This window comes from Lissotriton vulgaris, chromosome 3_1 (assembly GCF_964263255.1).
Source record: "Lissotriton vulgaris chromosome 3_1, aLisVul1.2, whole genome shotgun sequence".
NCBI classification, from domain to species: Eukaryota; Metazoa; Chordata; class Amphibia; order Caudata; family Salamandridae; genus Lissotriton; species Lissotriton vulgaris.
The window spans coordinates 1,306,601,232-1,306,673,320 of record NC_141689.1 but is presented as its reverse complement, the minus strand read 5'-3'; positions in this window follow the sequence as shown (position 1 = coordinate 1,306,673,320).

Genomic DNA, 72,089 nt, shown 5'->3' with positions numbered 1-72,089 from the left:
TCTCCGTGAAGGATGGGCGTGCCAGGTGAGGTCAAGAATCCCCTCTCTTTCCACAGGAGCCCAAAATGGTGAACCACCCCGAAGGCATACTGGCTGTCGGTGTAAATGTTTGCAACTGTGCCTGCTGCTAGGATGCATGCTCGTGTGAGGGCAATCAGTTCTGCTGCTTGTGCGGACCGTTGTGTGATGCGGGCAGTTTCGACTACTGTTCGAGCCGTGGTGACTGCATAGGCAGCTGAAGTCGTGCCGTCAGGGAGCTTGATGCAAGAGCCGTCTACCCATAGCTCTCCATCAGGGTCTGGGATAGCAGTGTCACGGAGGTCGGCTCTGCTTCTGGTTTGTTCGTCTGTGAGGGTCACACAGTCATGCATAGGGGGTACATTAGGATCGTCGTCAGGGAGGGGCAGCAAAGTGGCGGGGTTCAAGGTGGTACATCGTTTCAGCGTGATGTGTGGTGCAAGCAGGGTCAATTCGTAACCAGTTAGTCGTGCACTAGTCAGGTGTTGAGTCTTAGTCTGGTTCAGGAGGGTGTCAACAGCATGAGGGACCAGTACGGTGAGGGAATTCGAGAGTACAATCCCCTCGCTTTGTCGGATAGAGACGGCAGCGGCGGCTACCGCTCGAAGGCAGGCAGGCAGAGCTCTGGCTACGGGATCAAGAGTGGCAGAGAAATAGGCACAAGGGCGTTGCTTGGGACCCATGGGTTGCGTCAGGACGGACAAAGCGCACCCCTCCCTTTCGTGGGTGAAGAGGGAGAAGGGTTTTGTGTAGTCAGGGGTTCCTAGGACAGGGGCTGAGCAAAGGGCATCCCGTAGAGCTTGAAAGGAGGACTGACATTCAGGGGTCCAGGGGAGCGGGAAGGGAACATCTTTGGCTAACAGAGAGAGCAGGGGTTTGACAATGAGGCTAAAGTTTGGCAGCCACTGCCGACAGAAGGAAGTGAGGCCTACCAAGGAGCGAACCTGTTTCTGGGTTTTGGGGACAGGGGTCTCTAGGATGGTCTGAATCCGATCGGGGGTGAGCTTCCTCCCATCTTTGGACAGGAGATGGCCTAAGTATGTCACTTGGGGTTGGCAGAACTGCAGCTTCTTTTTGGAGACCTTGTGACCGTTTTCCGCGAGGAAGTGCAGGAGCTGGATGGTGGCTGTGATGGCAAGTGGAGTGGTGTCGGCTGCCAGGAGAATGTCGTCGACATACTGAATTAGCACCACTCCATCTGGGAGCTGGACTGCGTCCAGCTGTCTCTTGAGGGCCTGGCTATAGATACTGGGGCTCTCAGTGTAGCCCTGGGGTGCTCTACAGAATCTATATGAACGGGCTTTTAGGGTGAATCCGAAGAGGTAGCGGCTGTCTGGGTGGATGAGGATAGAAAAGAAGGCATTTTTGAGGTCTATAACGGTGAAGACTGTGGCAGTGGAGGGGATTAGGGTCAGGATGGTGGTGATGTCAGAGACTACCGGGTACTGAGGTACAACTACTTTGTTCACCTCTTGGAGATCTATGATGAAGCGATAGGCCTTCTCGTCTCCCTCACCTTGCTTCTTGACAATGGGTAGGATGGGGCTGTTACAGACATTACTAACTACTTCCTCTACCACTCCTGCGTCGACTAAGGACTGAATGATCTCTACCTATGCCTTCTCGCCCTCGGGCGATATCCGATATTGTGGGAGCTTTGGGAGCATGGTGTCTTGTCGAACAGTAATGTGCACAGGGTCAATCATCATGCGTCCTATGTCCGAGTCAGTCTTGGCCCAGAGATGTGTGGGCAAAGTGTCAAGTAGGGACAAGTCAGTGTCAGTGATGGAAAACATTCGTCGGGAGGGACTGGGTCTAAAAAGATTCTGGTTGTCGTACAGTATGACACGTACTCCGTCTGGGGAGCATCGAATGGTGGCCCGAAAATGTTTCAGGAGGTCGAGACCCATAATGGCATCGGGGGTGTTGGAGGATAGGAGGAATGTCGTGTTTGCAATGTGGTTTTCTAGGTCGAAGAGAATCGGTGCAGATAAGGGATTAGTAGAGGGCGCTCCATCAAAGCCTATGGATGTCACATGCGAGCCAGACAAGGGTGCCCTTGAGATAACGCACTACGTGTCACCCCGGTGTCCACCAAAAATGGAGATTTCATGCCCAGGACCTTAGCAGTGACGTAAGGACCTTGCTGGTCAACACAAAGCTTGACTGGATCCCTCCCTTGTCCCGGGCTGTCCTATGCGAAATCGTGGGCGTTCTCGTAATCGGACTGCTGATACTGATTTTGTCGGGGTCGATCAAATGTGTTGGGTCGGCCTGATCTGTCCTGGCTAAGGTCGTTGGTGGGTCCCCGTCTCTGGTCCCTCCCCCTTTGTTTATTCGTCTCGTCTCTAGCTTCTCGGTTTTTGTTCATTTCGTAAAGGACCGGGCACTGTGATTTCCAGTGACCGTATCCTTTACAGAATGCACATTGGTTTTCATCTAAGTCCCTCCGACCTGCATAGGGCGCAGATGTACGTTCTCTGGAGGGCGTATCTTTAGGAGCTGTCAACTGGTAGTTTCCTTTGGGGGGTTCCTTACTTATCGCTACTCCCTGCAGCTGAGCTATCATGACCCTCTCTTTCAACTCTTTCTTTTTACGCTCGGATGCTCTGTCGCTTTCATTTTTCTGATGCTCATAGTATTGGGCCATCTGAAGGATAGCCGCGGGTTTAGAGGCTGCCCAGCTGTTTTCGCTCGCCTGTAGTTTTTGGGATACTTCCTGTGTCAGACACTTCACAAAGTTCTGGACGAACAGGTGATGTCCGGTTGCAGTGGTCATATCTTGGCCGCTGTAGTCGGAGAACACCGTTTCAAACCTAGAAAAGTATTCTGAAGCGTCTTCCTGTGGTTTCTGTCTACAGGCCGTCACTATTGACCAGTCGATTTTCTTCTAAGGAATTAGGGTCTTGAGCTTCTGGACAACCTTGTCCGGGAGTTCAAGAACCGCTTTCACGGGTTTTTGTCCTGGCTCTCGCTGCTTGTGGATAGTCTCAAGTTGTCCCCAGGTGTGCCCAAACAGCTCAGGGTGGTCGACCTTGCGGATCTGTTTCCACACATCAGCGGGCAGGCATAACCCGAAGAACAAGTCGATATCTGCTAAGGTCATAATAGTGGAGCCTAAGGCTGTACCTAGTTCTGTATAGAAGGCAGTCGGGTTCTTTCTTAAGTCGGGCAAAGTCTTACGGAACGTTAAGATCTCCTGTCGGTCCCAAGGCTGGTAGACCCAGTTGTACACGACCCTTCCCTTAGCGTCTTTGTGATTAATGTCATCATTTGTTCCCTTGCCTCGTGGGGGAATCCAGTAGGGGGCGGCTTCCTTGATGGGCATCATGGCCTCAGTTCTCGGGGTTTGGGGTTCAGTTGCTACAGGGGTGGTGGCTTCTGTCTCTGTCTTTTGTTCTACGAGGTGACGGAAGACTTCGAGTGTGCGTGCAAAGAGTTCACCTACGTTACTCTCTGGACCGTTCCCAATGTCGACCATCCTGTACAGGGTTGTTAGAGCATCGGGGCCCTTCTCTTTGTATCTGTCTTCATAGGCATTCAACGTGTGGAAACAGAACCGTACGACGAAGTGTCGTTGGTAGCTGTCAGCGTATGTATCGTGCATGTCAGTGATGTATTCCTCACTTTCCTTTCTGTCTATTAAGGTTCCTACCACCTTATCAATCTTGGTCCGTTCACTTTTGGTCAACCGGTGGGGTCTAGTAAGGCTTTTTCTAAAGTCATGGACTTCTTCTAAGGTCAGCATCGGTAACGGGTCTTGGGCCAGAGGTTCTGCCGGCGCGGAGGCCGCGAGGACCGGAGCCCTGGCACCATTTTCGTTCTTACTCAAAGGTGGTGGGGGTTGTGTAAAGGGATGAGCGGGGGCATAAGGAGGGGGCATATAAATAATTGGTGGGCCTAACAGTAGGTCGTCATTCGCCCGTTGTTTTGAAGGTAACTCAGGATAAAGAGCGGAGGGGGTCCTAACCGGGCACTGGCCCGATGTTTCAGCGTCTCTCCTGCGATTAACTTTCTCTAACTCAAGTTTGGCTTCCGTGAGTTTCAGTTGTGCTTCCTCTAGTTTAAGTTTTGCTTCTTCTCTTTCGTTTATTTCGTTTTCTAGTTTAAGCCTTGCTTCTTCTCTCTCCTTTATCTCTTCTTCTAGTTTCTTTGCAGCTAGGTGAGCTGCTTTCCGTAGCTCTTTGTCTACCCTAGCTTCCTCTTTCTTCTTTTGTTGCACTGCTTCTTTGCGCCATAGGCCAACACTGTCTAGCATGGTCGGTGTCGTTCTACGGACTTTCAGAATTTCATCTAATGCATCTAGTTTACTTTCTTCAAAGGATCCTATCAGTGGCCACTGACTCTGGGGGTCCTTCCTCGTATATTTATGCCATAGTTTGCTGTATGCTATAGCGACTAATCCATGCTTTGTGAACATGTCTTTATTAGGGGTGCCTTCCAGCGGAGCTAGATGGTCCACCTCTAATAAACGGTCCGGGTTGAACCAGCTACCAATCAGTGGGGAGAAGATAGGCATGACAGATTTCAGCGGGGGACAAAGGTCCGCACTACCTATCCTTCACTATCTGCAAAGACTAGACAGAATATTGTTATTCTACGTTGTTTGCAAACAGCGAATATCTCAACAGCAAAATCTTATTCTAACAATAAAAACAGGGAGCTACCCTTACAATCAATCAATCAGTCAATCAGTCAATCAATCAGTGGGGAGAAAAGATAGGCAAGACAGATTACATCGGGGACAAAAGTCCGCGTTACCCACCCCTTCACCGTCCACAAAGGAAGATAGAGTATTTCTACTCTTCCTCGTTTGTAAGCAGCGAATATCTCAAAGAGCGACAATCGTTTCGCAATTTTGTCGTTTTTACACGACCTTACCCGGACCACATGGCTGTTTCTCGTCTTCCGCGTCCAGCGCCCGATCGTCCTCCAATCTCCGATATTGCCACGGCACTCCTGATGGTTCCCAGTCAGGACCGTAGATCACTCGAGAGAGGTCGATTCGGAACCAGTGAAGTTCGGATGATCGGCTGCCAGACGAGGGTCTATTGGGCAGGAGCTCTCCCGATCGTTGCAGTCGTTCACTCTATCGTCAGGACCTCTCCCACTGGATCCACGTGTCGCTGATGGGCCCCACACTTGGGACGCCAATTGTAAAAGGTAGGAAGCAACCAATAAACAAAGATCCTTAAGTATTGCCCGGCGGTGTCGCCTCTTTAACCCACAAAATATTAATCAATGAAGAGGCAGGCGCTGGAGGCTGGAAGGCAGGAAACAAGGGTTTATTCTCTCCGGAGGAGAACACATCAGTTCGGACAGCAAGTATCGTCACGAGGTGCTCTAACTGCATCTCTGAGGCCTGGCCTCTTATACACAAGTTTATGGTCGGCAGACATTCTTTATTGTAATAAAGTCACTTTGAAGCATGAAAAGACATTCCCAGAACCTCCGCTTCAGGCCCGTTCCCACACATTTTCACAGTAAGAGTCCCCTCCCTACCGACAGGAGGAGATGGCTATCACACAGCTGGACATTCCGCCGATTCCCAGAATGCGTGCGACTGATCAGATCTCATGGGGTGGGGGCTTTGATCAACTGTAACTCCTTTGAAGAGGGGTGATTCCTTACAGTAGGGGCAATAAACTGCATCCGCAGGGCTAGGTGATGGCCTGGGATCGGCTCGGACAATCGGGCATAGAGGAAGGAGTTTATCAAAGGGTATGCGACCATGAAAGGGATGAAGGGAGGTGTCGGTCGAGCATGGGGTGTGATTCCCAGGGAAGAGCAGCGCAGATGGAGAGGGTTTATGGCCCATGCATGAGAGAGCGGGGGTGACCAGTGCGTGGGGGGTGCTTGTGAGGGCAAAGAGCCGTGCTGGGGATCAGCGGCGTGCAGAGGGTGGTTCTGACCAAGGCACCTAAAATGGCGGGTGTGCACGACAAAAAGTGTGGCATCGGGGGAAAGGCAAGATGGCGCAGATAATGTTTACCAATATGTACTAAATTTCCACACTTGCCTCCTTCCTTAATGAAAGAGAACAGAGAGTGAAATGGGGTCAGTTCCTCTCTGCCCTAAACCCTTGCACTCTGGGGTTCCTCAGGGCTCTTCATTGAGCTCCACACTTTTTAACATCTATGTGGCCCCCTTGCAAGGGTGGTGAGATCATTTGGCTTGGAGGTGCTGTCTTATGCAGACGACACACAAATAACGGTCTCTCTCACTCATTCAATGAAGGATTGTGCCCAGAATTTCAGGAGCTGTATGGAGGCTGTTTCCCAATGGATGGTGCAGAACTTCCTGAAACTGAATGGTGAGAAAACCGAGGTACTGATTTTTGAGAGTAATCAGGAAATTTGGTCCAGTGACTCGAGCCACCGTCGCTTGGGGAATGCCCCTGTCCAGTCCACCACTGTAAGAACCTGGGGGTGTTATTGGACACTGCCCTTTCCTTCGATTGTCAGGTAATCAGGGCTGTCTTCACCTGTTTTGGTATCATCAGGATCCTTAGAAAGATCTTCCACTATCTTTCTCCAGACGCTCGCAAACAGGCTACGCTGGCATTAGTTTCTTCCAGACTGGACTATTGTAATGCCCTTTCTTTGGGCATCAACAAGAGTCTAATCCATCGTCTTCAAATGGTTCAGAATGCTGCGGCGAGGCTGGTGTTGAATCTTTCTTGATACGCCTCTGCCTTCGCTGCTTGTAAGAACTTACACTGGCTTCCGATGGACCGCAGGATCACTTTTAAAGTCCTTTGTTTGACTCATGAAGCCTTTTATGGCACCGGTCCAGAGGGCATCCAGTCACTTGTTCACCACTACACCCCTAGCAGATCTCTTCGATCTTCCAACAAAAATCTTCTCATTGTTCCTAGGTTTGCCATAACCACATGGGGTGGTAGAATGTTCGCAACAGCGACACCCAGATTGTGGAAATCTCTCCCTCTTGAGCTTTCAGGGCACCCCTCTCTCCTTTTGTTTCGTAAGGACTTAAAAACTTGGCTTTTCTCTGAGGCATATCTGTAAGGCTGTCCCCTCTGTTCTTGTGCTGGATGTTCCGCTCTAGCGCCTTGATGCCCTTGGGCTAAGTTGTGCTCTATAAGACTACATTCATTCATTCATTCACTTGCTGTATCATATGTCTGGATGCAATGACAGAAACAGCAAAATACAAGTCAGGTGGCTCACTATGCTAAGCGCATATTTTTAGCTTATCTGTTTTAAGCCATGTCCTTAATTACATTGGCCACGCCCCTTTGAGTGACCCCCCTCCCAGTTTTGTCATCCCACTTAAAGCCCTGTGCACCTCTATACAGTTCATAGAAAAAAAGTGAATGTGACCACCAGGTCCAGCAGCGCGGCCTCTGTGACTGCTTTTGGGGCAGGGCTGGGGCAGAGAGCCATGGCTTGCAGCCGGCTCTGAGTCTTGCAAAGCTGTGTGGCAGGGCGACTCAGACTGGGACGGACTGAGCAGGCTGTGCGCTGTGCTTGAGAAGAGCCCTTGGCCCGGGAGGTCAGCGGCAGTCTTTAACTGCTCCCGGTGATGATCTCGTGGGGAGCGCTTCTAGCCTTAAATATGTTAAATTCTCCAGGCACCCCAGGCCTCACTGACTACAGTTCAGCCGCAACTGTGACAGACTGTGTACAGTACTCACACATTCAGTGTCACTGTTGGTGCTGTGCTCTGCTCAGCTCTGTGTGTTATTGAGCCCACGTCTGCAAATCTGTGTTTTAAGGCTGATAATTGTATTCGTCTTCTAATATTTATAGGATTCATTATGCTTGCGAGAAAATGTCACTCATAGTCGTTGAATGTCACTCATAACTACACCGGAATTATGGAAATGTCACACATAGCAATATGAAACCTTGACAGCTGTGCTGCAGCTTGCCAGCACCCACCCAGAGCAGTACCTGCTTCAATTGCAGCTTCCATTGCAGTTTCCGTAACTGAAGATAGTCTGTGTCGCCTGCGCCCTGCTCAGCAGCGTGTGACGGCTCACCAACTCCCCTCCCCCCAGATCACAGACCAAAGTGCCTCGATGCCAGAAGGCCTTGGTGCCATGGGGCCAGGAGGTCAAAGGCCACCGGGGGGAGGGGCAAGCAGCGGTCAAAGTGCTCAGGAGAAAAATCAGAGTTCAGCATTCATCATTTATGTTAATCTGAGCACCATGTGCAGGTTTACATGTCGTCTCACTTGCCTTCTTAGTTCACTAAACGGTTATGTTTAAAAACTATGACTTTTATCTCAGAGCAGTGCCAAATGTTATGTATTAAGGTCAACGCTTCTGCAGTTAAAAGAAATACAACTTTTTAAATATTAAGGAGAATTTATTACAGTTTAATCTTTGCTGTATGGTTTACATAGCAAGCATTTTCAGGATTTGGCTTGTGCACTGGCTGTAACAGCCAAGCCAGACCCTTGGCTCGGCTGGCTCTCCATGTTGATTTGTTGACTTGCACAAATCTAGTTTGAAGGAGAGTGCGTCAGCTGAATTCACCACCAGCGCAAGCATCTAACACAATCGACCAGTCAATGGTTTACACATTTTCCACGAGTTCCACCTTTTTGCGTGTCTTCTGTATGTACTTACAGTGCCAGTCTTGTCTGCACTGTCAATCAAAGCTCGTTGCAACACCAATGCAAACTGGTCATACTAGCCACCAGTCTCTGCCCGGGCTTCGCTCTGCGTGCTACCCACAGTATACATAACCTGGCATTGGGGCAGTTGTGTTTGTGCAGGCTGTTTTTTCTGTGAGACTTACCTCTATGACATAATGCCTGTGTATATGTGACTCCCAATGTGGGCAGGCAGCGGTCTCTAGGTATGTGTTCGGTCTGTGTAGTGCTTATAACTGGCAGGTGGCTGTCTTTAGGGGAGGCTTGGAGCTGTGCGATATTTTTAGGGGGCGTTTATTGTCTGTATGGAAGGGTCAGGTACGTGGAAAGCGCTGTATAAAAGGCGGGTAAAAAAGTCCAAAATTGAATGTACTTCTGGAGCCCCTTCCTCATCTGTCCAATATTACAGGCGTATTGGTCCTCGGGCATTGCCGCCACTCTTATACCTAGGTAGAGAAAGTTATCTTTCTCCCATCGTAGTAAGTATGCATGAGCGTAATAAAGCACCCTCAAAGGAAATATCCTGCTTTTTCTACTGTTTAGCTTCAGCCCGCCACCTTTCATTAAGTGGCTGTCTGTGTCGTGGCAGTACTCCCATCTGCTCTCTGCAACATCATTACCAGTGCCACAGACCTATCCCTCCTCAATATTCAGCAGGCCAGTAGTCTTCTGGGCTTAACACTGTAATCCCTCCATCAACCGCCCCCCCAGGGACCTATTGGTCTCGGCGAGAACGGGCTTAATGGCTTCCCCTCCTGCCTTTCTGTACTACAGATCGACTAAAAAGGCCTCCTGCTCAGTTAGATATCACTATAGCTGAATTTTTAACCCAGTAGATCTTTCCCAGACATACCCCGCTTCCCATTCATGTGTCTAGTGGTGGCGGTGGCCCAGTTGATCTCCGTAGAAGCTGCAAATTGCGTAGCCAAGTTCTCCCGACACTCATCATCCAATAACACCCTGAATGTAGATGCCAGGCCGTCAACCCCTCCGACCACTCCAGTCCATCTCCACCTTCAAAGGCGAATGGTCGGAGAGGTACCATGCCAAGTACCTGGCATCTCATATCTAGGTCAACATTTCTTCGGTCCTCAGCACCCTATCAGCAGGGTGAAGCTCACTCCAAACATCCACGCTGTCTGTATTACCCATCACCTGTCATAGTGTAGAGACCATGCACTGTTTCATGTCCTTTTGGGGGGGGGTCTATAAAGGGCCCAATCTAACACACAGTTAATGTCTCCGGCCCAATGTACCGGGACACCCATGCACTCCAGCAGCGAATCCTGAACCTACGGTGGAATTCCCTGTCATCTGTATTCAGTTCATATATATTTCTCTGCCACCCAGTGTCCACTATAGGAGTATAAATCTCCCATCCATGTCCGCTGCAGAGCGGCCAACTTGAAGGGCAACCCAGGGCAATCTTCTACACTAAGACCCCCTGGCATATGCTGGATAGTAGACAAATACTACTGATTCCATTATTTCCGATTCAGTTAGTCCCCCTCAATCTTAAGCAGCTGTGTCTGCTGAAGGCTGGTCATTTGTAGGTTATGTCTGCCCATGAATGACTTAATTTGAGAAAGGTGGTAGAATGCACACCGCATTCCATGCTTACTGAAGTTTTGTGAAAGTTCAATGTTTTTGATATTTGCGGCGTGCTACCTTTAAATGCGTTACGTCCGTGCGCACAGGTTTGTCACATGAGTAGTAGAGCCTCAACCAGAATTACAGCATCCTCTGTCTCTTTACGTATGTTCCCAGGTCACGGACATTCCAGTCGAGGACGTTACACCTATCCGTGTTCCTGCAGTGTGTGTACTACCCTTCTAAGCATGTGAGGCTTCAAAGCAGCAAGCTATGTCACAGTGTAAAAAACTTTTAGACCTTTAAAAAAACAACAACTTTGTAAACTTCGAGACTGAAACAAAAGCATTACATGTAATAGGCAACAACTAATCATTGGCAGCGTTGACACACATGGCAGGTCCATGGGTGATAAGGTGCGGCATTAGGGTCAGTCTCTTGTCTGAAGGTCATAGTCCTTAGCTTTTCCCTCTCTATCTGCGTGGAATTGCCGGCGCAGCACTCCACAAATGCAGGATGCCCGAGGTCCCTGCAGGGGACCCCGTAGGAGGGCAGGCCCCGTAGTATCTCCGTGGACAGCCGGGCAGCCGGGGGGGGGGGTGGTGTTGGCGCGAGCTAGGCGGCTGGATAGGGGGTGGGGCCAGGGGAGGGTTTATAAGGGTGGCCCCTCCTATCACGCGCCCTCTTTACTGCTGCCCCCCACCTTCGATCGGTCGCATCTCTGGCTGCTCCGTGCCAGCAGTCCGGCCGCAGGTAGCCCCCTCCCCGCCCAGACTCTAAATCCCCTTTTCATCTCCAAGCGGCGCGGATGAGGTAAGCGGACACTTCTTTGCTTCCCCCCGGGCTCCGTCCTTGGGCAAAAACCCAAGTTGTACGGGGCTCTGTGGCCATGGCCACGGGTAGGCATGAGGTCCGTTACGGGTCGGGTACTGGGTTACCGTGCACGGGAGGGGGAACAAGAGCAGGAGGTTTGAGATGTGTGGGGCACAGCATAAAGGATTCGTCGACACGAGCGGCGCATACTTGCGCATTGCGATCGATAAGGCTTTAAGGATTGTGTCGGTTACGCTAAGGCCCCATCCCCTCCCCCCCGGCTGATGATCGCGCGCGTCGGGCTGGGTTATCAAGCGAGGGTGGGGGCAGCAGGAGTTCGGGATGTGGCCCAGCGGATTGGAATGGTCACCGCAGCGGCACATATGGGGCATTGTGAGCGACCCCCCCGGCTGGTTGCGTGTTGGATGCCGGTTTCGCGCCAGCAAACATTTAAACCTTCCCCCATCCCCCACCGGCTGATTTCGCGCACGTATGTGGGCAGCAGATGCCATCATTCCCAACATTTCCAGGGTAGAATCTGGAAAGAATAAACAATATTTACTACTTATGAAATCTCACTGAGTAAATATGCTCAATGCAGAGCGTTTTAACGGTGCAGTATAACATACATTGGTGCATGTAAACGCACAGCTAATTAATTGTGTTTGTTTTATGAAATTGGGTCATATTTGTTGTAGACAGAACAAACAAAAGTAAAACAAATATATCAATACATTTGCTTATACAAAAAAGTAAAAGTGAATCGTTCCGACAAAGGCACGAGAAATAGGTGAACGTAACATGGATTATTTTAGAAATAACAGTAGGTTCTGAATTGGAATGTTTTTTAGTTAATTTTGGAATTGGAGGAGTTGAGCGACAGCTATAGGTGCGAAGGGGGTAAGGGTTCCTGCATTTTACAGGTCTGAGTTGTGATGACAGGCTAACTTTCGCCCTTGAAACTGCTGACTCTAACATTGGTATCTTTCAAAGGTCTATGAATTGAAAGTATCCATTTGGGGAATAATGTTTTTACAACACTATGACGAGTCAACGGCTGCTATTGCAAGCACTACATACAATAGTAATACCAGCTACCGAGCTGCAAATGTGCATCAACTACGGTTGTATACGGTAATTTAGGGCGTTCTGAAAGGTAAATACCTTTGGTACTTGAATGTATGATAGTGTGGGTTTGCTCTTCGGGACGGGTCGCATTTTCAGTTCAGTATTGTGTGCAACTCGCACTGGCCATCTTTGTGCGCATGTGGGTATAGGTTCAGACTTGGTGCCCATACGATAGCAGGCCTCTCTGCAGACAGTGCATGTGCAATGCTAATTGAAAGCGGATACCCGGGCGCATGTCATCAGTCATCTCCAGTCTCGTGTTTATCCGGTTCCAGTAGCATCTCAGGTCCACACTGATGGAACCATAGTATATCTTGTGGGATTAATAACAATTCATTTTAGATACATTTAGAACGTAAAGAGCCACGTTACGAGTTCCCAAAATATACATTTGTTGGCTAAAATGCCAGGGCTGGTCGAAGGTTTGATATCTACTTGAAATCCTTCACATCAGCAGACAGCGAGATCGCACCCGGCGCAGCTGGCTCATCCTCGTGGCTGGCTGGGCTCCAGCATGTGGTCGTACGGTGGGACAAGCTCCAGCGCGTGCACCTCGTGACGTCTGAGCAGCCTACAACTTCCGGTGCAGCCAGGGAGAGGGCGTGCAGGGGTTGGGATGAGTTCCTGCGCCCCTACCACCACTCCCTGATGACGGCGGGTGACCCTCCCTTACTCCCCCCCCTCCCGAGCATTAGGCCGCACTCGTCAAGGAAGAAGCCTGCCTCTGCACAACCGTCCTTTTAGGTGGTTGGCTGGATTTGTCGCCCCCCTGACAGCTTTGGCAACATTGGGTATCTTTCCCCAAGGGTTAACATGAAGGGTTCGGGAGGTGAAGGCTTTAGTTTGAAAACAAATTTTACCCTCCACCGCCAGCCATGTGCAACCCCCCCCCCTCCACAACTTGAAAATGAACGTGGAAACCTATGGCTGTGATGGAACAATCATCCTTCTGTTACAGCTACACAGTTTGTTTTGCATACCCGTGCACGTCCCGTCTCCGGTGTGTCTGCGGCCCCTTCTAGAGGAATGGACAACGAGTTATGTCAAGTGAAGGGGCAGGCCGGGCTATATCTGTTCACCTCTGTGGAGATAAAGGTCCCCCCTACCCCCAGGCACTTGTGTTTGTGAGCAGGTGGGAAATTAGGTATGCAGGATGCATGCAGCTCCCAAAGGCTAGCCAATCCTCTAGGGTGGCCTAATTAGTATGTACAGCTGACAATGGTTGTGCTAATGGGTTACAGGACTAGTAACCCATTGGCTACTAGTCCTCACACCACTAAAAACCCCTAAATCCAGGATTTAAGGGGTTCCACTGACACCAGAACTCCAGATCTCCACTGAAGAAGAATGAAAAAGTAGAGACCCTTGTCGGCACAAGGCAGGACTCCACAAAAGAGAAGGTACAAAGCTTTGCATCCGTGGCAGCTCCCTGCACCACTCGACTATGATTCGTCCAGCATCAGAGACCAGTTTTACAAGGAAGGCAAACCCCTCTACAACCTAAAGACTTCATCAGGATTCCTTGGGGCAAGGGCTAAGAGTCCCCTCCAGTCTACAGGCACCAACTGCTCTTCCACGATCAGAGAAGCTCTGGCCACCGAGCCCTATCATAGGCCAGCCCAAACGTAATGAGCCAGGTGCCTTCTGGGAAGCTTAGTCCTGAACCTCCTTGAGTCTCAGCCCTCTACAATGTTGCCTGCACCTCTGGAAGAAGATTGGGCTTGTTTTGACCAATGCCAGGACCAAGGCTTTGGTTGACCCCCTCCTCTTCTGTGGTGCAGTTGTCAAGACCTTGCATCCCAAAGAATGCTTTGTTGGCACGCCTGGTGACTTAGTTGCTGCAGTCCCGTTCAGCACCACGTAAAACCAGTTATGTCCCTGCACCCAAGATGCAAAAGAAGAGAGTTTTTCGGTAACTGAAAAAAAGATAAAGCCGGCATGTTGGGTCAGTGAGTTATGAGGTTTCTTCTGAAATCTGAATGTAACATCCAGGCCATGTGTTTTGTGCACCTTCATGACTCAATAAGTCTTTTATCCTCCTGAGTTTGATATGCTGGGCACCCTAAAAAAAGGTGTAATAGAAGCACTTGCCATGTATGAAGGTTATAAATAGCAAAAGTGTGAACTCACTATATGTAAAAAAGTTATATTTCTTTTAAAAACAAATACAGTGCTAGCTCTTTCATTTCTATTCCTTGAACTTTGCTAGAGGGAGCCCGTGAGTTACTCCAGAACGCCAGATTGCCAGATTGCCAGATCGCCATCTTCACTGCTGCGGAGAGGTCGCGGTGGTTGTCGGCTTCGTGCCGTTTTGAAGCCGTTTTTTTAAGCCTTGCGGTCTTCACTGCACTCGCGAAGTTCATGAAGTTGCATCCGTGAAGCCAGTGAACGAGCCTGGGGTGGAGCGGAAGAGGCATGCAGCGAGGTACTCAGTGAGAGACGGGGTGTTGAAAAGATCCGTCCGTCCGCTTGCTGCTCCGTCTGCTGGCCCGAACTTGGCTGGACTTGCACCCTGGCCCCCCGACGCAGCCACAGCGAGACGTCACGGTGAGCTGGTGGGCGGGAGGGAGAGAAGGCTGCCGTAGGTAGCTGGCGCAAGTCAAAAGACGAGCGCGCCCGGGTTTGCACTTGGCGAAAGCATCTGCACCTGGCGAGACTCTGAGTGGACTTAGTATCGGGGGAGGTACTGAGCCAGACCAGCCGCCATCTCAGTAAACCAAACAGTTCTCTGCATCCCCGTAAACCAAACCCTCAAAACATTCAGACACTCTCTGTAAAAAACCTCCGGTAAAACACAAAACAGGCTCAAGGACCAAGGATCATAGTCTACAGTCTACGGCGTCAAGGGGCGGCTGGGGCTGCAGGCAGGTGTGAGTGCTGTCTCAAGCGCTGTGATAACAACGCCTGCTAGCAGGGGAAGGGAGGGTGCTTCCCTTTCTGGCCCCCCCGGGCACCCGGTAATTGCTCATCGACCTCGGCGAAAGTGTTGATGTGCGGTAGGCAGGCATGAGCGCTGTGTGGAGCTCTGAGCGCTGTGATAACAACGCCGCCACCGACACTGATCAACTCAACCATCTGGCTAAACATCTATTGAGAAAAGCCTTTAATTTCAAGCGAATTAGAGCGCAGGAGGCCTATGAATTAAAGGGATACAGAGTGGCCGCAGGAACTCTGCCCTCTTCTTCATCATTCCGACGATTCCAGAGGGTACAACGCTAATGCTGCAGGAAAGCAGGAATTCAACCCTACTGCAGGCCCAGACACAGGCAAAGCCCCACCCGCATAGAGCTGCTAGAAGATGGAAGGCAAAACTCTTCTACCCCTTGGGCGTGGGGGAGCTCTACCCAGGGTCAGCGCTTTTGGAGGGGGGACTTTTGGATTCATCTGGAGCCACAGGAACCACACCAACGCTCCCAGGCTCACTTACCGGGGCTCCAGCACTAACATTGTCTTTAAACACCGTAGTGCCACAACCACGGGAAGAGGGGAAGAGTCATAATCGAGCCACCTTAACTTCGCCTCCCGGTGCCACTTCGGGGCCCTCAGGTAATAGAGATATAAGAACTTTCTTGTACCCTTTGGCAACAAGTCCCGCTGCACTTTTCAGGCCTCAAAGTCGCATATCGTTTATCGTATCTCCAGTTGACGGCCAGAGCTTGAGCTCCATCGCGGCACTGGCACCAGGGATTCCCCTATCACCAATAATAACCACGCTTCAGTAGGGAGATCTGCTCAAGTCAGAGCCATCTGACAGGGCTGTTTCGAGGTTTGAGCACAACAGAACAAAAACCTTGTCCCCTCAAGCACCCAAAAATCTTCAATTAAATTTGCCCCCAAATGCGGTCTCGATGGCCGACGTTTGTACAATACGCCGTTGCGCATCAGAAAATGGAGAGCATTCACCTAATGCGCCGAGTAGCAGCAAAGGTCCCGTCGAAAGAGGAGGAGAAATCACTGAGTCATCGTCCCGACACACCCAGTCCCCGATCTTGTGGAGCTGGAGTCCCCCGGTCCAAGTCAAAATGTCTCAGCTATCACCCACAACGAGTAGAAGAGGGGACAGCCCCCCAATGTTTGTGGACCATCTAACATTGATCAATGAGACCCTGATTTCCATGAATGGTGCCGCAATCATGCATGCCGATAAGCTCGACGCCCAGATAAATATATTACAAACAGTGGCAAACTTAATTTCTGGGGTTGATGCGAAATTGGATCACTTGAACTCTCTGATCCGCAGAGCACAGGACAGCACAAACTTTAAGCCCGAACCATGTAGCTGCGGCCCTATTTTGAAAAATCTAGAAAAATTTCCGCACATCATGTCCACACTAATTGAGGACCTTAAAACAGAAGCTGGCAACAACAAGGCCTCAAACGTAAAGGCACCAACGCCTGATCTCTCTAAAAAAGAAGGCTTGAAAATCCCTCTACTAAACAGCATAGAAATCAGTAAAGTAAATAAATTCGATACGGTGGAACCCCTATCGTCAATCAACGCAAACTCAGTAGAGGTCTCATTGACCATAACAAAAATCCATGATCGGCAGCAGACTCCCATATCGATCAGCCCAGAACTCCAAAAGCATCTATCGAGGAAAAATAAGAAAACATTTAAAAAACTGAACAAGGGGAACAAAAATAAATCTATACGGGAATGGCTATGCCCTGGCAACCATACGCAAGGTTATAAAGAGACACCGGTAATGAAAGAACTGGATGCAACCCCCACAGTACCAGAAAGCTCGGAACAAAAGCATGAAGTACTCTAACTTCCTGACGCGGCAATTAATTCAGGGCCGGCTGCCCCTCTGGTAACGTCCCGGCCAATACCACCAGCACCAATCATAGGTCTAGTAAATATTTTACATGGTCAAAATGCCGCTGAAGCGACTGAAATCTGCACTATTGATCATCATGCTCGCTCAAAAGCCCCTTTGGACGCTGTTTCAATAATGTCAACGACGCATGGTGCGCCTCAAGCACCATGGGTCGCCTTAGATACTAAGGATATCGTAAACTCCTCGCTTAAAAATTGCCTTCCTAGAATCCCACTCACGGCGGCCCCTCAACGAGCCACGAGTTCACAAGGGCAGGTAAGTGCCCTCCTATCTGGCGGTCCACAGTCATTACAAACTGGCGGTAAGGCCGCGGTCTCTTTTGGTTATTTAAAGTACGACCAATCACAGGACCAGGAAATTATGCTGTGCCCAGGTTATGTCTTGCAGGGGAGGTGGGACATCCTAAATCGTAGTAACCTTCTGACCCTTTGTGCGAACATCCCAGGGCTGGAGGGAATAAAATCTATGGACATTGAAACCGTCTCCTTCCTACCGCCAGACGCGGAAGAGAAAAATGAAACAACGGAGTTAACTTCTACGAGCTCGGTGATGGCAGAGGCCTTGAAAAGCCCGCATAAGCTCCTGGAAAGTTGGGGCATAAAGATAAAACCCGAGCGTCTACAAAAATATCCTCTTTTATAAAAAACACAGTCAGCATATCCCCCGACGGGAAACATGGCACAACCGGCTGGAGAGCCTTTACGCTTGCAGGCGCTCTCCATCTATGCGCAAAAAATGATGTCCACCCTTCAGGGGTCTAAAGGGGGCACAAACACTGGTTAATTCAACAAAACCCCAATAAAGATAACCATGAATCCAACCCAGGGCACACGCACATGCGCTACACTGGGACCCGCGATTAAAGATTGGTCCTGGCTGCCGCTTGCTCTAAACTCCAAGACCTAATGGTCTTTGTCCTAATGCCTGGGGCCATTTCCACTGATGCATGGGAAACACGTACCTAAAGCCCCCAGAGAAGGAACGGTCTCCAGTGAGTCTGAAAATCATGTCTTGGAACGTTGCTGGGCTCAGGAGGTTGCTTCTTAAACAAACTGCGGTGTCATTTATGAAGGAAGCAGGCATCATCTGTACACAAGAAACCTGGCAAATGCAGCCTCTCTCCTTGAGAGGATACACTGAGTACTGAAAACCCGCTAAAAAACTTAACATCTTCGGTAGACCTGCCGGTGGGATATGCATTTATATTAAACACTCACTTAATTTGGAATTCGCTAAAATATCTAACCTACCGGATACCCTCCAGGCAGGCATCCTGAAAGGCTGTCGCCTGACAAACAGTAACTTTTCATTTTTATTAGTTAACCTTTATCACAACCCTCACGGGCTCAAATCTAACATGTCCACGCTGATACACCATATTGAGCGCTTAATGCTCCAATTCGCGGGCCTTGAATGCATCGTTCTGGGTGACTTGAACTCTCACAATATAGGGGTCTCAACCACACGTAGGTGCCAGGCCAGGGCCACCAATGCCATGAACGACCTACTAAAAACCTATAATCTGGCGACGGCGCACTCAGTCTTTTTAAAGAGCACCCCTGGGCTGATCGTCGCTCCCACATTTAATAACCAAACTACGGTCGACTATATAATCCTAAGTGGTAAACTCCAATTCTTAATGTCAAATTTCTTAGTCCTACCACGTAGTGACAGCGATCACGCTGCCCTAATCGTCACACTGAACCTTACAGCGGACTACCGCCACAAGCTTGAATTCATCGGGGAAGCCGATGGAGAAGAACTAATAAAGCTGTCTAGAAGGATCAAGTGAGAACAGACCGCAATCAATAGATTAAACAGCTGGGCAAATCATTGGACAGGTTGGTCACTAAGTGAACAGAAAAATTACGCCATAGAAATCTGGACTGTCACAATAGAGACCCTTGCAGTGGTTCTTCGCGGGAACTTGAATAATATATCGCACAGGCGCCCTTCACCTACATATGGCTATACCTCTGAAATTAAATTAAGCGCCAACAACCTAAAAAAGAAACGAAAACTTTTCCGCAAAATTGGGACAAACCAAAACAAGATCCAACTACAAGAAGCCAAAAAAAGCCATGCAAAGAATGTTTGGGAAGCAAAACGTGCCCATTGTGAAGCACAATGGCTAATAATTTTTAACTTGTTGAGCCCGGGAAAATCACAGGAGTTTTGGAAGTACATAAGCAACCTGGGCCGAGACACAAATCATAGAGAAAACTCCCTTGAAGCCTCTACTTGGGTTTGCCATGTAAAAGCTCTCTATACGAATGATGGCGCTGCTAACATGCAAATCGATACATCCACTGCTGGAGACAAACTAGGCACATATACTGAGCTGATGGCTCCACCGGGGAAATCGCTTATCTCCAAAATCATTAAAAACATCAGAAAAAACGCCGCTCCAGATCCTAATGGTCTCCCTGGACACCTATTCAAGGCAAACATCGATTTTTGGGCGACTAATCTGACCCACCTGTTCTCCGAATGTTGGCTGCAGGGGGATGTACCAGACTCATGGAGAGGCTCGCTCCTACAGCCTATCCATAAAAAAGGCCCAAAAACTGAACCTACCAACTACCGCATGATCGCCCTGCTGGATATTGAGGAAAACGCTTATGCCAGCATCATCCTGAGGGACCTCGCAGATTGGACGAGCTCAGAAGGCATCCTTCCATTTTGTCAAACCACTTTTAGACCTGGGTCTGCCACAGTTGATAACATCATCGCACTTTCTTTCCTGGTACATCGCTCTCGGAAACGCAAAAGCCTTCCCCTCTTCACCTGCTTTATTGACTACTCAGCGGCATTCGATGGGGAAGACCGAGCAATTCTGTGGCGCAAGCTGGTCCAATGGAACATCAACCCGGTACTGCTAAGAGCAATACAGTCCCTTTACCAAAAAACATGGGTGCGAATTAAACTCTCGAGGGACCACGCATCTGTTAAGATCAACACAGACAAAGGTTTAAAACAAGGGTGCGTGCTAGCCCCACTACTATTCAACTTATACACAGCGGACATGGAGAAGGCTTTGACTGGGGCTGCCTTGGCCACCCCAAAGATCGGTGGAAATAAAATTCTTTTCATGCAATATGCTGATGACTTTGTTCTTTTTGACCATACGAGAATGGGGCTACAAAGGGGGCTGACGGCACTTGCCACGTACAACGACAAAAACAGGCTTGTAGCAAACCCAAGCAAGTCAAAAGTAATTATTTTTGGCCAACATCCAAGGAAGAAAGCCTTAAAATGGAGGCTAGGCAATCTCCTTCTGGATACTACGCAGCGGTACACCTATTTGGGCATTTGTTTTCAGGAATCGGGGCTCGCAAGCGCCCACCTTAAGACAATTCAAGCCAAAGGTAAATCCATCACCTATGCCATTTGCAAGCTGCAAGCATCCTTACATAGCCCGTCCACCATGGCCATTAATAGAGTTCTTAAAGCCAAGCTTATGCCGGCACTCAACTACGCCCTAAAGGCATTCCCGGGCAAACTGAGCAATGAATTAGAAAAAATTCAGTGCAGAGCATATAAGAAAGTCGCCCACCTTCCAAGGTGTACTAGAAACACCCTTGTTCGCCTGAAGTTCTCGCTCAACCAGCAAAACCTGGAAGAGTTGGCCGCCTTAAGTAAATATTACTTTTTAACAACAGCGGAACAGGAGAACACCTTTAAGGCAGTCTTGAAATGTATTTTCATAGAGCCTGGGAACCCCTGGTCGGCCACCCTTGAAGTGGCTAAGGCCCATCTCAAACTTGCAATGACTCATGGAATCCTGAACATGTCAAATATTTTGCCAACATGTGTGTGCGCGGTCACGGGAACTGGACCTGGACTCTCTGACAAGAAAAGACTTACATAAGACCTTGTGTCTCCCCCACACTCAGCACACTCTGAAATATCATCTCACGCAGGCGGTGGGCCGTGCCGCCCTTCATAAGATTTTGGCTTATAGACTACACCCATTGCCCCTCAAAGAACTATATTCCTATGGACAGGCCAGCTCTGGAGTCCGGGAATGCAGGCTCTGCAGGTATAAACGCGAGTCTTTGGCCCACCTCCTCTTCTGCTGCCCGGCCCTCCGCCTGGCCCGTAGCCTTTATCTCTGGCCTTTACTAATACAATCGGGGCTACGCACCACAGAGGGGGGATCACTAATCTTTATACCCTGTCCACGGTAAAGCACATGGCGGCCTTTGGAAAGTTTATCTTTCAAGCTCGGGCAATGCTGATGGCCTCATTAGGCTGGATCTCAGAGTCTCCTGCCTGCCCATGAATCCTTTCCCCTGCATGTTTAGCCCCCATGGAGCAATCAGATAAATGAACTTTTGCAATTTCCTTGATTTTTACTTTTTTTAATGTTTTTACTTTTGTATTCTGGTTTTATGTAATAGTTTTTAGTAACCCAACAAATAACATTAATTCATTCATTCATTCATTCACTCATTCATTCATTCATTCATTCAGTGCTAGCAAAAAAGAGACTTTCTTACTGGCACTGCAGGGAAGTGGTAAAACAAAGACATGGAGGAGAGAAAGTTATTCCTCTTGGTGCCGCTCGCAGCCGTGGTTCTGCTGACACTTGTTTCCCGTGCTTTTAAACTGAGGGGCTACATTTGGAAAGTACTTACGCTGATTCCTGCTGATTTGGGGCTAACTACTTCAGCACTTTGGGACTTCTTAGAGGAGTGGGACTGCGAGGACCAGCAGTCTGTGCGCATCATCAGTAGACGCACCTGGGTCCTCTTCCCGCCCCCTTTACTCTGTGGTTCTTAACGGCTCGCGGCCCCCGCTTCGCGGGCGCCGCTCACAGCTGTGGTTCTGCTGACACTTCTTTCCTGTGCTTTTAAACTGAGGGGCTACATTTGAAAAGTACTTACACTGGTTTCTGCCAATTTGGGGCTAACTACTTCAGTACTTTGGGACTTCTGGGAGGAGTGGGACTGCGAGGGCCAGCAGTCTGTGCGCATCATCAGCAGGCGCACTTGGGTCCTCTTCCCGCCCCATTACTTTCTATTTAGCCCTGGTCCTTCCCACGATACGCGGGTTCAGTGTGGGCGAAGCCCGGGCCAAGGGCGGGCCCGTTTTAGCCCGTTCGAGACTGGCAGAGACCGGACCGGGCCACATCTCTTGGCTTCCACATTCATCTATCTGAGGGGGACGCAATAAGAACTGTAAGTTAAATCTTTTCTCTCGACTGGGGGTTCCTGCACTACAAGATGTCTGGTCGCGAGCTCAGGAGTAAAACTACACCTGCGATTAGCAACACAGCAGGAACTCTGGACAATTATATTACTAGAACTAGCTCACTTATATCCAATGAAATTTCTATCCTGGAAAAGCGCTTATCTCAAGAACTGTTAAATACTAAAAGATCGTCATTCGTACATATTAGGAATGCTAAGTCGCCAGTCAAGGGTGTGGTTACAATTAGCAGGTGTGTTGAAATGTTGGCTAATGTGGTAAACGAGGGGGCAGGCGATTTAGGGGGGGTCACCTTTGCAGTGTAGTAATAGTAATGATCGAAGCATTATGGAACCCAACCTTGTACCTATTGTTACTATTGACTCAGTAAAGAAGATTTAGGGGACACAGAATGATATCAAATCTAGGGGACAGCGAGAGGGGGCCATACCTAAAAGGTAACGCACTGACCACAAATTAGGTGGCCGCAAGGCCAAGATCGCTAAACAAGTTGGTGGTTTAGATCCACCAGGAGATAGAACTCCTACTCGCAATATGGTCGATTTGAATAGTGAAAATTCTTTTACCCAAGAGGAAGATCCAATGTTTACTAAATTAACCATGATATGTAAAGCCTTGCTAGACCCCATTGTAGACAGATTAGCCCAGATTGAGCTAAGGTTGTCTAGTATCAAGAAGGCTACTGACGTGGTTGGAGATGGTATGTATAGGGTTAAATTGATGTTGAGGGAGGGAGCAAATGGTGTTAAGGAAGCTTGGGGGGACCCACACTGATACCATTAATACCCTGGGAAGTGTGGGAGACACAGTACAAATGTTACCTAGTAACACCACTTCTATTGCCCCGAGACTTTCAGTAGTGGAGGTTACCAGGACAGAGACAGAGACCGACTCTGCCCCAGTTGTGTAGAGTAAGGCTTGCCCGGTTGGCCGACAGCACAATAAGTTGGTAGTCAATTTACCCCCAGAATCAAGCCCCTTTGTCGTTGTATTAACAGGGGTACCCATGCTGGAGGATCCGGTGCGGGAATCTTTTCAATCATTGAAAAATAAGGTTACTAGCTGGTTGAACAGGAATAGGCCCCTTCCTCCCCATTGTTTCAGTGACATTTTGATGGTACAAAGGGTACACTGGATAGGTAATACCACTTAAAGTATCAACAGGGATTGTGTTCTGGTTAACTTTCGAGACCCAAGAACAGTTATGCATATATGTTCTTGGCCCTACCGAGTCCTTGATACTACTATCCAGTCTTTCCCTCTGTCTTTCTTCTATCGGCCTGCCCCTCAGACTTTCAATGGGGAGCTAGAGGATGATTGGACTAGGGTGGGTTCCAGGGGAGGGAGAATTGGGCCTGGGTTAGGGAAGGCCAATTTAAATCCCCCGGGCCCTTGTTTGACCTGTAATCGTTTCAGCCCCCTGGACATGGTTGATTTACTCCCCCCACATTTGTTCCGGGAGGGCGCTGAGTCATTGGCCTGTTCCATGCCGACAAGATACAATGGGCCCTCTACAATGAAATTTGACGAGGATTGCTGTCCTACCAAGGAATCCACAGGGTTGGATGCAAGTATTAATACAGCAGCCCTAAATTGCACAGTCACTCCTCCTTGTATTTGAACTCTCCAGTCCACAGTGCTGGGAAGCTTATTTCCTTGCGATGCGGTACAGGAGATTATGAAGCCCACTATGGGAGAATGTAACAGGGGAGAGAGGAGTGCTTCTAATCCTGACAGCCACAGCACTTTAACAATCTTGTCATGGAATTTGGCTGGCCTTGGTAACAAGATCGATTGCCCAGAATGGGGAACATTTATAGATGGGAATGATGTGTGTCTTTTCCAAGAAACATGGGCCAGAGAGGATAAGACACGCACTGGATATGCTGCCTATTCTGTACTAGCGAGATGGGGTGGGAGGGGACGCCCCTCGGGGGGCCTTGCAATCGGGGTGGGCTCCCACCTAGGCTGCATGGCCAAGTCCTTGAACACATCATCAGGCGATGTGCAATGTATGGTCCTGGAATGGCCTAATGGCACTAAGATTGCACTGGTAAATGTATACTCTAGACCGGTGAGTGTCACCGCGGAGTCTAACACAGTTGAGGAACTTTCTTAATTTATAAGTACAATACCCAGCGGCACACAGTTTGTGATTGGGGGTGACTTAAATTGCAACTTCGAGCTGCTGACAGGGCTGGTAGATGGAGGTTCCCTCGAGGAGGATGTTTGCTGGACTATACCCACTCTGGAGTCCTCGCCCCCCAGGCCTTGGACACCATTGATGGTACAAATCACATCCTTAACACTCAAGCACTCTATTAGGGTGTGCAATGGCAGGGTCAACTTAGATCGACCCCCTAAATGCACTTTTAATAAGCAGGGCCAAGAGGCCCGGTTGGATTACATATTTGTGGAAACTAAATCATGGGCCACAATAAGGGACTTCTTTGTTATACCACGGGATGACAGTGATCACAACGCCCTAAGCTTACAAATAACTATGCCTGGTATGGCAAGGGGGACTCTGCACGCGAATCGCGCCCCAGACACGAGAATGATCTTAACTAACGATAGGAGAAGAATAAAGTGGACAAAAATAGGAGAAAGTCCAGAGCGACTCTTGGGGCTTTATGCTCTTATCCTCCCTATTCTAGAGGAAACTAGTGTTGCACTCAATGATGGATCCACCTATGACAATTCTTGTAAGGCAGGAACCCTGTATGAACAGTTAATAAATATTTTGTCAGATGTATTTTACCCCCTGCGGCTAAGCGGCCGCAAAAAGGTACTAGTCCTAATTGGTATAACTCTACTTGTAGAAGAGCTAAGACCACACTTGTTACTTCCATTAAAAACAAGGCTAGCAAGTCAACAGTCCAGACCTTGAGAGCTAATTACAAGCCCGTAATGAAGTGTGCAAGAGAGGAAATGGGACCATGATAATTGGACTGGCCTATCTAATGCCCTTGCAACAAGAGACCTACGAAGATTCTGGTCCATTATAAACAATGGCTCAGCAGAGCCAGCGGCAGCTGTGGAGGCTAACATAGCTGAAGGTGTCTGGGAAGAACACTTTCGCACCCTCTACGCAGCAGAACCTGCCATTCCGCAGGGAGTCCTAGGGGAGATGCCGTTAGATCAGATATGCCAATCGGATATCAGTGACTTCACGATAAAGGAGTTCGAAAATGCTATATCCAAATTGGCAATTGGGAAGGCCCCTGCTGGACAAGCTACTGGGTGATCTTTTTAAACATCAACATTCTAATTGGGCCCCATACCTCCTAGTCATATTCAACGCAGTCCTGAGAGGGACCCCAGTTCCTGGTACTTGGCTGGGCGCAGAGATTGTCCCTATATTCAAAAAGGGTTCACCTCTGCTTCCAGCCAACTACAGGCGGATCAGTTTGATCGACGTCCCGCAAAAGATCTTCGGAAGACTAATACTAGACCGTCTCCAGGACTGGATGGAGTAAAACTCCATACTAAGCCCATATCAGGCAGGCTTCAGAAACAAATTATCCACCATGGACCAGATACTTCGGTTCAACATGTTATTCTGGAAGTTGGTTAAGTTTGAGGGGGCAGTCTCTATACCGTGTTCGTAGATTTACAAGCAGCTTTTGATTTGGTCCCAAGACATAAGCTTTGGGTTGTTCTTGTCGAATTGGGCGTTCCTCATCATTTGTTGCACATCTTAATACGCCTACATCAGGATAATTTCGCACGGGTTAGGTGTGGAAGGAATGGTCACCTTTCAGCAAAATTCCCCGTTGGCAGGGGGGGTGAGACAGGGTTACATGTTAGCACCCACCCTGTTGTGCCTTTATGTCAACGGGGTAATTTCCCACCTAAATGGGATAAATCATACTGATGCGCCCAAACTCTCTGGTAGCAGGGTGCAGGCGATAATGTTCGCAGATGACACCATGCTGCTTTCAAAAACCCCAATGGGAATTCAGAGGGTTTTGGATGGCTTTGTGGGATTTTGTGAGGATAGGGGGTTGGAAATCAATGCCATGAAAAACAAATTTATGATTTTCAATCCCCTTGTACGGACTAGACCTAACCCGTGCATTGGAACAATCAGGCTGTAAAGAGTTCATATTTTTGAATATTTAGGGATAACTCTTAATTAAAATGTGACGTGGGCCCCTCATCAAATAAATACCCAACTTAGGCAATCCCAGCTCATAGGAGGCATCCTAAAACTCTCTAACAGCTCCACAATAAAACCAATTCGACCTGTAGTGGAGATTCATACAACAAGAGTGAGAGGGGCTGTCACCTACGGGGGTGAGCTCTGGGGGCACGCCTGTTGTCCGGCAATTGTCGTCTCAGAAAATAAATTCCTTAGGCAACTGTTGATGCTCCCAAGTAGCTCCCCCTTGCTACCCATTAGATTGGATATGGGTCTTAGACCGATTGATGAGGTTGTGGGCTTGAAGCCTTTAATGTTTTGGAGGAGATTATAGAATACCCCGGAGCTTTCTGTTTTCAGACAGGAATTATTAGAGATTTTAAATACAACTAATACGGGAAAAATTCTTTGGCTAGCTTATATTAAAGATGAATTCATCAAGTTGGGCCTCTCACAAATGTGGTACAAACCTGAAATCACTTGCCCGAGAACCTCACGAAACAGTCTGTCTAAACTTTTTTATGAACGTAGATTAACAGACTCGATATCTAGCACTCATAGTGGCATTTTAACAAACTCTGTTCTAAAGTTGAAGGATTTTTACTATTTTGAAACTAACCTAGATGTTATCTTTCCGGCTCTTACAAGGAAGTTGTATCTGCAGTGGAGGTACGGCACACTACCAATCAGAGCTTTCACATGCAATTGGTCTCCATCTGCTTTGAAAAACTGTCCTAATTGCAGTTGTGATATTGAGAGTGAAGTACATATTATGTTCTTTTGCCCTGCATATCGGAGAGCGAGAAGGTACTGGTTGGTGCCCCTATGTAAAAACATGCGAATCACACACTGTATGCAAGCCTCACGCATACTGAAAATGGATTTGTCATCGGTAGTTGTATTTGCCGTTGCTAAATATCTGGCGGCGGTGTGGCTAAAACGCAGGGGAGCACTGAACATTATTCAAAACTGCTAATGCATATGCACTTTATAAAGACACCTATCTAATTGATTTTTGTAAAGGCCATAGATTGTTTGGTAATTTCTGTCCTATAGATCCTCGACAGCTGAAACTGATATTGTTTTTAATATTTTTAATGAAATGACAAATGTTGTTTTTATGATTGTTTGCTCGTCTTTTATGGCACGTATTGCCGAAATAAAGAAATATGATGATGATGATATTCCTCTTGTATTGCAACATTTACCTGGCTCTTTCTTCCCCATGTGGTGCGCTAAAGCACTTGTCTACATATCTAGTTTGTTTGTCTTTTTTTTATCATGTTTTGGAAGTGTTTCCAAATCATTTGTGATGACCTCTGAGGTCTGGTCATTGTGCTATCCAGAGCAGGCATAGGGTGAAGGAAGACAAGGTGTCAAGCAGTGTGTATCTGTGTTTGAATATATATGAAATTTTTTAAGTGGAACGTAACCAAAGGCAGCAGAGCTTTGTACAGATCAAGGATAAGCATAAAGTCAAGCGGTGATAGGAGAGGTAACTGTAACGTGAGCGATTTATGTACTGTGATGTAGTGTTCTTCAAAAAGGTGATTCCTCAATTCTTTCCTAAATGTGAGCAGTGTTGGAGCAGTCTTGATGAATACTGAATGTTATTGTTCCATACCCTGGGTGCATAGTTATAAAACAGCTGCTGCCTTGTTTTTTCTTTTTACATTTTTAAGTCTGAAGTCTGACGATGTTCATGCTTCAGGTGTGCCATGAATCACCATAGTTGATGATCTTGTCTGCAAAATAAGCCATGGTGTTCAGTTGTGATGGCTTTGTAAATAATGCACCAGGTTTTGAGAATGGTGTGGGCTGGCAAGGGCGTGATCCGAGTTCGGTCATGATGGAATGATGTGGTCATATTCTTGCAGGCCCTTGGTGAGACATACTATGGTGTGTAGGATGCTCTTAAGGGGTGCCAGTGTGGACTCTGAAAGGCCCTGGAGCAGTGTGTTGCTATAGTAAAAAATAAGAGTACAAGAACTTTAAGTTGTATGTCACTTTCATCAAGAATCTTTTTTACAGTCTTTAGATGGGATAGCTGGTATCAGGCCTTCATTGAGTTTGTGGTAATGTGTTCCTTGAGGGTGAGATTGATGTCTGAGGTGAATCCAAGTGACTTAGCATTTGGGGAAAGCTGGGGTTCTAAACTATCAAGGTTCATGTCATTCAGCCAGGTTTGTAGGGTTTCTTGTTTATTATTATTGAAAAATATAAAGTTTTCTATCTGGGTTGAGTTCCAGGTAGGCAATAGACATCCAGGTCTCGATGATATTCAGGCAGTGTTTTAGGCTTTGGATGTCTGAAGCAGAGGATACCTTTAAGAAGAGCTGTGTCTCACTGGCATATTGGTAAATCTTGATGCTGTTATCTGTGAATAGAGCACTAAGTGGCTCCATATTGAGGTGAAGATGACAGGAGTCAGTATAGAACCTGGGGAACTCTCAAGATGATAGAGATATTTTGCGATCTGGGTGTTTCCATGTAAACAAAGTGATGCCATATTTAAAGATAGGAGAACCAGTGAATTACATTGTTAGTAAATCCCATTTGAGGCCCCAAGATAAATATGAGTGTGGGATAGCTAACTGTGTCAAAGGCAGCTGAGAGATCTAGCACTATCTAGAGGCGGGGGTCATCTTCATCTGTGGTCAAGAGGGCATCATCTATGATTTGGATGGTAGAGCTATCCATGCTGCAGTGTGATCTGAAACCAGATGTGTAGCTATGCAGAAGACGCTCAGCATTGCCATTATCTTGGAATTGAACACAGACTGCTTTTCCAACCATGCTCCCAAATTGCCCCTACGATGGAAAATCTGATCAGACAAGTTTACATTTTAAGTTATTTTGTGAATTTTATAGATACATTAGAAAGAGCATAATACGTCCATTATTTTTAAAGGAAAGATTGTTCACCTATAAAACGGCTTTTGATTTTATTTGCAATTTAGAAAATGATACCATTTGTAATGCAGTGGCCGTTAATGTTCAGATGGCAATTAGAAGAAGAAAAAATAATTCACACCTGAATACCCTTGCTTATGAAGAAAATGGGATACATATTGACTAATGACGTCCAGGGTTGTAGTTTCGTTGCTGCACTGTATATTATGCCCATTGCCCTTTATGTACAACTTATCTCTCGTGTTTGAGTATTATTGCACTTAATGTATTGCGTACATTGCATATATTCGTTTATAGTAGAATTTTAAAAAACTTTTTATGTGCTTTAATGTATAGACTGCGATGAAATGTGAATATGTTCATTATTATTCTTAGGATGCTTTTATGGTTGTACTTTTTTAACCGAATAAAGCTTGATTTGATTGATTGCAACAGCTTTATCTTTATTGCATATTCATAAAACATAACTTGCATAACATGTTATAAATCTTCCTTACAATCATAACTTCTTTTTAATGGTTGCTATAAATCACTTTTATCAACTGCTGTGACAGCTCTCCTTCTGTCGTTTACTTTGTACAGTGGGTCACAGTATTGAGGCATCCCTTGCTACCGAATGTCTGGTGTTCCTGGCCATGTGCCGGGGCTGGAAGTGCTGTTTCAACCCTGCGCTGCCTGTTTTGTGTACCCTCTAGTGTCCCTGCCGTGAGGCATCCCAAGGACCATGTCCGGGCAATTGTCCTTTTCTATCCTTGCATTATGATATTTATTCCTAAATCCTTGTCGCTCGCCCACACTTCTTCCTAGGGGCTGCAACACTCTCAATATTTTGAATGAATGAATAGGAAGATTTTCTCTGGTGACAATACTCAGGACTGCTTGTTGCGGTCGCCTTCTGGTCCTGCTTTTGTTGCAGTGCCCCTTTGATCTCATTGGGGTATGTGAACAGATCTAGTGTTTGGTGTACTTTCATGACTCATGTCGCTGCCTGGGCCTTTGTTGCCACCCACAAGGGAGGGTTGGGGTGGGAGGGGTAGCCGCCGTCCCTCTAGAGTCAGCTATGTCTCCCGGTCCGGCAGGAATTCTTGCAAATTGCTGTCTCCAGCCGTCTATCTTTCCCTGTGCTCTGGTGATATGTTTCAGAGTTATAGTGTTACACTACATGTGTAACATGATAGCATTATGTCCAAAACTTGCGGGATTATTTTGAAATTAAGTCTAACTTCCTGATTTCCCATACTTCAATCTGGTACTGCATTTTGGGCATAAGTTTGCCATAAATAGATCAAAAGGTTAGCATCAGGTACTATGGCAAAGGGCTTCTGTACAAAAATATCCAATGGTGGTCACAGTCCAATATAACAGCTAACCTTTTAATTTCAAGCTAGAAGTACATGTGCTCCAATTTCATTAAAATCCACCTGATATATTAGATCTCTCATCTTACTGAATGTGGCCAAGCATGACCTGTACGACTAACACCTAGCCACACCAGACTCACGTCTACAGTGTGCTTACTGCTAAAGTGTGTCCAGCATTCTTCGGAAGGCAGCTCAATCTTTAGCTTCTAGAATGCTGCTTGGCTGGATTATGGAGCGTGGAGCACACTTTGTAACTGCATTAAGATGTGCATCTTTGTTCTTTCTAATAGCAGTACAAAGTCACTGTAGCTACTATAGTGTTAGGTAGCTGACAGGTAGAGCATAAAATATGCCCAAGGTGAAGCGTTATGTGCTGATACGGTGAAAGTACTTTATATAGATATAACTTATAGGCTACTTTAATCCTACTCAGACAGTTTATATTGTCAATTCAAATCAATCAGTCTTTATTTGATAAAAGACACAATACATCATAAAAATGTCACTAAAATGAGTATACCGTAAAATATTCAGTCTTAAAAAGATTAATATATTATCATTTATATTGATAATGTAACATCTTAAAAAAATTAATCCTGCATTAACACTAATTAAGTACAATACCGTCAAAGTGAACAGACAAATAGTGCATAGTAATTGCATTGCAGTGAAACCATATTAGAGCATGGCGAGTAGAACATATGATCCATGGAGCCGGAAATTAGCACAAAATCCATTAGTTTGTATGCTCCTGTAAGGAGGCTAGCAGATACATAGACAAGAAGCACAGACAAGCTACCCTCAACTGTCATGATCTTAGTAGGAATTATAGCATTTGTTTCAATTTTGCAATAATCATCTGGGGAACCTTATCCAGAGTCTAATTGACAACAGTTCTAAATGGTTTAGGAAGAATGACTTCAGATGCTTCCATAAATGTGTTGGTGCGGAGATGGGTGCAGCAAATCATAATATAGATCCAACTATTAGTTTCAGCATTCAAGATCTGCAAGCCACTGCTTAAACTGAGGGGCCCACCCTCTGCCCCATCGACAAAGTAAAGGACACAAATTTCCTATAACAGTGGTTCTTAAACATTTTCAAACCATGGTTCCCTCGACGTACTGGCCGTGGCCGTGGCTCCCTATTATGTTACTTTTTTTTGTCAAGTGGTAAGGGATGTAAGTCCAGCCTCAGGAGTATATCACATTTTCTCCCGGAATATCATTGGGTTGAAGCCATTGAAGGTATTATAATCCTAAATATAATCCTATCATATCGACTGTGGAGCCTGTAGCAGTGTCAACGTCTTATTGGAGGAACATGTGGTTCTCAGAGAAGTGAACTATTACCACATTGTGATTGTTGGACTTGGCCCATTTTCCCAGAATTTTTCGCTTTTCACCCCCTTGTTTTAGGGTGTCTCCCCCATGGTAGGGAAATGTATAAGCCATGTGTGTTGTGAGATGCCATGTAAAATGTAATACAATGGTGTGCGCACCTGTAATTCCCCCATTGCAAAAATGCACCCTGGTGAAATGTTGCTTTTAAAATGGATGCAATGGCTGTGTGTGGTGCCACCTGACTGTGGTGGGTTAGCAGTCTAGATGTTCGGTTCCCAGCCATCCCAGATTTTGGAGGGACCACCTGGCACCCAGGGTGCTCTACTCCTCCCCCTGAGCCAGTTAGAACCAGTTTCCCCAGACGCTTCTAGAAGCTTCTGGCTCTGTCTGGTAGGTCAGGTGAGGGGCATATATATAAGGGGGCTGTGCCACCATGTGCTCAGTCAGAGCATGGACATGAATGTGAGGGGACCTGCTGTCAGGAGGTACCACCACTTGGACCTGTGTGCTGGACCCTGCACCCAATCGAAACCCCTCTGATTTCCACAGGGCTAGTGGAAGCCTCACTGCAGGAGTAAAGGCTGCTGTACACGAAGAGTGCCACGGTACAGAAGAGGTTGGTTTCTAAGACCTACCGCCCTGTCCTGATGAGTGCCCACTGACTGCTGACCTTGCCCAGTAGTGCCTGTGCTCTGCTACCTGGCCCCTGAAGAAGGAAGAAGCGCCATCTTAGGTCCCTGAGGCTGCTGGTAGGACCTTGCACCTCATGAGCGCTACATCTAAAAGTGCCAGGAGAAGAGGAGTGTCTGTCCTCTATAGCGCTGGGCTGAGATAGCGCCATACCCCCATGGACTGTGCCTTCCAGCACATTGTGAGCGCTGCAACTTACTCCCCCAAGAAGAAGAAGGAGGTGAGGAGCGTGAGCGCTGTATCTGGTGGGCGCTATATTTCAGGTGACCTGTCTCCTGCCTGCACCCCTGCCCAAGAAGAGGGGTATTGCCAAGGAGAAGAGGGGAGCTGGTGGCTGAAGCGCTGGCCTGAAAAAGCACTATATTTCTACCCCCCCTCCACATTGTGGGCAGTGGTAGCGGAGCGAGAGGCTTCCCGCGTTTTGGCGTGCTTTCCCCTAATTAAAACTACGGGTGCCTACCCCGCGTTTTGGTGTCCTCTGGCGGGTGCCTACCCCGCCTTATGCAAATTTTGCCACCATGTTGTGCTTAATTAACCCCGTGGGTGCCCAACCCGCATTGCCCCCTACGAAGGAGTGGAGCCACCCGTAGGCTTATTTCAAAAGCAGGAGCCTACCCCGCGCTGTCAACTCGCCAGGAATCACCGTCACGACCCAGGGAGTAGCTGGGGCCGCTGCTCTGTCTGTGGCGACCCGGAACCCACGTCCCAGCAGGTGCAGGCCTGCAGGATGACGCCCAGAGCCTCACAAGTGCCGAAAGCGAGTAGAGGAGTTGTGTGGCTAGAACGAGGGGAGCTGCTACATTGGGGGCCACAGTGCTCCCATTACCGCGTCCCGGGAGGGGACTCCAACACTGGGGGCAATTGTGTAATTAGAGAACCACAGAAGAGGGACTCCCACACGCCAACAGTACAGGACTGACTTTACCCCACCACCCCTCTGGACAGTGGGCAGTGGCAACGCTTGGGGCCCATGGAGATTATGCCTGCAGGGCCTCCTATGATTTGCATCTCCAGGGGGTTAAGTGCTGCTTTTAGGCGTAAAGGGGTTTCCTACCTCGTGATCCATGCCTAATACAGGATAGGCTGTTTGCCCCTACTGCTTACGTCGCAGTCGAATGTGCCCTATGTTAATGTGTGTAGACCCCATGATGATGCATCTATACTAATGTGCCTAATGGGTTTTTCCTAAGGTTGGTCCCCTTGAGCTCCCATGATTTTGCCCAATGCAGGGTGAGACTTATATTCCCTGCTCATGATTGATGCCTAATGCACCCATGAGCCTGATGCCTACTGCATGAGATTATGCAGGTTTTACGCTAATGTATTTACGGTAAATGTGTTGTTGCTTCCCCTAGTTTGCGCGCTGGTGAGTCGGTGCCTAATGCTCTTAAGGTCACAGGTGGATGCCAATGAGGACCCATGATGTTCATGCTGAACACCTATGTTCCTGTCGGTACTGGTTGTTTCTATGCCTCATGCAGTTCTTTCCGAATGTTATGCCATGCTGGTTTTCCTTCCAGGCCTACGGCAAAGGGGATTGATGCTGAACACGGATGTTATAGTGCTTCATGCCTGGGTCCACGTGAATTATGCCAATACCGTTATGCACAATCTACTCAAGTTTTCATGCCTACTGTTAGATGACTAACAGCCCAATGTGTTTATATGCTAACCTGACGGGTGTTCTGGGCCCATTGTTTATGCTTCATGCTAATAAGGATGCCTTATGTTTAGGCCTGATACTTTTGACAGGGTCGCCCAGGTCGGGATCTAGCCAGAAGGTCCTGGCGGTTGTATATGTAGTGATAGAGTTCCCCTTTATTCTTCACCCTTACCTTTATCCCTTGTTCTTTTTGCAATGGTTCTGGCAGCGGCCTGATTGGCCCTGCCATGTAAATAATCCCCTTGTACATATTGCCCTGGCGCCAGTTGGTGCAGTATAGTGACTTCTGTGATTACTATTGCATGTTTGACCCATTACAAACGTTATACTTACACAACCTGGTGTCGTGTCTCTTTTTGGAATGTGCCTTGTGTGTCGCCTGTGTGTACTGCGTGAATGCTTTGCACATGTCCTCTGGAGTTTGGCCCACCCTCTCTGCACCACGCTACCCCATTTCTAACAGTGATGTAGTGCTCTTCTAAGAGGAGTGTCTATACCTTTTCCTGAGCAGGGCTTGTGAGGACCTGATAGATATAGGAATGTGGTTTTAGATCCTGGGTGCATATCTCAATTTTTCGTTTTTTACATATTCAGTCGGATGTTAGCAGTCTGTCCTTGTTCCTTTGGCATTGTGGTCCTTGAAAATGAGGTTGGTGTCCCAGGTGAATCGATGTAACATTGTGTTGTATGAAAGTTGAGGTCTGAATTGGTCCTGGTTCAAGATGCTGACTCACTTTTGAACTCGTTTTTGCTTCTTTTTCTGAGCAAATAACAGCCCTTTGTGGGACTGAGCTTCAGACCAGCACTGAACAGTGAGTTCTGAATGAGGGGCAGACATTGCTTGTGGTATAGAAAGCCTGGAGCAGATGACACTTTCAAGTAATATGACTTTTCCCCAGCAGGACCCTGTAAGTGGTAACTATTTACGTAGCATATGTGCACCAAATGTATTTGACTCAGTAATATACAACTGTGTTCCTTGCAAATTCAGTGTTACAGCGAATAGCACTTTAAAGACTGGATGTTATGTCCTGTGGGCTACTGATGATCTCTATGACAGATGCCTTAGCCCGCTGAGATATCTTTAATGGCACACGTCCTGTTGAGCTAGTGCACTGATCTCGGCAGTCATCAGATTAAAGCTTCTGAAATGTTTTGGTCAGTGTGGACCAGTGACTGGCATGTTACACACAACAAAGTTGCATATACATTTCTCAAGTACTTTATGCCCACTGAGCTTTCTCACAAGTTAAAAACGTGTTAGCACACTGGCTCCCAAACAGCTGGGCTACTCCGCTAAGCATTCCAGACTAGTTCTAATGTGTCACTCAGAACTCTGCAGCAAGGGCAGAGAGGGACCGAGGTTTGCAGTAGAAAGGAAACGACTCCATGAAGACAGATACACATATTATTGCAAAACACTCACACTAAATGATTTGATAAATTTTGTTTGTCACACCCGCATCAACTTAGATATTTTTTCGCATCCAAAAACCTTGCTAACAAATATTGCACTCCTTACAACTGCTATACCTGTCATATACCCTATAGGAGAGTAGGATCTGCTTCTTATAGTTACCCCCACTTTTTTGGTGGTGTAACACTGTTTTCGACTTAGTCTGACTGGGATCCTACTATTTAGGACCCCGGTCTAGCTGCTTTCTCCTCTAAATCGATTGCATGTACTTTAGGTTCACTCCAGAATGGATTCTGTGGTACCCTTATAAGTCCCTAGTATAAGTTATACTATGTACCCAGGGCCTAAGTACTCCAGCGGCCTACCAGGGGCTGCAGCATGTATTTGCCACCCCTGAGAAACCATTCAAAATGACACCACAGGTCTGCTACAGCAGCCTGTGTAAGGTGGTGCATGTAGATGGGTCCCCAGAGTTTGTCCTATCCCTTCCTTGGGTATTAAGTAGGAACCCCTGACTACAGGACTTTAGATTTTACCTGGACTAAACTCTGCTACAGAAACCAAGTACTTTGTCGATCTGCAAAACACAGGATGACTGAAGAATCTCCCTTGGAGTAAAGGAGTTACTCCCCTGTAAGGCAGGGACCTAAAACGCATCTGACCGGTTTGCATCTCCCAAGCTCCTGAGGACTTTGAAGATTTCTGAAACACAGGGGGTGGATTCCCGAAGTCTCTGGGGTTGATCTGTGCTCTCAGCAATTATGAGGTATGTATCCCTCGTGGTGACTGTGGAACTCAAACCCCTGTGCACCATGTAACTTTGCATCAGCATATGCTTTTTGGTGATCCCTGAGGCTGTGCTTTGGGCTACTTGTAGTCCTGACCTTGAGCAGTAATTCCACTGAAGATTTCCAGCCCACACTTCACGAGTGTTCCGTGGGCTGGTACTTTGTGATTTAGCTCAAGGTCCCTTCGCGATCCCTGGTCCGTCGACCTGTGGGTCCCTGTGAAGGTAGCTTTGACTATCTATGGGCTTTCCTGGTTGCTCCAGATGTGCCCTGAATATCGACAGCTTAGAGAGTACCCAGGACCTTGCTTGTCCTCACCGAAGCATCTTTCTTCTGCCCGCATGAGTTGCAGTTGCCAAGGCTTGTTAGTGTTCAATCCGGGCACTAACCCCCCAGCACTCGACATGCTTTGTGGGACAGCTCACCTCCAGACTATGGTCATCATCGACAACTCCTGGTCCCCGTGGCTGCAGAGTCAAGCTTCACCTGACATCGGTGGGCATTCGTCTATCATACCCCTGGTCACTGTGAAGTGACCCAGACTCTGTCCCATCTGCTGTTAGGTTCTTCTCACCTCGGATCCAGGCTTGGATCCCACCAGACACTTTTCATCTTCCCGCCAGCAGCACTTTTTCGTATCACGCCACTGAAAACAGCAAAGGTTTCCAACATCACTTGACCCCTATGCACCCAGCTCCTCTGGGATAGGTAACACGGGTACCTCGGTACTCTCAAGATTGCTGGCCTTAAAACCTTTTATGTTTAACTGGGTTTGCCTAAAGTTCTCTCCGAAGTGTCCTTAATCTTTAAATTTCCATCCGCAACTTTCCCATAGAGTTGTACGGAGCTCATGCCTGTGCTCACACACTGCACTCATCCTCCGTGGGTTCCCTGTGTCACTACCTTGGGGTCCCAGTGATTCTAGGTGCTCTAGGCACTGTGTCTAGTCAAGTTGTGGTTGTTATACCACTTTCTTAGCATATGGTTTGGTCTCCCCCTGGAACCCATTATGTATTGTGCTATTTACTGTTGTTCTAGTGATTTAATATTGTGTGCTTTGTTCTCTAATCTCATAAAGAGGTTAGTAGAGAGTGTTTAGTAATACATAAATATATTATATATCTCTCTTGTGTGGTTCTCCTTTCATTTGGTCATTCAGGAGATTATGATCTGGTAAAATAAGCTGCTTTACATTCCTTCGAGACTTAGCCTGAAGGTTGCTCTCCATAGCTACCACTAGGATAGCTTTCAATAAAGGTTGTCTTTAACCTAATCATCAATAAGGGTCATTTTGGACTGGTGCAAAGTGCCCACTTTAATTAGTGGACAGCATATACCAGGCCAACTTCTCACATACCCAGTTAAACCAAATAATACAAATAAATAACAGAAACGCTCTCACAATTCTAACACTGCACGCTCTGTCAGTATCTATTTCAGATATAGTGGGAAGGCTCAATGGGAAGTGGTTCATATGGGGCCTGTTTAAAATGCAATACTTGAGGCAAATTTAAAGCCATTGTGTCTTCTTAAATACTGAGGATGTATGCATGAACCTAGGAAAAACTGCATGCTCTGGCAGTTGCCTTTTGGATTATGTGAAATAATGAGATCAGCTTCTTGGGAAATCCGTAGAAGTTTTGTGTACTAGAAACTATGTTTCGTCCATTTGCATGTTTTTACCATGTGCTATTACTGTTAAATTATTACATTTCTTCTTTGGGCCATAAGGCTCTGTAATTCAATAGCTGCACACTATCTGAAACTTGCTTTAAATGTAAACACAATCAGTGACATATATTTGCTTCAAGCAGTGGTTCCCAAACTATGTGCTTGGTGCGCAGTACCCCTGGTTACTTTTGATGGTGCACAGGGATGCAGCGGTGCACAGATTAGCAACCACTGCACTATATCCTTAACATAGCCCAGAAAACACCCCCAAGGTATCAAATCACACAATTTCATCTATCATTGTGGATAGAGCAGCGGCGACCTCCTAATATGAATACACACTTGAACAGAGCCACACCAGATGAAGGAACCTTGCCGTAGATGACAATATCCAGCATTCATCCTTGTGTAGTCCAAATCTACGGGAGTACATAGAGGCATCCTGGGACGACTAATGGGGGAGGTCAGTCCTGTCTGTGTGCATCCGAATCGTCACCTCTTCTCCGAAAGCTAATGTCCTAACGCTTTTTCACATCTGAATCTAGATCCTCAGGATATCACCCCAACCTTCTTCTGAGCTAAAGTGTTGTGATGAGGTGTTAGGAAAAGGTGGCAGCTAGTAGTCTATCCAACTTAGGGACAGCAGAGGACTTTGCTGGGAATTCTGGCAATGCAAGTCTGCAGCTACTTCAGAGTCGATTGTAAATAAATGTATACATTGTGGCACAAGGCAAGCTCTCTTGGAACCCAGCCAGAGTGAGGAAGACTGCTTACCAATAGAGGTTGCCTCAACTGATCAGGCAATTCTCCCAAAGGTGGGATATCTTTAGCTTTTGATGTGTGATTGCCAGCAGGGGATGGAAGTTCTGCAGGAAACAGCTGAGAATGATGGCCCCACACCAGCACCCCTGCCCAGTTGCCCCCATGCTCTAGTCATACATCTCACAGTGAGTAATCAGTGGAGGGTTAGCTAGAGGGAGTCTCTATGAATAAGGGTGGGGCACCAGAGCCATATTTTTCAACTCATTTCAAGTTAGAACATTTATATCCTGATTACCCAGGAAATTCAAATGAACGGAGTGACACATACATATTGACTGACAAAAGAAAAATACTCAATACCAACACAAAAAAGTACTTTGCATGGTATATTAACTTTTATGTATAGTGGAGATAGGCAAATGTTACATATCAAGGACTGTTATGTAACATAAATTTGCTACATAAAAAGCGTGCTTCGTCAGTAATATAATACAAAATACAGAACAGTATACAAAAAAAAAAGATTCAGTTGGGTGTCTATTTACAACTCCTGTATACTCAAACACATTTCCTTACATTTTGACATCAGATATGTGAGACTATGGTACGGAGCACCTTTTCATATCATCAACATTTCGACCTTTTCAACAAAGCGTGTTCATAAAAACATCACAATGGGTCTTCCTTGGGACTACTTTGTTGACTTTGTAACAACAAAAACTCCATTTAATCTTAATGATTTGTACCAAGGAGTTTTTACCTTTGCTGTCAATGTGATGTATGGTTTTGTTTTCTTCTCTCACCACTTCACGCCCTTTTTTATGTTTATGTGACCACTAGTTCTTTAAATATAAACAAGCAATACTGCTGAATATACAAAACTGTTTTCTGTAAAAAGAATAATGTCCTAGTGTTTTTTTTATGTCTCTTCGAACATTTGCTGAACAGAGTTTTTTTCCTGGCAGACTTTATAGGATTAATAATCTCCTTTTGATAATAGGTATTTCTATGGACCGATTGGCCTTTTATGAACCATTGTCCTTTTCAAAACAGGTGCAGAACTTAGCACGTATCTTTGTTGAGTCCTGCCTTGATGTGTAAATGGTTCTCTTCTTAGTATCACATTGAATCTGAGGGTCTGGTGTCTGGGGTGCCCCTTAAATCCTATATTTCAAGCTAGTGGGTGTGAGGACTAGTAGACAATGGGAATCTAGTCATGCAGGTTAATCTGCCCCTGTAGTGACAACATCCTGTGGGTGTATGTTACTAAAACTAGTCAAAACCTGTTTTTAAGCCTAAATTCAAGACGGCCAGAACCATACTCGCTTGTACACCTCAGCTGCCAGCCTCTAGAGGTGTGGTCAGTGTTGTGGAGGTGTACGCTTCCTGCATCCCTAATTCTCCACCTGCCTCTGAAAAACAGTGCCTGGGGCATTGGGAGGCTTTGTCCTTGAGTGGGGCACAGTTCCTTTGTTCAATGGCACCAGAAAAGCTTTTAAGGCTCACTGACACATTGGTGCAATTCACTAGCCATCCTGTGTGAGCACAGGTTTACCTCTTGGTCACACAGGTCCTTTGTGTCTGACCTCTGGAAGTGGCACACATTACTCAGCTTGAGGTCAGACTTCTGTCTTGGCAGCAACGCTTCAAAAAATCACACCCAGGGGATGAGAGTGCTGGTTAAACTAGGTTGCCACTGTCTAAAGTGCCACCTGGGTACATACTGGTTAAACCTTGAACACCACCAGTGTGTTAGGGGTTAAAAAGCATGATGTTTCACAACAAACACAAAAGAAAATAATCGATCTCCCATAGAGCTGGATATATAGGTAGCGTTCTAATGCAAGCCCATGGTATCTTATGGACCTTTGGTCACTTGCAGTAGAATTAGGTTTAGAATGCTACCACAGGGCAGTATAAGCTTGTACATGTACTGCCACACATATAATATAATGCACCCTGCCTCCTGAGCCATAGGAGACCTACCTTAGCGGTGACTGGCATATATTACATGCAATGAGGTGACACTGTCACACATGGGGTGTGCAGATTCGAACTTGAGCATGCAAGCTGCTTGTGCAGGTCTGACATGGCAGACCTAGAGTATTTTACTTTGCTCGGCACAATACATGTAGCAGTTCTGATACCTTTTCTACATCCCTGCCTTGGGTACCACATGTACCATATGCTGGGGCCTTACAGGGATGAAAAGTTCTTTGCCAATTGGGTGTGCCAATTAACATTTTCACTTTCAGGAAATGAGCACTAATGCTGGGCCTGGTTGGCAGGACACAGCACACTTAAAGATCAATTATCACAGCATCTACCAGCAAAAAACGAGGGAATGATCATCCAAAAAAGGGCCCTTTACAGCAGGCCCTACCTGTGTCCAGGGCTTGTAAATTAAATGCTACTAGTGGGCTTGCAGTCCTGGTTGTGCCATCCACTTAAGTGGCACTTAAATCATGACTTAGGCCTGACATCGCAGAGCCTGCGTGTGCAGTTTTAAACTGTCATTTTTGCCTTGGCAAAGTAGATCTTTTACCATGCCCAAACCTTCATTTTTTAAAACATACGTCACCCCTAAGGTATGCCCTGGACAGACAACCCCAAGGGCAATGTGCATTTTATTTAAAATGATGAGCATGTACTTTTCATTTTTACATGAGCTGGAAATTAAAACCTTTTAAATTTATTTTTCACCACTGCAAGGCCTACCTCTCCCAGAGGATAACATTGGAGTTCCTTATTACATTTTAAAAGTGTCATTTCCAAATGAGAAGAGATAATTAGCTCATGTTTGTTGTCTCTGGTATCACTATTTAAAATCCTAATTATTGGTGAAGTTAGATTTTACATTACAATTCTGAAAATACCACTTTTAGAAAGTTGACATTTTCTAGACTTAGCCATTTGATGTCTGCAGCCCGTCTCTCGGTCACATGACTGGGTACCGCCACACAAAATAGGGAGGGGACTTAGGTTGTCTGGATTGGCCATCACTGGCTTGATTGGATAGAGAAGCTGGGCGCAGCCCTACTTGCATTTGAATAGGCTGTGTTCTGCCTCCACACACAGGGTTGCATACACCCTGTAAGTTCATCTGAAGCCAAGGCAGGGAAGGCAGGGCATTTGTGAACTTCACGGACATGCCTCTAGAAGCTTCTTACCACTTCAAAGGCATAACTTTCTATAAAAAAAGATATTAGACACCAACACTTCATTACACTTCTGGACCTGTAGATACTCTGGCTGGAAAAAGGACTGCTGTGCTGCTACAAGGACTGCCATGCTGCTGAACTGCTCTGAAGGAAATGCTGCCCTGCTGTACTGACCTGCTGCCTTCTTGGCTCAGGAAGAAGAACTGGACCTGCAACTTTATCTTGAACCCAGAACCCCAGAGTTTCTCAAAGGACTAGTCTGCTGACATCATGATCTGAGCCTCAGGGACATAAAGGCTCTTCAACCGTCACATTCCTGATCCCTAAGTGGTGGCTCTCAGATCCTGGAACCTTGGTGTTGCTAATGGGCTCTTGAAATCAAGCTTTAGGGCTCTGCACAACCTTGAACGGGCCTGTTCACACCATAACTATATGGCACTGGGACCGATAATCAGCGCGCAACGCCAATATTCCATCTCTTCGCACAGCAAGCATTGATCATCTCCTGAGGCCCACCAAAGCAAATCTCCAAACCACCTATCCCAAATTACCGGCCTGCTCTTCATGCCATGTCAACCACCATCTGCAACACTCCTTGCTTCCCAGGACCCCCTCCATTGCAAACAGAACTCTTAACACAAAACATGAGAAGGTAAATGTGCAGTGAGACTAATCTGGGACTATATCCAACCCACCCATACTCGTGATCAGCCTGAAAATCTATTCTTGACCCTGTCAAGAGGGACCAGAAAGCTGCGATGGGCGCGTTATGCTTTTAGGAACAATTTTTTTATCTGTTCTTTAAAAATTCATAACTTCAGTACTACCGATTTGGATTTTTGTTGTTTTGGTCTTAAATTATTTATTTAATTTTGTGTGGTGTTTTCACAGTTTTACTGTTTGAAGTGTTGCACACATAGTTTACACATGCCTACAAGTTAAGCTTGACTGCTCTGTGCCAAGCTACCAGAGAGGTTGAGAACAGGTTACTTTGGGATTTTCTTGTTTCTTGCCCGGACTAGATTCGTGACTGCTGCTTGACCAGGGCTCATACCTCAGTCAACCAGTAACCCAATTTCTAATAGTAAGAAAGCACAACAATTAGAAATATGGCCCACTAATTATCAATCTCAAAAATTTGGTGAAAAAATTATTTTAACCCTCTGGTTTGTGGAAATGGGAAAGAGTGTGATCTCCTAGCACAGCAAATGTATTATTGATTCCACATATATACCGTCTACATCACTTTCTTTACTTTTTCAGAAATAAATTGCTATGTTCTTGGTATTTTCTAAAACTGCTGGATAGTAAAGCTTTATCTCGTTACAAATTTCATCATGAAGAAACATTGGGGCACAACCTTGCCTGAGATATAATTTGTACCAATGAAGAATATGGAAGCTTAACCGTAAACTTCCCAAAATGAAGAGAGTGAGCTTAGCAAACTTGAGGAAAAAGGCTTAGCGGACATGTTCAAAATAGCGATAGACAGATCACTTCACGCACCGTGCTAGATCCAAATTTCATGGTGCTAACTACATCTGGAGGATCCATAATTCCCTCACTATTTGAAGATGCCCTCAGTGGCAAAGATGCCTTTTTGGCAGTAACAGCTGCTTGCTCCTGTAAATAAGGACTGACAAGGGACAGTACATGCAACTGCTGGTTGGAAGGCAGAACTGGTCAAACAATTGTTTCCTATCAGTGCTGCAGCCACTGTCCAGATGCTTCAGTAGAGCTGCCATTCAGCATGGAAAGAGAATGATGCAACAATGGCAGGGACATCTGCCTATTGACAGTTTATGAATTCTTCAGTTATCTAAACAATAAGGTTTAAGTGCAAGCAGAGGCAGGGTAATATATTTTTTATCAATGTCCCTGTCTCCTACATTTTCTATATCAGACCAGACTTATCTTTGAACATGATTTTTAGCTTCAGTCTTAGTGGGAGAAGAATTCCCTGTCCTTGATTCCTCTTCCTGATGCATGTTTGTCTCCATTTGAATGCTTGTGGACCCACATCCTCTTCCTTTTGTCACTTAGATTGGAATGCAACTGACAGCATTGACTAAGGTCATGACAGGGGGTGCATTGTAAAATAAATCTCATAGTAGTCCCATGACATTCCAGTGGTGAGACTTCCATGTGTCATCTGCTAGTAGATATTGACACTTGAAGCACTCAAGGCAGTCTGGAAGAATCTTATTACTGAGGTATATGTTGCCTTGATATTACAAGTACAGCACACTGTCAGGGCTTCATCTAGCACCAGCTCTTGGTGCCCATGTTGCAGGTTTCTTTTACAGTATAACGAGCTGCCACATTACTAGTATCAACATTTGGATGGACCCTTGCAGGCAGCTGGTCACTGCTCTAGCACTGAACTGGCTTTGTAATACCAGCAAATAATTTGTTAGTAGATGCCAGCCTGTTCATGCACCAACATGCACAAATCAACATCAAAAATGCTTCACGACTATTGCTATGTTATGAACATATTGCAAACAACGCTTGTGTTGAGGAAGCTGCTGCTCGAATAAAACCTCTACTTGATCTGCAGAAAGAAACTTCGACCTCTTGTGCTGCTTGTGGTGCCATGCTCATTGATTTTACAGCACAGGACAAACTCACTAAACTAAAGATCAGCACGAGCAGGGCAACTTACCTCACTCCACTCCTTGCCGAACTCCTCGGAGTGCATGGAATTTTTTTGTCAATTTGCGGAGTTCTTTTACACAGAACTCTGCATACTCGACCCAGTTCTATCGGAAACCTTATTGGAGAGAGTCGAGGAGGTCGTTTGTTCGAATGTGTGAGGCTAGTTAGGACGCTACACAACTTTTGATGTGGAGACTGGGTGGTAGTTGTTCAGGTTCCCTGCATCAAGAGTTTTTGTTCAAGAGAGGGACAATTTGACCCTTTTTCTGTTGTTTTGGGAAAAGACCCTGTTTGAGAGAAGATTTCACCAGGGTGGTCCATATGGGAAGAAGGTGTGTGGCAAGAGATTTGCAGATAGAACCTGGGATAACATCCTGGTTGTGGTTTTTGTCCCGCTGCAGTGTGGCTTATAAGGGATGCCCTTAGGACTCTGGGTTGGGTCGGGCCAAGCATTTTAAATGGCTGTACTCCGAGAGAATGAAAAAGAGGGAGGGGTTCGCCACCTCAATGCGCTTAGGCATTGACCCACCAAGCACTATTTGAATATGCAGCCCTGGGCACCCCAAACTCACCAACAATGTTCAAAATCAGAGGGGAGGCCGCTGACCAAAGGAAGCACTGTCTGCGCCCCAGCTCAGGCCGACTCCTCCTGGCTGAGCGTGGCAACTGGTGCCATCTTGAGATGAAGAAAACAGCAGCACTACAGCGGCATTGGAGAAGTCTCAAATCACTTACACCATACAGCAGTGGCGACTCCTGGTTGTTGCAGCTCATGGGGAATAGGTTCCCCTTCACTATCTAGCCATCAGATATATTAAGCGGTTCCAAAAGGTCACCTCTCTGGCCTAATCATGTAACCATTAACTTTACATCGGCTGTCGACCTGTCGCTGAAAGTGCCTAGTATTCTTCATTCTTTTAAGGCACGCTGATTTAATTTTCTTTGTCTGTGGTTAGAAACAACCATCTGTTGTGCTCTGATCGGAACTGCTGCAAGGGGGGTGCTCTTCTGCTTTTTGGGATCAGTTGCACTCTCCCGTTGATTCCACTCACCACGGGGTAGGTCGTCCTGACTTTCTATTATTTGTATCCATAAAACATGCCCAATGCTTATGTTCAATACATAGGTAACCTTGCAAAGTGCCAAACTCACTTTCTACATCTCTGTTCTACTGCACCTTTTAAACCAGTAGAAAAAGCTCATCCCATTGTATTATACTTAATGGTGAATTGTGTTATTGACCTTATTGACACATCTTGAGACCACCATTGCCAGCAGGCAGCTGGCTCCTGTGGGCTGTTAACTTTTAGACCCCCTGGAGACTCTGCCCTTTGTCCAAAAATGGCATCTGAAAAGCGCTGAGATGCCCCTTGTAGAATTGAAGGAAGCTGCAGACTTGTCCAACCATGGGAAATACTGTGTATCCCTCACACCAGATGCCCTCACCCTCAATGGAGGAGAGATCTGCATGGTCAATGGGGCAATTTTTACCTTTCTCCAATCAAGCAGGCTTACGCAGCACCAGTGTCTTCAACTGTAGCAAGTTAACTCTCAGGAAATCAAATGACGCGCACAACATGAGATGGAGGTGGCGCCACAAGGTTCACTGTCACAACATTGATGTAAAAAATATTGATGTGAAAAACGTCAATGAAAAAATATAGACAACAAAAATATCGACTCCTATACCTAAACAGGTAAGTGCATAAATATCAACAAAAAAATATCGAAGTAAAACATATAGATGTATAAAATATCAACTTTTAAATAAATATAAAATACAATAATATATAGTAAATATAGTAAATATTAAATATAATTTTACAAAATGAAGTAAATGTAATATATTTTAATAAAATATAACAAAAAAGTAAAGAAAATAAACAAACATAATAATACATACATATATATTTACTTTAAAACAATTAATAAACTATTATTTTCAATGTATGTTAAAAGTTAAAAATAATAGAAAACTGACAATATATAGTAATGATTAAAAATATACAAAAACAACAATCTATAATAATTAAAACATTAAACAATTAAAACATGTTTTAACTTAAATTTCACAATACAACCAGTGCAACACTAGGGAAAGCTTTGGATAGCAAAGGGTTAAAAATAACTATTCCCATTACAGTCAGTGCAGCAGTAGGGTGAGTGTTGGATAGTAGAGGAATTAAATTTACTATTCCATCTCCAGTGAGTGAAACAGTAGGGAAAGTGTTGGATAGAGGACGGGTAAAAATTACTATTTCCAATCCAGTGAGAGCTTCAGTAGGGAAAGTGTTGGACAGCGGAGGGGTAAAAATTACAATTCCCACTCCAAAGAGTGCAACAGTAGGGGAAGTATTGGATAGCGGAGGGGTAGAAATTACTATTCCCACTCCAAAGAGTGCATCAGTAGGGAAAGTGTTAGATAGCGGAGGGGTAAAAATTACTATTCCCACTCCAGTGAGTGTAACAGTAGAGAACATGTTGGATAGCGTTGGGGTACATAAGACTATATCAACTCCAGTAAGTGCAAGAGTAGGATAAGTGTTTAATAGCGGACGGGTAACATTTACTATTCCCACTCCTGTGAGTGCAACAGTAGAGAAAGTTTTGGTTAGCAGAGGTAGAACATGTTTTATCCCACTCCATTTAGTGTAACAGTAGGGAAAGTGTTCAATAGTGAAGGGGTAAAAAGTACTATTCCCACTCCAGTGAGTACAACAGTAGAGAAAGTGTTGGATAGCAGAGGGGTACAAATTAGTATTCCAACTCCAGTGAGTGCAACAGTAGGAAAAGTGTTGGACAGTGGAGGGGTTAAAAGTACTATTCCTACTCTGGTGAGTGCAACAGTAGCGGAAGTGCTGGATAGCGGGGAGCTAAAAATTACTATTTCCACTCACCAGAGAATGTGTTGGACAGCGGAGGGGTAAAAATTACAGGCCCAATTCACAAAAGTAACCTAAGACAAAATCCTAACTTTACGACTTTCGGTATTTACAAAAGGCATTTACGGGTAGTAAAGTTAGGATTCCTAACTTTACTGCTCCTAAACTGAGAAAAATCAGAAATTTACGACTTCCAGTATTCACAAAAGTGGTTTAGGAGTAGTAAAGTTAGGATTCCAAACTTCCCACTCCAAGCAGAGCACAGAGTGGCAAAATCTACATACTCTGCCAGCGAAGCGGAGTTTTTCACCCAAACCCAATTTTTTAAAGAAATTCAGAATCAAAGCAGTTTTCGAATTTCAGTGAGAACAGTTTAAACTCTATATTTTTTGTTGTCCATATTTGAACTCGCTGAGCACAGAACGCATTATGATGATATTTTGAATCAGTGAGGTTTTAAGGTAGAATTATGCATTGTTTGCATACTGCTATAGAGAACAAATTCATTTTATTTTGAATAACCTGGGTGCCATGACCGATCTGAGGCACCCCAAGGACATAAAAGTGGCGACTAAGATATGGCAATCAAAATTACTGACTGGAATCCCTTTGACATGAAAAAGGTGAACAAGTTCCCATGAGACTTTCCAAAACGGACAGTAGGTGCCCATGTTCAATTATGTGAATTGGCACGGTTTCAGATATAAGTGCCACCTGATGCAATTAACTCCATCTTGTGTAAATTGTGCAGGACTTTCACCTTAGTTGTGTTACCATTACAACCTGAGTGGACTCATGTACACCAAGGTGGGAGATCTGCCAACTTTGAGTGGTTACACACCTTTTTGGTTGCTTTTCTTAAGTTTAAGATGTTGGTTATGGGAAATTATTTGAAAAGGAAGACTGAACTTGAAGTTCACATTCTGTAAAATAGTTGTCATTTAACCACATTTTCGAGGTAGGTTCCAGGATGATTCAGAGATAGAGTAGTGCATTATTTCACTCTATTTCTCAGTAGCAATGATAAAGGTCTCTTTGGTGTTGTTCCCTGTGATAAATATTAATGGTAATAGGTAGGCATGCTAGAAGTTTTAAATAATACAGGTGAGATCTTCAGGCATATAGATTTGAAGTAACAGCATGGTGTGCTTGTTTTGAAAGTTCATTGCTCATGGTGACATGTTAAGGGAGTTTGAGAGTCCCAGATGATTTGATTTTTTTCAAATAAGTAGATCAGAAATGTGTTCTGATTATCCATTGATACTTCTCTCTTTGTGGGCACCTCCACCATGTTAATGCTTACATCATTAGCTTGTGGCTGCAAAACATCCTCTGAATTGCAAATGTGAACTCGAGCAAATGCAAATGTGTACCCGAGCAGCTACCTTCTGCAAGTTCTACACCAAAGCAGGGGATCCCATGGCTGATTAGCCCCCTCAATGGGGTTTAAGCAGGATAGGATGCTGCCTCATTGTTTTCCAATAAAATCAGTTTTCTCTAGCTTCAGGGTACTGGAAATCTTAAAATGCATTAAAGACATTAAAGTGAGTATATAATCCATTTCACCTTTCCAAGATAGTTGGTCTTATTTCGTATTTTCTATGTTACTTTGATCTTGACCATTATTTTCCAAGTAGTTTCCCTGTTTTTATCACAAGACCACAGGCTACCATTATGCACCTAACAAAAGAATGGCCTCTGTATGTCTTTAATGAAATCAAGATTCTCTCTGCATAATAATTGGAGAATCGTCATTATCTTCCAAATAGTTCCTTTTCTTGCAGGTTTATCCTAACCTCCTAGGTTTGACTGGGAGTAATTTATTCTGTTAGTCTACTGTGTCCTACTTTTCCAGCCCCTTGTCATTATTCCCTGATGTTTTGCCACATTGTTCCCTGGGACTTCTATTGCTGTTCGTTCTACGTTTCTCCACAAAAAAGGAGGCTATATGGGTCTTGTTATTTGCTCTTGTAAGGGCTGTTAATAATGTCATAATGCTTCCCTCAAATTATCTGTGATTCCTATTGTAAGTAGTAATAATGTTGTTTTGCATAGTATGCATGTCACATTGGCTTAGAAAAAATCACAGATTTTCTGATTACTAATGGTTGATAAATTAGCATTTTTTAATATTGTGACTGTAGCTGCTGTAGACAGTGGGGCGCTCTGCCTCTTTTTTAGGGGCAGGCAGTGTTCCCAAATTAATCGAAAGCATTTTAGTTTTAGGTCTCGTGCCTAGCAATACACTGCGCAGCAGTGTTCATGCAGCAAGAGTCCTTTTGGCTGGGTTTTGAAAATGGACCTGGAAAATGCACACGCTTGTGCATGTGATTTTTCATTTGCGGCCTGCTATTGGCCATTCTCTGCATGTTGTTTTGTTAAATAGACACCAAAAGGCCAGAGGCGGGCGCATACCTCCGCCCCTGGCCTATTGGTGTCTATTACACTCATTTCCTGCCATATGCTTTGAATTATTGTGCCCAGACACGGGCATGATAATTGAAAGCATATGGGTGCTCACGCCCCACTCGCGGCTTTGTTTTTCACAAAGGTGATCGCTTTCGGTTTCAAAGCAATCGCCTTTCTCCTCCCTCCCCACTCCCCTTTGGTCCCCTCCCCTCTGCCCCCTCCTCTCTGCCGCTGTGCTCCTTTACACAGCTATGCATGCTTGTTCCCATTGTAGTTTTTTTTTTAAGTTAAACACTGGCCCCATGTAAAGAGGGGCTGGAGAGAGTCCGCGTCCCTTGCAGGGCGCAGGTGGCGGCGTGCTCCCCCACACTGCTATCAGCAGCCCGTGAACATCACACTTCCCAAAGCCTGGTTAAGGGGGTCTGTGTCTAAGATCACAGGCTGGTGCTCTGCTGACGCTGGGCACTGAATTCCTGGAGCTGCCCCTGTGGACTGACAGAGACTTGAGTCCACTGAGAGAGAGCACGGGGCAGGATAGGGTGGCTGACAACCCCACTGTGCCTGCCACGCATGCACCGTTTCCCCTACACATGCACTGCACAAAAGTCCGACCCACTGGCCTTGCCAATGCTTGCTTGATCTGTGGAACACTAGGTCCTGCGTAGAACACATCAGTGCCCTGGCAACATCTGTGTTCGTCATTGAGTTTGCTTTGAGGAATGCTCCTCTTCCCCAATCTTTGAAGCAGATGCGCCCCCCTCAGACACTGATGATCAATATGTTTCTGGCAAACAAGGAGGAAGGAATGTGGGGCTGCTGCGGGGCTGCTGCGGGGCAGCGGCGGGCAACTGCAGGGCAGCGGGGCAGGGCAGCTCCCTGAGGCATGAGAACCAGGCCGCATCTGATGGAGCCGCTGCGCCCGGCATTCCTGTATCGGGGCATGATCTTCCCCCTGCCGTGCCCCCTTCCGCCATGGGAGGGCAAGCTGGCACCTCCACACAGTGGCATTCCTTCAGCCGTCCCTGTCAGGCATGCCTGTATCACTGATGTGTACGAGAAGTGGGCCAGTGTCTGGCCTGAGTAGTGCATGGTGACGTCACTTCATATATAACCGCTTGTAGTTCATGCAGGCTGAATAATAACACAACATGCGTATTTGTAAAAAATACATTCACCGAGCTGACCTTGGTGCTGAATAACAGATGCTTATTGCTACCCAACTCAATGGAACTCATTTTATCAACCTCAGAAGGATAAAAGGCTGAATGGACCCTCTAGGATTTGAACCTGTGCCCATGAGGTCACAAACTTAACACAAGGTACGGGGGAGAAGCAATACACTTTACTTCACTCTCATCAAAGTAAGTATCCACACACAAAAAACATCCCGGCACCAAGAGGGACCAAATTGGTGGCGGTGCACCACCCTTGATGACTTTGTGACTACAGGGGGTCGCCCTTTGTTCTTGTGTCATTTCTAGCGATCGATTCAATAAACTCGATCTCAAATAATAGTAAGTGTACTGGACTACACCACATACAACAGAGCTCAAATGAGAAAAAATTGTGTTTTTTTTGTGTTGGAGGCGGTGAATTTAAAGTGCCTCAGTCCCGGCAGTGCCCCTCTTTAAGGGATGGACAAAAATGTATAAACTAGTAGGTCTGGATCTCTGTAACCTGTATGCTGTATGATTCATGAGTGTACATTGGCCACGTAACCCTAGGGATAGCTCAGCTGCCTGAAAGCTGGCCTTGCCTCCTAATCTGTGTTACTTGTTTTCTGATGGACACTGTTTCTGTATTTCAAAGGCCGTGTACATCCCAATGTGCTGGAAAATAAATTTGCATCCAAAATGGAATTCTATCTGTGGTGCAAATTGTGCACCAAGGGTTTCTACTTGTTGAGTTTGGAATTGACTTTCTCGCAGCCTCGCAGCCGGAAACATGAATGTATGTGTGTGTTTGGTGTGTGCGTGCCTGGGCGTGTGTGCGCATCTGTGTATGTGTGCATGCCTGTGTGTGTTTGCCTGATTATTTGAATGCATCTTTGTGTGTCCGTGCCTGCGTGTGTGCGCATCTGTGTATGTGTGTGTGCCTGTGTATGTGTGCGCATCTGTGTGTGCGCATAAGTGTGTGTTTGCATGCCTGGGCGTGTGTGTGCATCTGTGTGTGTTTGCCTGTGTATGTGAAAGCATCTGTGTGTGTGTGTTTGTCTGTGTATGTGAAAGCATCTGTGTCTGGGGATGTGTGCGTCCCTATGTGTGTGTGCCTGTATATGTGTGCGCATCTGTGTGTGTGTGCGTGCATACCTGGGCCTGTGTGTGCATGCCAGGGCGTGTATGCTCCTCTGTGTGTGTGCGTGCCTGGGCATGTGTGGGTATCTGTATGTGTGTGCATACTTGTGTATGTTTGCATGTGTATGTGAAAGCATCTGTGTGTGTTTGCCTGTGTATGTCAAAGCATGTGTGTGTGTGTGTGTGTGTGTGCGAGCCTCTATGTGCGTGCGTGCGTGTCCAGGGCAATGCAATCCTGCACTTCTGTCAAGATTAACATAAAAACAAGCATTTGCAATGCATAGGTCTCGCATTATTAAAGTTTAAACTTTTGGTGTTGCATTATTTAGCAATGCCAACAGCTCAAAATTTAATAATGCAAGACCTATCTCATTGCAAATGCTTTTTTTTTTTAAATGCCTTCCGTTTTCCTTTAAGGACAACTGGTTGCATTCGAAAAAAAAACTGCTTTATTTTAAAGCCGTCCCAGACATGGAGGTCAGTTGAGCCCAGCAGACCTCCATACCTGGGAGTGTTAGACATTCCTAATGGGATTGCAAATTGGCAGTGCCTCATTAGTATGCATGAGGCATGCAACCTGCCCCATTAGGAATCGCTAACAGTGTCTCAGACACTGTTGTACATGTCATTGAGTGACTAGCATTTTGCGACTCACAATCGAGAGCAATTTGCGAGTTGCTAAATGACATGGTCATACACAGGCTCTAAGGTCCTAATTACGAGTTGCAGTGGTGTGGGAGTAGGTCGGCCACATTACCAGTGGTTGGCAATGTATGGTGTATCACTTACTCCAAGGCTTGTTCTGAAATTTTTAACACTATGTTAGCTTTATAAGTTCTTATTATGTATTGAAATGGTTTTACACTTTTGTTGATGTGTTTTCTGGATTATAATAATGTGCTTCCCACACACATCCATACCTTTCCCTAAGCCCTGTCATTTCATAGTAAATATTTTTAATCATATACCCAGGTGTGCGGCGATCTCCTCACAGAAAAGAAAGGTGAGGTGAAGGTCTACAGATATGGGTTTTTGAAATGCATTTTATAATACAAGTTGTTCTACTATAACACAACTGTTTGTGCTTCAAAGAAATTAACTTTGTGAATCAAGACATACACATCCAATCCTCAATCACATTCTTTTGTGTTTACAATGACCTGGTGTCAACACATTTAGATAAATATGCTACAATTTGTCGCTCATGTAAAAGAAATCCTAACTTTACTACTCCTAAACTGAGAGAAATCCTAACTTTACGACTTTTGGTAGTTACTTTACTACTCCTAAATGCCTTTTGTGAATTCCGAAATTCGTAAAGTTGGGATTTTTCTCAGTTTGGGAGTAGTAAAGTTAGGAATCCTAACTTTACTACTCCTAAATGCCTTTTGTGGATACCGAAAGTCATAAAGCTAGTATTTTGGCTCAGTTTAGGAGTAGTAAAGTTAGTAATCCTAACTTTACTACTCCTAAATGCCTTTTGGGAATACCGAAAGTCGTAAAGTTAGAATTTTGTTTCAGATTAGTTTTGTGAATCGGGCCCTACGTTTTTAATAATGCCCGGAGTTCAGGTGGTTTTAGCCCTTGAAGGCATATTGGAATCTGTACTATAGTCGGATACCGATAACTTTTTAATAATTTGACCCGGAGATTTTAATACCCGTCTCTGCAGACTCTCTGATACACATGTATGCGGAGTCACTGCTGAGGCTGGGATTGGTTACTCACATTTCCCCCACAATGACTATGGCGATCAATTGAATTCCTTAATTACCAAGTTTGACTTACATTTATTACAATGTGAACACGATAGTAATGAGGACCCTATTCCAATCTTTATAGGGAGGAATTCAGATTTGGTTATTGATTATATCCTGATATCTGCCAATGCACGTAAGTGGTATACATTACCTAGGGTTACCTGTCTGGGCCTCAGCGACCATAACTTGATCATATTGACAGTTTCTTTCTGGGGCAATGTCAGTGGTACAACTCCCAGTTGCGCTAATAACTTTGCCCCAATAAGATCTAACGGAGTCCGTATTAAATGGGACGGAGTGCACCTGACTGAAGTTTTACACGATATTTGTTCTTAGGGTTTTAATGATATTATTTGCTGCTTAGATGATATGGTTACCCCTAAGCAGTTACTTTATAGTGTTGTTGGTATTACCAAGACAATAAATGACTTTCTAACTCGTCCATTTATGACAGGCCACGCCAAACGTTATGTTTGTTCGTCCATGCATGTACCACTGCCTCTAGGATCCTGAAATTGGCCCCTTGGGAATGACCTAGGGATAATTTGCTGATTGAATCACTTAGATTTAAATACAAAGAGATGCTTTCAGCTAGGAAATAGGAACTACAAGATGTGGCATGGTCTATACTGTCACACGCTGCTAACATAGGACATTGTAAATTATTCTGGGATGCTGTTAATTCCCCTTTTTTGAAGGACGACTTCTTCCCCGAATTGTGGTCACACGTCACCTGTCACGCTTGTGTTTCTCACTTCTTTGGAATTTTTAGCTACTCAACGGCTGAAATGGTAACCACTTCCATCAAGGAACAGCCAACCGTGGCCCCCCTTACCTCTGGACATTACGAGCTGAGAAATGTTATGGGCCCTGAAGGGCCCATTCGATGTTTTCAAGACTGCCACTGACTTATGGGCCACAATCCTTACTAGAGTTTTTAATTTGACTGCAACAATAACAATCCCGCCTTCATGGGGGACATCTATTATAGTCTCCATCTTCAAGAAGGGTAATAAATCAGACCCTAAGAACTATCGGCCAATCTTATTGTTAGATTCATCGGCAAAAGCGATGAGCAAAATATTGCTCAAGATATTAGAAGAATGGGCTTGGGATTGCTCATACTCTCACCAGCACAGTTTGGTATCAGAAAATGTGTGGGAACCCTTGAGCAATGTTTGAATCTGGATTTACTCATAGGGAAGTATACACGTGCCAAAGGTGGATGATTATACCTCTGCTTTGCTGACCTGAGCAATGCTTTTGACCTAGTAGAACAATACAATTCTCTGATCCGCTTTGCTCTCTATGGGGGCGGCTTTACCAATCATCTGGAAGAGGTGTGGCCATCGGCCAGGGTGCCTGACTCCGGACCACTGGGTTCATGGTTTGATCCCCGGCTCAGGCGGCAGGTAAGCCCAGCACCATGTGACTCTTGGCAATAGCTTGCTTAATATTCCCGACGGCCCCCAGTGCCAGAACACATCTCTGGAGGCAGCTGTGCGCTTTAAAAATGCTGGCATTTTATCTGCTTTCTGGCAAGACTATATGAGAATCTGGCGAGTAAAGTACATTATGACACATGGGGTAAATGTACCATCAACTTCACAGTTAAACTTGGCATTCGGCCAGGCTGTGTACTTGCCCCCTTCTTATTTTCTATATTTATAAATGGGGTGGACCAGACTTTACAATTTGTGCATGCTGATGCCCCACAAGTGGCGGGCGTCCCACACCAGTGCTTTTGTAAATAGATGATGCCGTCCTGCTGGCCAGGACTCTGGTGGAGCTGCAACATTTAATTGATACCTTTGGGGAATTTATTGCTACTAGGAAATTGATTATTAACAAAAGTAAAACTTATACACTGGCCTGTGGGTTCAGGGACAAGCATTTTAGAACATTATTTATGGATAAGTTGCCATTAGCCTCTGTTGATACCTTTTCCTACCTGGCTATTATCTTCTCGGGTAACGGTTCGTGGTCCCATGAAATTACTAACGTTAGAAGCAAAATGAACAGAAACACTCATGGAGTCCTTAGATTTTCTGCCAAGCTGTCCTCCAGGCAAGTTAAGAAGAGGACAGCAATTTATAGGGCAAGGGTTTTACCTATTGCCACATATGGGGCTGATGTGTGGGGCTACTACAACAGTAAAGTGCTTCAGACTGAGGAAAATGTTTTCCTCAAACACCTTTTTTGTCTGTCCACTGGGGCTTCCTACATGATCATTCACAGAGAAGTAAAGCTCTAGCACCTTTTAGAGATAGTTGCACTTTGACCTCTGCTGCCCCGGTATTCCACATGGATCAAAGAAGAAACTAGTTTTACAAAGACCATCATTTTAGATGGTTTTACTTTAGACAATGCATTGGCGATCCCTTGATTACGCTACATTGATTTTATGTACAGTAAACTATTTAAGGCGTCAGTCCGGACTAACCCTCTGCTAGTCTCATCACTTAGTTAGCAATCTATTAGAGAAGCTTTTATGAATTTTCAGAGGGAAGTCCAGCTGGATTGCGAGATAAGCACACCAACTGTCACTTTTATCTCGCACTTACTTTGATGGGGAGGGTTGTCAAGACTAATTTATATTTGTAATCTTATGCATCTTTTTGCACTACTTAAACTCAGATTGGGAATTGTCCACCACCTTGCTGCTTTCCCCAACATGAAAACTTGGATTTGACTCTTTGTCAGTTTGATGGACAGAGTAAGCAAAAATACTGTGCACTTTATGTTGTTTTGTGGCTTTTATTCTGCTCTTAGAAGTTATTACCTGAAACTAATTCTGCTTGCGCATGGCAATGGCTCGCATATTGCAGCCATAAAATCCTTGTCCGAATTAAATGATGCCAGGGTTTGGCTTAATGTAGCACCTCTTATTATTAATGCAATTAACATAACTAAAAGCATCTCTGTTTCATCATAGTGATGACTCAACTAAATTTTTAACTGGAGATTGTACCCCTTTTAAAAAATGTTAAGGGTTTTAAGACATGCCCAATTTTGCTTCCTTTTTGCATACCGAGTATTGCTTTGTGAAATCTTTTATAACTCTTATGCTATCCATGTGTAATGCATTTAGCTTTTTTTTAAATCTATGTATACTTTTATGGTTATTTTAAACATTCCAAATAAAGTTTTTGGAACCGAATCTGCATTTCCTGCGTAAGCTTCCAACTTGTGTTGCGAGCACATGGCTAAGCTGTCATGTCAATGGCACAGATGCGTGACAAATCTGTGCTGTAAAAGTGACGCATTGCTGGAGTTGCATCGCAGGCGTGACGCAGCTCCAGCAATGCTCTGGGGGCCCTATTTAGTTAATGCTGCATCAATCCTTACCTCTGCTTCAGGCAGACACAGGGTTTTGACGCAGCATGGGCCTAAAAGTGTCTGAGTGAAATCTTGTAGATTTCACTCAGCCACTTTTAGGAGGCGTTCCTGCGCTGGAACGCCCCCCCCTGCACAAGAATACCTACATGTGGTGTAGGGATTCACAACGTGATGCATCTCCCAGATGCGTCACGTTGTAAGTACCCCCGCACCATGGAGCAGGATTTGCCCTGCCGCTGCGTCACAAAAGTGACGCAACGACGGCGTAAATGAGGCGCAAGGGGCTTGTAAATTTGTAAATATGGTCCTCAGGAAGGGAGGATATCATTGGGATAAAAACAGGTAGATATATTAAACAAGGACAACAAACGGTCTCAAGTCCCAGATACTTTTGGGATAAAAGTAGGTAGATACGATATACAAGACAACACGCAGTCTCAACTCTTGGGTGGGATGCCCAGAAGTTCCGGGGAAGGTATCATACCGAGAAGTCATGGACAATGACTTAATGGTGGGTTGAACAGTTCGCTGAGGTGATTGTAATGTGATCGTTAGGCCAGAAATTTGCCAATTTGGAAAGCTTTGGTCTCCTTTTTAAGCATGCCAAAGAGAGAAGTCTTCTGATGGCGGGCGAGAGAGAGATCAATATTCCTGGAGCAGTCCCAGAGAAGGTCCGATTGTAGGTTTTTTTTCCCAAAAACGTGTTGGTTGGAGCAACAGGTTTCTGGCAGATCAGGAGTTTCTGGCTCCTCCGGATATCACAAGTTTCTGGGTGAGAAATGTAGGGGAATTGCAGTATAGGGCCTTGTGAGTAATGCAGGCCAGCTTAAATTGGATTCTGGCCTCGAGGGGAAGCCAGTTCAGGGCTTTAAGGTGGGGAGAGGTATGGTTGAATTTATTAGAACCTGTTAGGAGTTGAGGCAGGCTTTCAATGGGGCCAGAAAAATCTTGGGTAGACCTGCGAGATTAGAGCATCCATATTCTAGTCTGGAGATGACTAGTGCCTGGATTGCCTTTTTTCGGTTGGAAGGTTTGAGGAAGGGTTTCAGGTTTCTTAGCTAACTCAGGTAAAATCTAGCAGTTTTGGCCATCAAGTTGATATGGCCCGCATGTTTAAGCTGCTGTCTAGGGATATTCCAAGGGATTTAGCAGAGTCCACAATGGCAATGTCTCCCCTCTATAACCCACTCTTTATGGAGCGTCTGTCACTCCAATATAATGTGGTTTTAACTCATTTGAAGAGAGGAAGAGAGAGAGATGCAGTTAGGTTGAAGTTGACTGGCCCACATGTAACTAACTGCCCCAGCCCAGCAGACCCTCTCGCAGGAGCTTTGCCACCGTCGCTACAGCATGCTCAATGACACTGATGCGAGGCCTACTGCAGCCAAATTATGGCTAATATATAGTACCTAACTAGAATAGGGCTGCACATTCCTTGTGCTTTACTTAGGGTACAAGGCACTGTTGTTCTATCTACTCCAGCCTTCTTCTCATATATAGTTCTATTTATCACTGGTTCCAAACTTCTTGCAGGTATCCCTCGCGGAATATCCCACACAGATCTCATTCAAAAATATTCTCGAGTTTATCTCTTCTACCTCAAACTTCAAAGCATTACGTCAACGCAAGTAACATCCTAATCTCATGCCTAAAAAGGAAGAAGTACTATATGCAGTTGTTGCAAAGAGATGTGTGTGGGAAATGCAATTAGCCCTTCATATTGTGAATTGCATTAGAAGTGTCTTCAAGCGGGGGTGGGAAATGAAAGTTACCTTGGATTGCAAAGCTGGGGTACCTCGGTGCCCCCTAGTTCAGTCTTGTGAAGTGCTTAATTTGAGCCGGTTGTTTCCGGTGCTCAGCACAGGCACATAAGTGTCAGCATCAGGGCCTGTGACATTCTGCTACAAGGTGGCGCTGTCTGACTAATTTAAAGATGACCACAACAACAGTTAATTATTAACTCAATGTATATTAAAAATAAATAATACCTTGCGTCCTAGCCATTCTTATTGCGTTGGGGCACTGAAATAGTCCGCACTGTCACACTTGTAGGAATGTGAATGTTAGAACTTCTGTTTTTACTATCATTGGCAGCGCTGGCAGGGGCAACATTTGGTACAGAGTGCAGTGGCCTCCTGAAGAGAGCCCTGGCACTTATGGTTTTGAAAATTAAGCACAAGGAGTGAATTAAGTACCATTCTCTAAACTAGAAGGGGCTGTAAAGTGCCCTGCATCTCCTTGAAGCTATGCCCATGTTCAGTCAATTATTTTGAAATATGTCCTGACCAAGCCTGTTGGACTGGCTTGCTGCTAAAAATGCCTTTTGACTGACTGATGAGTTTGTGACTATGTGCTATTTTTGATGGGTGAATAAGTGGATGCAAAAATGAGTCAACGTGTGGCTGAACGGACACATCAGTACAAAGATGAGTGACAAACTATGCACGATAAGTGAGTCCGTAAACTCAACAGACAACTTTTAGTAATCAAACAGACTTGTCTGTGTGTGCGTGCGTGTGTGTGTGTTTTTAAAATATTCCAGTTATGGTTTAGGCTTTATTACTGAGTTGTTGCTGAATGTTAATCTAATAGAAGCATTTGTCTTTCTTGTTTCTAGCCTGGTGCTGCCAAGTTCATTTCATGCAACACACCTCCACGCTCTCCCAGGTACAGTATCATATGATGTGATAACAGACTTGATGAACATTTAACCAATAGCCTCCTACAACCTACTGTTTTGGGGCGATCCTTACTTTTAGAAGACTTGTCACTTTTTAACTCCTACTCACCCCTAAAACCGAACATTAGAAGTATTAAAGAGCCATCTGTTATGCACATTTATGGTTTGTAGGTCACAACGCTACTCTGTCAGACTGCCCTCAACTCAACCTTCCTTACGATCTCTCCACCTTCCCTTCCTTCTGCTGTGATGCAGTCAGCCAGTGCTGTGAGGATGCTACAAAAGTGCATAATTAAATAAAGTTGAATTATAAATAAGCACAGGCAAAAGGTTATTAAAGCATTGACAGCCATATCTAAAACCATGTGGCATCAGTGCTGAAGAAAACAAAGCACAAGCTTCTAAATTCCGGTCATGTAAACATTAGGAGTCATTGGGTCATTTAGACTGATGTAACGCAAAATTAATTTTCATATGTTGGGGTGCATTATAGTCACACATGTGGAGTGTATGGAGTGCATCCACATGTAGGGCCAGATGTAGGTAAATACTATTTGCCAATTATTAAATACCGAATTTTACCGATTCAGTATTTAAGAATAGGTAAATAGTATGTAGGTAATTATTCGGTAAATGTTACCGAATCGGTAAAATTCGGTATTACCGATTCTGTATTTACCGAATCAGTAATTCCCATTCATTCCCATGGGCCTGGAGGCCCATAGGAATGAATGGGCAGCCATTCACTATTACCGATTCGGTAATACCGAATCGGTAATAGGGGGGTCATTTTCAAGGGTTGCAGGGTGTCACATTGACACCCTGTTGCACCCCTGAATAGTGCATGGGTGCACATGTGGCACACATACATGCCCTAAGGGCATGTATGTCTGCCACATGGCACTTTAAAAAAAAGCAAATTATTGCTTTTTTAAAGGTATTCGGTATTTACCTTTTACTTTTTAGATCAAGAAGGGAAGGATCACTTGACCAAGTGATCCTTCCCTTCTTGATCTAAAAATTAATCCTACGGAGACTGAATGGATCAGTACTCTTTCCCCCTATTTTGATTGACTACTATTCGGTATTTACCACCAACTTGTAGTTGGTGGTAAATAATGAATCCTTAAATGAAAATTGCACTCACTTGAGTGCTCCCTACATTAAGGATTCAGTAATTTACCGAATTGGTATTTTAAGAATTCGGTAATTTACAGATTCCTTAAATTACCTTTCAGTAAATTACCGAATCCTTATACCTGCCTCCTACATCTCAAACCCTAAATACCGGTCGGTAACGGACGAAATTCGGTAATTTCGGCCGGTACCGACCGGTATTGGACTACCTTCATCTGGCCTATAATCCTTTGTCGTGCTAACATAAGGTGTTAGGACTTTAAATCGTAATAAGATAAATGTGATGTATTTAGGCCGTTGCATGGAAAATATGAAGAATTTTTGTGGAAGCCAAATGTAACTAGCAGGAAACACACAAACGTGAAGAATTTGTGGTGTGCAGCTAACAACTATTATTGAATAAGTTTATAAGTTTGTGTCATGTTTTACGTAGGTAGGGATGTTAACAGAATGAGCCTTATTTTTAAACCTGAGCGGAGTTACGTGTAACTTCACTGCGCTGCTCGGACATCCACAATTTTCAGCGCCAGGTGTTTGTCCTGTGCTGGAAAATCAACTTCAATGGCCCCATGCACAGCGCAAGAGAGCGCTGCTTCTTATTTGCAGGTCGAGTCGATTTTTTACTCATGAAGCAATTTTTTTAACATGAATAGAAGGTTTCCAAACACGAGTGGACTCTACCACCTGCGACTGCACCCGTTGAGAAATCCGACAGCCGGCGTTGAAAAATCCTGCCGGGATGTGGATTTTTCTCACTCATGCACACCGACTTGACTTTTGGGAGCGAGAGCGAGGAAAATTAGTTTTTCCGAACTCTGCATGCTCCGTGGAGCACAGAGTTTGGAAAACTCAGAAAACTCTGTGAACGGAGCAGAGTTTACGGCCCCATCTTACTTGTTTTCTATGTAATTTGTAAAGCTCATGTTCCATTTTTCTTATGTTAGCTTAGTCTTGTAGGCCTGAAATACATTTCCCTGAAAGCTCTCCCTTTAGACGTAACAGGAAATTTCAGGTGTGCTGTGGATTTGGTTCTTTCTCATGTTTGTGTCTGAGTGGATGAAGCGCCCTTGTTAGTTAGAATAATATCTTTGTTTTAGAAGTTAGGCAAGAAGAGAAGAGGATGCATTGAGATTTAAGCCCTCTATGACTATTTTATTTAAACATTGGAGAAAGCCCAGGAATCAAGGTCCACATGTTACTGCTCAGAAACAACACTGTCTTCTGGAAAACAGCCAGTGAGAATGTGGTGAGTGAATGAGGTGACCTGAAAAGCATCCTGGGACGATACCTACTATAATGTTGGCAAAGAGCCCCACTTCGTCTATGCCTTTCAAGAGAGAGTATCTTAGAATGAGCTGTGCTCTCAGTAGCTTTATGCTACCTGACCCACTGGCGTGGAGAGACTTCCAAGAAAGACTCTACATGCTGACACCTTTTCTCTATCCTACCCCAAATTATGCTTAAGTAGGGATGTCACATTAGCGTTAGTGAAGGGATAGATTAATGTTTTATTTCCATCAACCTTCAATTCAGGGAAATTTGGACTCATGCTTTTTGATGCTTTGCATTCTATTTCTTGAGTTAAGGGCTTGTGTTTGCTGCATAAACAACTTTATTCACAGATTTGGCTTCCGGTTGATTCCAATGTATTTCTACACTCTCATCTTGAGGTGTCTTTATGTCCAGTTATTTTTGGATTTGTAATACATTAACTAACCTTACTTCGTAATTTGTGGTTACCGTGTGGCATGGGGATCTTGCTTTTAAACTGATTGACATTTTTACGATTTCTCCTCCCTCCACGCTTTCATGCTGAAAAACAGAACAATTGACTTGTGAGTCTAGAACAGATCTAGAATGTATGGGCTCAGCCCTTTCAAGACGAAGTGGGCAGTCCACTGTCCTGCCGGGCCAGCGTAGGGTACAACCTCTACTCCCATACTGGATTCCACCCACCCTATTTTGAGATCCTGGCCGTGTTGGCTTAGATCTCTGTGCCACTAAACTTAAACAGCTCTGCTGAGCCCACCGAAGGCTTACCAGCTTAATATCATGTTTGATGCTCTTGCTTGTCATCATTTTTTACTACAAAGGAAAAATTAACCAAACTGAGTTTATTTATTAACATCAAAACACATAATGACCCTGACTCACAGAGAGCTTTCTCCCTGGGTCCGGGGGACCCTGCCTCTTATCCCTACCCAGGGCAGCTGTGTCCACAAGGCAGGTTACCCGATCAAAGGGTTACCCTTTTGGAGCCAGATAAACCTTCGCTGGCATAACAATAAAATACAATATGCATTTCTAAAGTACACAGCTGCTTCTGAAGAAGTGCCCGTGCTCCAGCAGAAGGATCACAGAAACACTAACATCTCATTCCTGGACAACCAGCCTAAGCATTAAAGAGATACATATTCTGACTTTTTCCAAAGACAGTGGCAAATGGGGTAAAAACGGAGAGCAGTCAAAAGCAAGTTCCAAAGTTTCACAGTGAAGAATGCAAAGGACCTTCCAGCTCGCCTCATCTTGCAGACCCTATGGGTATGCAAGAGTTCTAAAGTATTAGACCTCAATGATCTGCCTTGTCAGTAGGCCTTAAGCCTCCTTCTAAGGTACTATGGACCATTTGGCTCCAGTGCTCTGTTGGCAATATGAATGCCTTGAATTTGATTCAGCTAGCGATAGGTAGCCAGTGCAGCTGGCGTAGATAGGCAGACACTGACTGGTGCATTGGAACTTGAAGGATATGATGCGCATACCTAACTCACACGGTGCTACATCGTGACACAAGATATCAGCTCCTTTTACCGATCACCAAGTGGCAGGGAAAACTCGCTGGAAATCCACTGTCAACAGAGGATTTCCAGCTCATTTTCCGGGGCTTTGAACTGCTGACATCCATTAAGGGTGTGAAGATACCCCAGGAGATTGGCACCAGCTTCAGCAAGCGTTTTTCTCTGGTTTTGGAGGAGAGTGATTGGCGGCAGTGTAAGGGCAAAAGTGCCTCTCAAGTGCTTCGTCAGCACAAGGCCATGTCCCTCCTATGCCTGCCCCCATCCTCGCACTGAAAATTGGGACTTAGTTGGCAGGTATGGATGTCTAGCACCATTTTGAATGATCTGCAGTCAATGGAGTAAGTAGGTTGGCATAGCCAAATATAGACGATTTGTCTAGTTTAACTTTGAGGTGAGCAGAGCATCGACAATGGTCTTCTGGGCAGCTACCGGAATTAGGTGTAGCCTTTGCCTCCTCCTGAGAGACTTCAGAGTTACAAAGAAGCTAGGTAAAACCATTTGACCTGTGGTTCAAATTCCAAGGTGGTATGAAATTTGAAGCCCAAGGTTTCTGACACAGGAGTATTGGGCAGGAGGAGCACCAAGCTCTGAAGGCCACAAGTTGAGTGAATGAGGGTACAGACTAGTGCCAAAAATATTTCAGTTTTGTCAAAATTCAATGCATGGCAACTATCACTCATCCAATCACCAACTGAAAGAATTGAAAGCATCAGTCACTTTATCTTGGAAGGACAGAAGTAAGCTGTGTGTCATCAGCATAAGAGCTCACCTTCAAGCTCCAAGATTCTACCATATTTTCCAGGGGTTCCAAGTAAATATTAAAAAGAGTAAGGCTCAAAGCAGATCCCTGGGATACCCCACAATCAAGAAGTTTTGTGGCAGACGTAAAAGGGGCAAGAAAAATGCTGCTTGAGATCTGTCTTCAAGATAAGATTTAGGCCAAGCCAAAGCCTACCATTGGACTCCAATGTCCTTGAGCCTATTCAATACAATCGTATCAGAGACAGTGTCAAATGCTGATGACAAATTGTTAGAAATGGGGTCTCTAGTCAGCAGGTTCCTACCCTGTTAAGGTAGAGACCCTTTTTACTGGTCAGGATAAGGGAGTTACAGTTCTGATATCACCCCTGAATCACCACCTCTGTAGCTTGGCACGAGCAGTCATGCTTCCCTTAGAGTCAGTTTGTGAAGCATTTGGACTTAACAATGCAGTAATACAGTGACATTTCAACTAAAGGACACTATACCAGTTTCAGAAAAATAGCCAATATTTATCTGTGTAAAACAAGACCAAAGTGATCAGAATCCAAGATAGTTTTTTTTAAATGTATTTATTTATTTATTTATTTATTTTTTGTGGTTTAAACTTGACCTTTATTGACATCAGGGACTTAACGCAGCCGGGTGTCTACATCCCATCGGGCGGGCACAGCATTACATGTTGGTCCGTGCAAAATGTAATGAGGGATGCATACACAGCAAGTCGCCTACAACCCAATGGGCCGGCTGCGTCAAATAGGCAATCAGAGCAGACAGCAGTCAATATAGGTCTCCTAAAAGGTAAAGAAAACACCAAAACCCCCCTAACTCATAATTCCTGCAAAGATCAACAGCCACAGTCAGCCACAGTTCCATCCAAAATCTAGTCCAGTTGCCACCAACGTCACAGGTGCCTAGGTGTGATCAAGGATTGCTTCACACTGTGCCCCACCCTCCACCCCAATATGATGCTCCAGGATCTTATGGGCTCACAACCAGGGATTCTCTCGCCTCCGGAGGCTTCTCCCAGCCTCCCCCAATCTCCCACCCGCTCCGGACTCCGGTCCATCCTCTTACTGTCAGTGTGTTCCAGAAGGTGTGCCCTAAGAGGGCTCCAAATATCTTTAGGGCAGAGGAAGGTGGCATAAGGTCAGCATAAATGTCCAGCTGCTCCTGGCAATGTACAAGGTCATTAAGCCACTCTTTAAATTTAGGAGCACGCCCGTGTCCCCACTGACAAACTATACGCCGTTTTGCCATGAAAAGAGCTAGAGAAGCAAACCTCTGGACTTTGCTCCATATAGCCCAGCAGGACGGTTAGGGAATCATCAGACACATGTCTCGCAGTCATTGCATTCAGCGCATGCAGTACCTCTCTCCAGTACTCCAGAACAAGCGCACAGTCCCATGCCAAGTGCCCAAAGTCAGCGCAGGCAGCCCCACATCTATCGCAGCAGTCTTTGTTGCGTAAGCGTAGCCGGTGCAGCCTAGCAGGCGCATAATATAACCGATGAATGTATTTGTAGTGTATTATCCATAGCCTGCTATTTGCAGAGATGGCCCCTGTTTGGCGACAGCAATATGCCCATTGCTCCTCCGAAATGGGAGCCCCCAACTCCTCTTCCCACTTCCCTTTAGCTCTGTGAGTGGAACTATATAAACGCGACACCACATGTTTAGGGGGGTCCTGTTGCAGTAAGGTAAGTAAAGGGACCATGATGGGGTGTTCCAACGGGAAGTCCTGGGTTAGTGATCGGATATCTTTTCTAAGTCATACGTAATAAAAATGCTCTAAAGGAGTAAGGATGCAGGGGCCAAAAAACAGTTTTCGCAGCATGCGATGGCACCGTCCCTCCGTAGTGACTGGTATATCCTGCCTCCCATGCAGGGGCACTAGCGGCGAGTAAAGAAGGGGGCACTGAAGTGTATGTGCTATGTCACACCAGGCGCCGGTCGTGCACTGAACTGTGGTGGCCGCCAAGTGCCTAGGCACTGTGGTCTTGCTAAGGTATGCAGTGCAAGGTGTGGGCGCCATATACCCATCTTCAATAGCCAGATGAGGCATATATGGGGGGATGGAACCAGTAAGCCGCAAAGTGCGCTTGTCCACAAGCAAAGTATAGATCCAAATCCGGGATCTCAATTCCACCATCCTCGAAGGGCCGAGTCACAATGCCCCACGCCAATCTTGGCTGTTTCCCTCCTCACGTTAATCGGATCAACTGCGTTTAATACAGTTAAATAAAAACCGGCTCGGGCATAGGGGATGTTAGTAAAAAGATAAAGGAGTTTAGATAAAATGATCAATTTGATCAGCAACACTCTAGCTGCTATAGAAAGAGGCATCGAGACCCAGCCAGTCACTTTGTCTGATGGTGTCAAGCGCACGGCCATAGTTGGATCGCATCACTTCCTTCTGACATCAAGAGACTCGAATTCCCAGGTAGGTAATGGTGTCTCCACACCATTTCAGCTGAAAATCAGGTGCAAATTCCTCTGTAGCGTCTATGAGGGGGAAGATTTGGGATTTACCCCAATTCACATTGACGCCAGAAAGCCGTCCAAAGAGGATGAGCAAGCGGAGAATGGGGTTAAGGCTAACCGCAGGGTCCCGCAAGTAGAGTGTTAAGTCATCTGCGTACAAGGAGATAAAAATTTGCCTTTCAGGATATATAAGGGCATGCTCACCATAGTGCTGCCGGACCTTCGCTGCTAGGGGCTCGATGGCTAGGGCAAAAAGCAGCGGCAACAGGGGGCATCTCTGCTGGGTGCCCCGTGTGATAGTGAAGGCTGTTGACTGAATTGCATTCACCACCACTCTGGCACGCACCCCAGAGTAGAGCAGGTTTATCCACTCCAGAAAAGGGGTTGGGAATCCCTTGCGCTGGAGGACAAATGCAAGGTAGTTCCATTCTAAAGAATAGAACGCCTTAGTGGCATCAAGAAATACAGCTGCGGCGTTGGCATCCGGATCAATGTCATGAAGGAGCGCGAACAGCATCCTCAGGTTATGGGACGGACGTGCCTCGAGTAGGCACAGAATCTGATTGGTCTGGAAGCACCAGCGCTGTCATAAGGGGGCTGATATGATTAGCAATAAGTTTGGATTTTCGCGTCAACATTTAGTTAAAAGAGAGGCCTATATGAGTCGGACAAGTGAGGCGGCTTACCAGGTTTAGGTATTGAATTGATACGCGCCTCTCTCATAGAGGGGGGAAGTATACCGCTCTCCCGGGCCTCTTCAAACACGCTTCTCATCACAGGGATAAGGAGATGATGGAAGGTCTTATAAAATTCAGCCGGGAGGCCGTTCGGACCCGATGCCTTTTTGGACTGTAACTGCATTATCGCTGTAATGATTTCCCCATCTTCTTGGTGTCTTAAAAGTAATGCCCGCTGCCCATCTCCCAGCCAGGCAATAGCGGTATCCTCAAAGAAGGGAGTAAAGTCTACGGTCTGAGTTCTATGAGTTTTATACAACTGTTTATAAAATCGCTTAAAAATGTCCACAATCTCGGTCGCGTCATTGTGCATTTGCCCATCTTCCCCCTCAATCTCCAGCACCGTGTTCGAGAAGCGTGGGGGTCGGATCAAAGCCACCAGCATCTTTCTAGGCCTATCCCCTCCCCATATTGTCGTGCCCTATGATACTTCCCTCTGTGTTTGCATTCCCTCTCTGCTGTCTCTTGATGTTCACTAAGAGCATTACGGAGTCTAGCCTGCAATTCAAGGGTAGGACACTGCTGCAGCTCAGTATTGATGTGCCTAATGTCTGTCTTCAGGCGGCGCAAAGTGGAACGGATGTCCCTCAGGACTCTGCCACTCTTCGCAATATATAGTCCCCGCACCCTTAGCCTTGAAGGCGTCCCACAAGGTGGAGTAATGCGCCACCGAGCCCTCATTCCTGGGGAAAAAGTCTGTGATCTCCTGTTCTAACTCCTGCTTGAAAACTGGGTCCAGTAGGGAGAGCGGGTTAAAGTGCCAGAATTGGAAAGGGAAGTCCGTGTGCGGGAGGGTCACAGCAACCAGTACCGGGGAGTGTTCAGAATAAGTCTGAGGCAAATGCTAAGAATGTGTAGCCCATGAGGCAGGTCCCTTTGAAATAATCCACACATCCTTGACCAAGACGCTTGAGCGGTAATATAACAGGTACCCTCTCACCTAGTCGGGTGTAACTGTCGCCAAACATCAACCAGATCATTATCCTCAAGTAATGTCTTAAGGACAGCCTGTGAACGGGAGTAGTGGTGTGGTTGAGGGTGGGAGCGGTCCATACCAGGAGCGATTGTCACATTGAGATCTCCTCCCCATAACAGATGTACCGACCCAATCTCCAATATCTTTCCCCAAAGCACCCTGGAAAATTTCTGATCATCAGTATTAGGTCCATAACATGACACCAGGGTAAATGTTTGATTAGCTATTTGCCCCCATAGGATGGAGTACCTCCCCTGCTTATCAGTGACATTTCCCAGTGGGGTATATGGGACGGACTTTCTCACCAGTATACACGTGCCTCTGGCATATGTAGAGTAAGAAGAAAAAGACTTGTGACTGGCCCATCGAGCAGCAACGGTAGGGGGGACAGTGAGGCTGAACTGCGTCTCTTGTAGCATAGCACAGTGTTATGTTGTGTCTATCCAAATGCGATAGTATGTGTCTGCGTTTATGGGCTTCCCCCATACCTCTGACATTCCAGGTGAGGAAGTGGTAGGTAGGGGGTCCTGAGTGCTCATCTATTACACAACCTAGGGCATTACATTCTCCAGCAACATCCAGTGGCATTGCAGTACTTTATACTCATGATGCAGTTAGCTCAAAGAACAGTGGCCTGTGGCAGGGACAGGCAGTGATCATCATTCAAAAATTCAACCAACAGTTCCGGACCCCTCACCCACATCAGCAGTCCAATCCTGCTGTGGCCAAAGTCCCTCCCCCATCCCTCCTTTCCACAAAAATAGACTCCCAACACGGGAGAACATTTGTACCATTTCCATAACTAGTGGTGCAAAGTCCATAGTCATCTCAGTAAGGGGTCACCTGCGAGGTGGCATCCAGAGGGCGTCCAGCGGTCATTCTTCCCATAGCAAGGGTGCTCGGGAAGGTATATAGTGGTATTCCAGAACTTAGTTACATATAAAGACATGGACTAGAACAAACCACTCTTGCAGCAGGCATAGGGGCGAATTATAAATGTCCATATCTATGTAAGCGGGCCGGGGGCAGGCACCAATCCCAAACAATGTCAATGCAAAAATCTCCATCAACGCCACCAGGGTGACTGCCAACACAGCAGAGTTCAACTGGGTCCCGCTCCCCTCTAGGAGGGGATGAGCTGCTACCCCCCAATTGTCCTACCGCTTTACAAAACTGCCCCTCTCACCTATATTAGTCGAATCAGGATCCTCAGGTTTGTATGTTCCTCCATGTGCGCCATAAAGGAGGTCGGTGGTCATTCTACATCCGAGTAACGGTGGGCGGAAAATTCGTTCTGCTTGCGGAATTTGCAGATTTTCTGCAATTTCGCGATGTGCGAATCTCGCAAAATTGTAGAAAATTCCGCAAATCCACGAGCTGAACGGATTTTCCAAAACAGAAGAACATGAAGCCCTTACAGGGTTACAGCAGGTGCCCAAGTTGAAGCTAATTTCTTTGTAACCATTTACAAAATGGTTACAAAGAAATTAACTTCAACTTTGGCACCTGCTGTAACCCTGTAAGTGCCTCCTGAGTGGCACCTCCAGAGAGTTCGTTGCCTACTTGCAACTATTCTCTGACCCTGCTCTGACCCTTGAAGCAGTGTCAGAGAATAGTTACAAGTATGGCACAATGCTCCTGTCACAAAAATTAAACCTCAAGAGGAAGCACTCACAGATATAAAGCAGGTGCCCGAGTTGAAGCTCAAATTCAGTAAAGTTTTTTTAATCAGCCCAAACACATTGGTGAGCATGGTCGAGGCTGGGCAAGTGTGCTTTAACCCCGTCTCTGCTGTCTAAAATTAGCTGTAATACCCGAGGGAGGTCTTTGCATCCATGAGTTTCTCGAGCGTGATCCCCTTGTAGTTCCTGTGACCAGGAGGCTGCTTTCTCCTCACCTGCTGCCCTGCTCGCTCTCTGACCCTTTACACAAGAGGCATGTTTGTGAACACGCATAGAAACCCTGCCCATTTGGCCCCGCACCACACACTAGCGGTATCAAATCCCGACCTTTGCCAACTATGACCGCGAGTACGTCATCACGGGCCGCCATCTTGACCAGCAAGAGTTTGACAACGCGAGCACGTCATAAGGGCCCGCGAACACGCATCGCGGGAGTAAACAATTGCGAACACGTAGATGCTGCGCACAGCTGACTTCCGGCGGGAGATTTGAACAGCTCGCTTTACCGAACTTGCAAAATTTGCAATTCTGCACAAGAAATCCACCGCAGCCAGCATAAACCTCCTGAAAATAATGATTTTGAACAGAATAACTCCTCAGATTGACATTTGGCTGCACTTTTTTGTTCAAGGAGTCCATTTTTGAGGGGGGGGGTGGGAGTAAGGAAGTGCCCCAGTGTCTCCAACTTTCTGTTCCTGTCCAGCAGGCTCCCCCCAGTGCTTTGTCCACGTCCTGGTCACTTTTCATTTGGATCTGGAGGTGGAAGAATTACTTTTTGTGGCTGCTGCTGGATATTTGTATATGAGGACTTTTTGGACTTTGAAAGGGATCACTTTTGGATTTGAGATTTTACAAGTTAGTTAATGTTGTTTGTTTGGGGCATTGCAGTTGCTGTAACTACAATTTTGAAACTTTTTCACAACGTTAAAAAAAATATATTGAGGGTAGCCACAGTATCCAGTAGCCCAGGGTTAGTCATTGGTGCATGATACAACTGTTTCTGTGAGTCTTGTTGAACTTAAATCTCATTTATGTCATGTAATTTTATGTGGATTTTTTTTAATTTTGGGGTGCCTGTAAAGCTACACTAGCCAGTAGGCCCAGGGGTACTGAGTGGTGCATGGACCACATCTTTCTGTGGGGTGTTTTGAATTTAAACATCATTGAGGGCATGGTTGGCATTGGATTGTTGTATTTTTTGTGTGTTTTTCGACTTTTTGGTGGGTTGTTGGGGCCTGGCCATATGGGTGGGGGCGATTTTGAGGCCTGGTGCAGGCAGGGCCTGGCCATGTGAGTGGGGGTCAAGGGGCCATTTTGAAGCCAGGCAGTGTGCTCAGGCCTGCACAGTTTGCCTTGCT